We start from the raw sequence: 71,879 nt of genomic DNA, 5'->3' as shown, positions 1-71,879 counted from the left end.
AGTGAGTGATAAAATAGCTCAAGTTCACCAACTTTTAATTTTTTTCCCGAGTGTTTTAAGACTTCATTTAACAAAGATAATGTGAGGGAATCCCTCTCTTTTTCTTCACAGAGGTATATTTGATTTCGCACTTCAAACCCCTGTCAGCATAACAACAGTGGCAGCCATGTAAAGCCAAGTAAAGGATCTCACACAGTATGTTCAACAAGTAAACTGTTGAATTGGCAGTATTTGAAAATGCCAACCGGTAGTCTTTCCAATCACTAACCAAGCTATTTGACAAGAGTTAAACAAACATTGCTGGCATAATCTGCCTTAACGTAGCTTAGCAACCAAGACAACAAGCCAGTACTGCGTGCAATTAGGCTAAAATCCACTGAGACGCTGCGTCAAGCCCAGAGATGTGAAAGGTGAGCTCGGCGTGTTGCCTGGTGACACCGCAGGGCGCCTTGATTTTTAACATGCGAGCGCATTAATCATTCTGTGTGTGACAATTATTAAGCCAGCCCATTGTTAAAATCTGAAGGTACAGGATGTTTTCATAGTAGTCGATGCCGATGGTGCTTCTGGTTGTTAACTTTTCCAAACTGGCTGCCAGTGCCAAACTGCCTGGGCGGAACTCTATTCGCTATTCACTAATGTAGCCGTGTGTGCACAAGGCACTGCGCACACGCATTTATCAGAGCTTCAATACGAACAGGTCACCTTGTGATTAGTCTGTGTACAAAGTGCGCTCAAAGGGTAAAGTGATAACAGCAAAGTTCAGACGCGAAAAGGTCTTTAATGTTCGGAAACACTTTCCAAAACATGGAGCGATATTTGCAATATGATAATCCCTCACTGCTCCTCTAAACTGGCAGTGCAAAACACCTTCAACTGGCCCTATTATGGCAATCCATCCACCCTCTCATCCATCCATTCATCCACCCACCCATCCATCCATCCATCCATCCATCCATCCATTTTCAATACCTGCTTCTTCCTGAACTCAGGGTCATGGGGGTCTGCTATGCCTGTCCCAGCTGTCATTGGGCGAAGGCAGCGTGGAACCCTCTACAAGTCATTATGGCAATCCCCAGATCTAATACATTGATTTTGGTGACCCACTTCCAACGATGAACAAGGTTTGTTTGGTCAAAAAAAACTTGTAGTTTGAGCTGTGAAGGCCTAAAAAAAAAAAAAGTGCTTTTGTTCTCTTTGCTGTTCTCCACTATATGAAATAAAGGAACAAACTTGGGAAATATCCCATCTAGGGTGGAAATCAGGTTAGGAGTTCAATCTACATTTGAAGCATTTGGAAGTTAACACCGACTACACAGAACTACCTGGAGAGTTTCCTGCCAGGTGATCAATGGCAGAATCAACTTATATTGTATCCAGAAAGATGGCTGTAAAGTCTCTGTGGCTTCAGTCTAGTCGCCAAGTGCAGTCGGCTTCGTGGTGTTGTGGGCGGGCATTGGGTCACACATTCCACTCATGCTCCAATCATTGCTCACCTCCGGTACCACCCACACATCCAAGTATGAAATCTTCCAGTTTCAAAACGTTCCGGAAACTGAAGGTGGCGCTGACCTTGAAGCCAAACTCCTGGCTTTGAAACCAGTACTGGCAAACCAGTTGCTGCCGTCACGATGACTTTGACCATCTCGATGTACAGCCAATGGGACAAACATATTTCTTAGTATGATGATGTTGCGTTTAGGGAACAGGTTTCAAAAAATAAATGGAATGTTTTCTTCTTCATGTGGACCAGGTCTGAGGTCTTGATGAATGGGGTCAAAACTGAGCAAGAATCTCAGCCATGCTGCATTGTGGAACTAAACTCTTGCCAGTTTGGAGTTCGGAGAGGTCGACGTGCAACAGGTCAGATAAATCTCAGCCATCCAGCTGCCTCGCAAGACAACAAATCTTCCTACTGTCCAAAATATGTGAGCCTTCTGAGAAGCTGCTCGATTTGGAGTAAATGCTTTGGTTTCAATAGTTCCTCTTTCCGAAGCTCCGTAATTTGGATCTTTCGCCATGAAGGGGCTGTTACAGGAAATTGGCATGGGTGCACACACACACACGCACACACACACACACATACACACACACATACAAAATCTATTGAGTCATTAGAGGCTTGGCCTGACTAAGTTACTTTAAAATCATTTATAATAGATGACATAAATACATCCTTCCACACCTTCACTGACAACACACACACACACAGACACACACACACACACACACTGCTGACACAGGCTCAGAGTTGCTGAAACATGTCGTTTATGCAGCTACTGGAGCCTCCAGAGACACAAATGTTTCGTCTGGCGCTGTGCCCTTTCTTTGCATCTGCCTCATCTGACAGGCAGTACCAACTAATGAGGCCATAAGCGCTTTCTAAACACGACACTGCAACTCTTTAGAAACCGGGAGGCGATGATCGTCAGCCAAACCACCAGAAACAGCAGCCACTCAGCTCCTTCTTAGGAAACACTCGTTTGTTTCGGTCTTGCACCAAAGTAGACGTGCGACAGCGGGAGGCCGTAGCCTTGCAGCCGCAAACGAAGCCTGTTTCCCCCGAACCACATGACAGAGAAGCGCTCCCTTTAGAGCTCTAGCTAGCATGAAAACCAAAACAAAGAGGCTCCATAGCCGAAACTCCTCGCAACTTCTCTTAACTCCATTGTTCCGTCCAACAGGAAAATGTTGAGTGATGATGTAAGTATGTGGCGACGGGAGCCATATACTTACAATTAGCTCAGCTTTTGATGGTATGGTGATGGTGATGGTGTTGCTCTTTGGGCACCAGAGGCCATAACGTTGAAGCAGGAGAACAGGAAGAGGAAGAAAAGAAGGGAGGAAGGAAGGCAGGAAGGAAAGAAAGACACAGATCTTTACAAAAATAGTCATAAATCATAGGAAAAAAAACAGAACATCTTGTGCTTTAAACCATCGTGCTCCTCTTCCTAAAGTGAATCTCAGCATGACTTGACCCCCCGACCCCACCTGTATCTTCACCATCACACTATATTTTGACATTTCACAGACAAAAACTCCATAAAAGAGACCAACGTCTGCAGTGAAATGTCACAAAATGCTCCAGACACTTGTAGAATTCTTTACACGCCATTCATCTCTCCCCTGAAGAATGCCTCTCCAGAGTGAATGAAAGGATCACATGACCTTTCATATACAGCGGGACGCGTACGCAGAGCGATGCGAAAAGGTCAAAGCATTGAAATCGCTGCTCCTTTCTTCTCCTCCCAGGTTTTTCTTTTTTTGCAAAAACCTTTGCAGGAAGTGAGCCGATGAAAAACTCCAGATAGGGACGTGCCGCCGGTAGCCTCTCCTCTGCATCAGAAAGAAGGGAGAAGAGAGAGAGAGAGAGAGAGAGAGAGAGAGAGAGAGAGAGAGAGAGAAAAAAGAAAAGTCAAATCGCCCACTCCTGCAGGTTTGTGAGTCACTCCCGGCAGAGTTTTGGGCCCTGCAGCTACGTGTAAAAGAGGTTTTATATTCCATGCCAAAGTATTTCGCCCGCCGCTGTCTAACTCGCTCGGCCTCGACGCGCTCGCCTTGACGTTTGCCCGGACAAGCAGGGGTAGGCACGGCGGAGGGCGGCGTGTCGAGGCAGGGCAGGTGAGGGCTTTTCAGCGCTGACAGGAACAAAGAATCGCGCCTCACGGAATTAATCACCGCTAAGCCTCCGCCACTGCGAGCCCGTTGGCCCCTCTTTCACCAAGGTTTTACACAACGGCACATCAAGGAAGCGGCTTCTGGTTTCTTTGCTGGTCGTCCGGCTGGTCGTCCGGCTGGTCGTCCGGCGGGTCGTCGACGTGGGCAGATCCCCAGATTCACTGCAGACTCCTCCGTCCAAATGTCAAGATGCTCCCTGTCTCCACTTTTGCGTGCGGCGGCTCCTGGCGCTGAGTTGCGTCCATGTTGACTGAAAACATGTGACTGGTGTGTTTCCCAACCTCTCCACGAACCTCTGTCAGCACTTTGGGCTGTCTTTCAACTTTCTATGAAACTTGCAATTGCTGTTGTTTTTTTTTTTTGTCCTTTTATTTGTTATTTTTCCCATCGTTGCGTAAAGGTTAAAGGTTTTAATTTGTTGATTTTTTTAAACATGGTTAAGAGGCTAAAAACCATTTCTAATTGAAATGTGTTATGTGAAGTTGTGGTGCCTGGTGCCTGGTAGAGGATCACATCATTCGCCCTCTCTGTCTGCTCATTCCAAGCCCTTCTTATCCTCGTGTCTACAAAGTTAGCGCATGTAAACCTTTGCCTCCTCCAGTACATTGAAACAGTTGTCCTTCCACAGTTATGGACATTAACAAATCAAATGGATGTTAACGGTGGTTGTGACTCTGAATCCATACAGTCGCCCTCTGCTACCTCTGGTACCAGAAGGCTTTGCTCTGCACAAGCTTGCAAAAGGCTTGTTGTTGCATCAATATTCACTCTCATAATGTCATAAAGATACAAGAGGTTACAAAGGTGCGGTGGTTTGGTGCACTGTTGCCCCACAGTAAGAAGATCACGGGTTGGATTCCCAGGCCTCGGGCCTTTCTGTGTTGCCACTGTGCCTCCATGTCTCTCTCCACAGTTCTGGACTCTCTGTGTTGGTCTTGTGATAAAGTGGTGAGTTGTGCAACTGACCTCCCCCCCCTAGACAGCTGGCATCGACTCCAGATAGAGAATGGATCCAAATCCTCCATGATCTCAGTGTATTTGACTTGTCCTAGTTCTGGGCTGATGTGTTTGTGAAGGCAATATTTGCTTGATTTTTAAATCTTGTTTGAGAAAGCGAAACATTGTGTCCTTGTTTCGAGATGAAACATAAATAAATAGAAACAAACATCTGCCTCCTGCAGAGGCAACATGGGCGAATTGCATGAGAAACTCTTGCGATGATGTAATGTGCTAGTGCGATTCTCTATGGATTCTCAAGCCTCAGTGTCATATTGAGGGTAAGATGCGGCGTATTCACTTAGGGTGCACTCAATATGACGTCACTGATGACCTCGGTGTGAAATGCTCGGCCCGCCGCTGAGTCACACCTGGGCGACCCGGGTGTGTTTCCAAATGCTTTCCTGATAATGATCATTTTCTTTTCTCCATCACTGGCCTTTAAATGTTCATTGTTCAGAGGAGCACCAGCCACCCATTGCAGTGGGTGTGTGTTGACACGCCTAAGCTGATTTGCAGGAAAAGGGAATTGACAGAAATCTGTTCTTTCCTGTTATCAGGAAATCGTTTTCTTTTTGTTCACACAACTTGCCACCACTTGTGGAAGTGGTGACGAGACCCAAAGCCAAGCCAACACCTTGCATTGAACATATGCAATCTAAGGGCGTTTACCCACAGGCGCCCTCGGTAACATCTCGGTACAGTACGGGTCGGTATTGACGCATTTCCACGGGCCCCAGCACGGTCTCAGGGGTTACGATTTTGGTACCTGCCTCCTTGGGGTTCGAAGCGAGCAGAGCTGACACCGTATGGGTGACATAGCAACATGCAGGGCACTGATTGGGTAAAAGTTTTGACGAAAGCCAAAGGCAGTCTCTCACGAAAGACCAAAACCGCCATTTTTTAAATGCCCCGCGTGTGGATTTTTACAGTTTCACGTATTAAAAACTGAAAGGATTATGAAACTGTACCATGGGCGAACCTAGAACTACAGACGTTTCTGTTCTCTGTGGCCGAAGAAAAAGCTCATAGAGAGCTGGACGGACGGAGCGACGCGCAATGAAAAGCCTTCCTGGTTTCGCAGCCGGTGGCCGTCGCTGTACAGCGAAACAGTGTCCGGAGAAATAAAAAAATAAAAATGCCGAGCGACTACCGAAGCACCAAGGACTACAACGGTCGGAGTGGAACGAACAGAGAAAATGTTGGAGGTTTGTTCAGCCTAATTCGGATGCGATGGAACACCGACGCGGTGGCCAACGGGAGTGAGACGGGCTCGACTCGGCCCCCTGGTGGACGGCGAGAGAATAGTCGGCCACGACGATATTTGAAAACATGCTCGAGGACTGTAAATGTGTTTTGTAACATCAAGCAACTTTAGTTTGAAGGCTATTTGCAAAGGAGAGCCGTTGAATCGTGTGGATAAACCGCTAGCCACCACCGCTAACTCCGTGCTCTGCTTGTGTTGTGTTCGCTGGCAGCGAAACTTAAGAGGCGGCGATTTTGGCTCGCAAGTTTCGTAAGTTTCACTCCCTATAGCGATTTTTAAACGCTGCTCACTTGTTAACGCCGGTCGAATAGAGTTGTTGCTGTTTTGTGCTTTGTGTGGACTTAAGTTGTGCGGATATTCTTGTCTAATAATAAACGACTGTGAGACTCAAGGTGATCGTTTCAGCATCTACATTTTCTCTTCTAGGACAGTGTTTTGATACAAGTCAACAGTATGCAACAAAATCATTCTAAGCCCTATGAAAATGTCTCGCACAAAACAAAACAAAACCACGGTTAATACAAAAAGTGAATCCTATGGTTTCCGGGACACGGGAGGCACAAAAAAACCTTTGGTTCGCCTTGCAACCGTGACTCCGCCCCCACTCAGGTACTAGTCGGGCTTATGGAAATACCTTTCAACCGAGCTGTCCCGTACCGTGAAGGGCTGGCACTAGCCGCACAGGGCTAGTGGGTAAACGCCCTAATGTTCATCTACCCGGAAATGTTTAAGTGACAGAGTTCACATAATGCAGCTGGAGGTCAATGTGTCATCATCACATTACACTACATTACACTACTACAAGTCCCACCCAAAGACTTGAAAGCTTCAACTTGCTTCCATGGAGGTGTCGAAACACCAACATGCCCCGCAGTCAGTTCACAATGGCAGATGAGCGAAGCCAAAGATGTGTTGAAAGATGAAAAAATTAGCTGTTATTTGTAGTGTTGAGTCACACGTTCTGCAAGGAAGCTTATCAAAGATATTTGATTTAAGATATCGAAGATCATCCAGATCAACCTGGAGGCAAACCACCATTTAATAACATGAGCACTTAGTTGCTTTGCAAGGTGAAAAATGATTTGCCAAAAGACTGTTTTTACCAAGTGTTTTTTTTTTCTAAAATAATTGCTCTGAGCTTGTCTTTAACAATATGTACAAGAGCCACATTAATCTTTCTTCTTCTTCATTCTATTGCGACAATATGTCCTTGTTGCGTTCACATCCGCGTACACTTCTCCAACAAGTCTGTTCATTGTGATCTCTGGTGGTCCAGCATCTGCATCTTCCACTCCCAGCAGAAGTTTCGACTTCAGCTTTGTGGTCTTCACGGACCGACGAGGATCCACAGCCTTTGGTTGATATTCCCTGTCCAGAGAAGAAGAAGAAGGAGACGCGTGTCTGTGTTTTTAACAAAAGCAGACTCTCGTGGTTGCGTGAAGAGAAGCTTTGATCCAAAACGAGCGAAGCAACTTCTCCGACTGTAACCATCAGAATCTTATTTATTCAAAAAGGCCGTAAGTCATGTCAGACACGGTTTGCCAACTGAATCTTAACATTTTTCTTAAGGATTCGGTCATCTGCATCTTTGAAGTATCGACCGATGATTTCCTGAAATTGGGTCAGGCTTTGAAATAAATACCTCCGTTGCATTTTTTTTTTTTCCCTGTGTGAGTGGATCCAGCCTTGAGCCGCGGCTGCGGACATTTCGCTGGGAGACTGAGTGAGTCCAACCTTCCAGAGATCATCGCTGATAGGGGCATGTGTGTGTGAATGAGAAGCAGGTGTGTGTGTGTCAGCCCGGGTGAAAATGCCGAGAGCTGCTGTCCAGCTGCATGTGGACGCTGGATGTGGGGAAACACGAGCTGCGGACCAACAATGTGCTCGTATCGAGTGGCGCTAAAGTGCTTTTCTTGTTTGCCAGACTGACGTCCGCCGCTGACGCTGCATCGCTCAGCGTCGGGAAGGCGCTCATCCAGTCGCCTTGATGACAGCCTGGTGAATCCGTAGCTGTTGGTTTTATCTGAACCATTAGACTCAGTCGGCTTCTCCTGGAGTTGATCTCTAGGTTTGATTTGTTCGATTGTTTTTCTAAACAATTATTATAAAAGAAAGCACACTGATTGGTTGGACAGTGAACTTGTCTTGTCAGTTTTACTTTTAAAACTTCCAAAACCTGTATTTTACACCAAGCAGTGTTATGGAAAGAGCAATGATGCTGCTGTTTGACTGCATCTGTATTATGTTCATATCAGAGGAACCTTTGTTCAACAGGTAAACGAGGCTGTCCTGAGCAAGCCGCAGCCACCACGATGGTAAACCTGTTGATTTATGCACGAGGTTAGCTGAGCGCCCAAACCAAGTTCAAAAGCAGCTGCTCTGAATGTCAAGCACGATAACTTTATTTTTTAAACAGCTGCCTGGCAGCTGATTTTCACTGTGATTAGAGTGAACATGGATATCACAAATGAAAGATGCTTTTTCTTCTTCTTCTTCTTCTTCATTATTATTATTATTATTATTAGTAGTAGTAGTAGTAGCTTTTGTAGCAATAGAGAACAAAAGTAAATTAACGCAAAGTTATTTAATTGTCTCAGTTTGCTTCTAAATTATAAATTCTATTCTAAGTAAACAGCCTTGAGAATTTTAGGGAACATATTAATTTCTGAGAGTGCACAGTATAAAAAGCCAGCTCAGCAACAACATCACACTGAGGTCGATGACGTCACATAGATGGAAGTCGCTCAGTTCAGTTTTATCACTCTCCTCATGCTTACACGCAACACGCAGGATCTTCTGGGGGCTTGGAGGAAGGGAGGATTAATGGTTGGAGACGACGGAGATTTCTCAACTGTCTGTTTTCCAGCAGCAGGGTCTCCTGCTGGCACCCTGCTGGACGTCAGTGCAGAGCATCTGGCGCGCAAACTCTGCGAGCCTCCTGGGTGAAGCTTTTGAAGGCGGCCGCTGCTCCAACCTGCCAGGATGAGATGTTGGATGAGTGGTGTGTGTGTGTGTGTGTGTGTGTGTGTGTGTGTGTGTGTGTGTGGGGGGGGGGGGATGACACAGGAAGCGCGTGAACACCATTTGATTTACATACACCGACTGCCCCGCCTCCCTCACTTTCACCCAAGTCTGTTGGGTTGTGAAAAAGAAAAAGAAAAAAAAAGGGACGTTCAGGTTCCACATGTTTCCATGTTGAAGCAGCGAGCCCTAATGATTTATGTCGTATGGATCCATTTTCAGATGGTATTAACATTCCATTGCAGTCGGATCATTTGCGAGGGTTATTTTTGTACAGATGAGGAGACGCACTGGGCAGAAACGCACTGAAGACGTGAGACTGTAACTCTGCTGTTTTCATGTTGAAGCATGAAAACAGATTTGAAGCATGAATATCAAAACAAAATAAAATATGATAATCTCACTTTTTAAAGCCTTTTAATGAAATTAGTATGAAGTGTTTAAAGCAACCTTAATAAGGACATTTTTAGATTAAATATAAATTGATGTTGCTGGTCAGCTTCCAACAATAAAGGTTTGTTTGGTGTAAATACTCCTGGTTTGAGCTGTGACGGTCTGTAGAGAACAAGGTTCACTCTCACTCAGCCTGAAGAGGCTGTTTGGTCTCTCCGGCCTGCCCCCCCCCCCCCCCACCTGCTCCATCCATGGCGTTTACTATAGCGGCCATGAAAAAAGGAATTAAAGAGGGAGAGAAACTGAACTTGTTAGTTTTGAACAATCTTAATGTTATTCTTTTCGATTACTTTTTTCGTGTAATATTCTATATTAACTGATGCATTTGACAACTTACCTGAATAGATGAAATCATTTTCAAGCCTTTAATGTTCACTGACCCCCCGATCGTCGTGCTCTGTCTGCCTGTCTGTCTGTCTGTCTGTCTGTCTGTCTGCTGTTTATCTGACCATCTGACCTGGACATCCAGGAGGTGAAGTGGTCCATTAACCCCCGTCTGGACGTCTGAGTGAGGAGCCACTCCAGCGTCTGTGCACCGTCGTCTCAGCGCAGCCAGAGCTCTTTTCAAGAGAAGTCATCCGTGCCCACACGTCCATCCAGCCATCCATCCATCCATCCAGCCATCCATCCATCCATCCAGCCTGCCAGGACCTGCAGTGGCCACGGGCCACTTCAAAAGGCTCTTCTCTCTGCGTCGGTCGGGGTCAGCAGAAAGCGAGTCCTCGACCACCTCAGTGCAAATCCGCCGGCCTCTTTGGTTTCAGCGGCCGGGTGGAAAAACACAGGTCCGCTCTTGTTGTGGGACATCAAAGCCGAGGCCCCCGAGAGGAGAAGATTTATACGCTGGTCGTGTTCCCCTTGTCAGGTTGATCCGTGTTTATGCACCACTTTTTCTGCTCTACTTTGACAGCTGCAGTGGTCGGAGGTGTAGAGATTATTCAGTGTTTCTGGGCCTGACCCTCTGTAGAGGTGCCATGTCTCACTTCAGATAAACAACAACCAATCATCATCATCATCATCATCATCACTATCACCATTCACATCAGCTCTGGTCTGATCACAACTGGCAGCAACAGGGGTGAAGGAACGAAGCGTCCTCAAACCCACTCGGCCGAAAGCTCTAAGGGTTTTGGTCCACTTCCAAAATATACTGAAGAATTTTCAATATTTTTCATTGGTGTTTTATATATTTTCAAAATTTAATAAAGAATCACTTACAGGTTTTTTTTTCCCCTGGCAGTAGGGGAAGTGCTGGGGGCTGTTTGTTTTTAAACACAAGTGAGATAGTTTATTTGGTGATAATCTAATTGTGAAACATCACCACAGCCGGTAACTCCAAAATGGTGCAACTCATAACAAAACTGTCATGATAGATAAACAGTGAAGAGGGAGTGCTTCCGGTTTGAGTCCAGAGGTAATAAACTATGTGTTTCAGCACCGTGCCCTCCCCAGAATCGCAAAAACCTTCGTAACCCAGAAAGAAACCACTCATTACTGCAGTCAAGCACGAGCACGCTGCAGATATTCAGCCTTTTGAATTTGAATTTCATCGGCAACAGCTAAAATGCAACTCATTTCATCCATAATATGCTGTAACGTTCCGTTTACACCCTGAACGTGGCAGATCTCAACTTGCTGCGTGTAAAAACACAGATCCTGTGCTCAGCAGAATCCCCAGGCTACTGGAAAAGGTTACTAATGATTAGTCTTGAAAAAACACGTGTGTTTTATTATTTGCTCAGCCTTTGATCAGATCGTACAGTGGCACTGTAAGTAGCAGCTGCGAGGAGGAGTTGATAGGCGCATGAAGGAAAAGCAGCAGGAGGAGAATGCCCCCTGGGATAAATACGTATATGTAAGTCTTATAGAACCTCTATAACATATAAAAATGTTAAGTGACGGCTGACACGAAACCACGACTGAGAGAGTTTCAAGCCCCATCACACAGAGCGCCGCCACTCTGCAAACCAAATATCATTGAGTTTCACTTAAAGGGGCAATACAGCAACTCGCACTCCTGTAACCCAGCAGGACGAGCTGATATCAGCTGAACGGTGACACTGGATATCACCTTCAATCCACCGACTCCTGCCTGACACTCGGAATTCTGCTGCCATGTCGGACTTTTTCTTTCGTTCTATTGCTTGAATGCCTGGTAAAACAAAACTGAACCTCTGACACACCTTGACTGAGGTCCCGTGTCAGATGCAGGTCGGTCGCTGGTTGCACATGAGAAACACGGTTGTGATAGAAAGGGGTCCACGTCGATATTTTCACCCTGGCTGTGGGGGGAGAATGTTGCAGCACTGTTGCACACGGTTTCAAAGGCACATTCAGCAACAGGCAATGAGTCAAAAAGAAAGTTAAGGAAAGATAAGAACCAAACAACCTGTTTTTTTTTATTTCTCCTTCTCAGAAGGCTTTTGAAAAAGTCATACATCAGGAGGTACAAGCGGCGCGTACGAGGGATCGGCGGCGTGACGTCGCCCTCCAGCTAAATGTTTAGACAGTGCGACAACGAGCGGCGGAGCGAGAGCCGCAGGGTGCATCCAACCAAATGTGGTGACTCACTCTGAAATGTCGACTGTAGACATTTTCAATCAAGTGGTATCAGTTGGCAGGCAAGTCGGTGGCGATGAAAAGATGCAAAGAGGCTGAAAGGCAGGAAACTCGCGGAGCCGCTGTGCAAGGACCTCTGCAGTGTGTGTGTGTGTGTGTGTGTGTGTGTGTGTGTGTGTGGTGGGGGTCACAGTTGACGTGCTCACTCATAATGAGAGTTGATTTGGGACTTAATCGCGCATTAAGCCTTATTGTTGCACCTCCGGCCGGCTGATGACACAGTGGTTCCGTCCATCACGCTGCCTCAGGCCAAAGGCCCCAGGGCTCGACCTCATGGCGTGCTAATGCCATGACGTAAGGGTCATGTCTACGTGTGCGTGCCAGCGTGTGTCCGCCAGAGTCGCTGGATGTGAGGAAGACGGGAATTTACTCTCATTCATGTTTGTGCTGCTACATTAGACACATTTGTTCATGAACCTTGTTTGAAAATAAGAGCCGTGCATCTGTCCTCTGTTTGGATCAGTGTGTGAAACACTCGTCAATATCTGGGAGGCTCACCATCCTCCTGATTGTTACTCAATACCAGACTAAATTTCCTTCACATGCAGCTTGCATATTATTATTAAAAAAAAAAAAGAAGAAAAAAAAAAAAAAGAATTTTAGACAGGCTGATCTTCAAGATATTTTAATGACCATTTGCAGTTCTGTTGAATTTTTTTTTTCAATTATTATTTTGCATTTTTACATGTATAAAAGTTGCTATACAAATAAAGTTTTATTGAGTGATCGATAATATATATTTTTGGCTTTTTGAAAAAATATAAGACCCCCTTAAAATTTTCTTGGAGGCTTTCAGGGGGTCTCATGGGTTAATGGAAGGGTCCAACCATCTGGGGCTCTCATGTATTTCACACACTGGTTTGGATTCATTCTTCAAATCTTAAAATATCCAGTCGCAGAAAAAACGTTTTCTGGACACCCTTCAGATTTCACAGACTCTCAAATTTTATCATGATTTTTTTTTTTTTTCTCGTATTTAAAAAGCATCAGGCAAATACAACAAATGCAAATTACTTTTTTTTTGTGTGTGTGTGTCTTTCAACAGTTAAAACAGTGAGTGCAGCTGCCCTGGATGTGTGGCAGGGGGCCCAGGTTTGACCTGCGTGCTGTAGGATCAGCGCAGGGTTCGCTGGTGAACTCTTCCTCTCACCTCCAGGCTGTTGTCGTTGCTGCTCCGCATCATTGGACAGATTAATGGGCGTGCGGTGAGCGCGACCACGACCACGTGAGCCAATGCGTTTCATGTCGATGCGCTCGCCTTTCACTGCGCAGTGTCTTCCTAGCTTTCATTTTGCGTGGGCATTGAAACAGTTCAGCGGTGAATAGGCGGATAGATTCTCTCTCAGTTCAGACTTGTCTTTAAAATGCATAGCCTTGGGTGGTGTGAATCTAAAACAAGAAAACAAAACAAAACAAAACAAAAAAAACAGGCGTGCCTCGCCATCGTCTCCAATTTTCAAAAGGCTTTGAAATTACACAGATTATTCCAGCGTCTGCCTTCACCCCGACTGTTCTGTTGGGTGACTTATTGTTCCTGCCTCACTCCAGTTGGAGTCCACCGCTGGATTTCTCGCTTGCAAATGAAAGTTGAAGCAAACAAGTTGAAACTGTGTCCTCAAACTTTTAACCTTTCAGAGGTTACATGGTTGTCATAGTTGTTAATCTTGACCTTTTTGTTAGCATTGTAGTTATTAATGTGAGTAGAAGTATGTTGATGATGATGTTCTAAAAGGAGAATATATCATCCTTAGTAAACTCCTCTGTGATCCGTCATTGTTATATATGGTCAAAACAATCCATGACTGTCAGGGGGCAACGTGGCCAGGACTCAGATGCAGACGACTGTGGGTGTGGAGAACCTGGAGAAAACTCACCATTCCAAATGATGAACAAAACTAAACTAAATGTGTTTTCAAAGTATAGAGAACAAAAACCAGAATGAGAGACTGAGGGAAAAAAAAAAGTGAAACTGACATTCAGACAGACAAACTTAAGTGAAAGCGGAACCACCATAACAAACCTTAACATTAGTGAGAAACAAGCACAATGACACAACGGTCAAACACTAAAGCAGACCATGACAATGACATGACAACTGTGCTGTGCCTGAAAGGCTTCATGAGGTCCGTCTCTACCATCAAAGACATTAAGACTTCCCTTCGGTCATGATGCTGTCATCTTCTATTGCAGCAGCAGTTCAAAGCTCAAGCAGCTTGGAAAGTTTTCCCAAGAGCCAAAGCTTTTTCCATGTAGAACTAAAGCTGGAGCTTGTTCCAATAGAATGGCACAAACTAAATCGTACCACACATCCCTGCTGACTGTTGCAGCTGCTGCTGTGGTTAATTAATTGAATGTTAATCTAAGAACAACTGTACAAAGTCTTCTAAAAACATCTGGCAGATGAAATTTGCCTTGCACTTGGCAGTGTTGCATTGGCTGATAACTGAAAGGTCTCGAAGCCAAGACTCATTAACATTAGTCCAGAACAGAACCAACACAAACAGTCCAAACAACTTGCGTCTTCACCTTGAAATAAGACCAACCAGCTTTCATCAAGGAGAAAAAGTAGTCTGGCGAGGAAACGGGTCTACAGTGCAACAGCTATTAATGATTTATTACATTACTACCTAAGCAGCAGAGCCTCATGAAAATGAGAAAGGAAGGCTTTGGCAAGTGTTTTGGTAAACCCAGAGGTGCAGTGACTACAAAAAGTTTCAATCCGAGCGTAGATCTGAAGTATCACGGCAGACTACTTCCTCCCCTTTCAGAGATGAAATCCTACCCATTTAAAATGTCACAGCAGACAGAAATTCCCCCCAATTATCTTGCAAGAGTTTTTTTTTTTTTTTTTTTAGAGGCCCTCCTTTTTGCCAGAATTTGTCTAAGGGCTTATCTTCCTGAGACCAACGTGTAAAAACAGAAGTCATGGATTCTTTCTGGGGCGTCGGGCTTCAATCAAGATGCGTCACTACTGTCTTTCAATTGGGTTTCTACCTGTGTGTGTGTTCTTTAGCTTTCTCTGCATCGAGCAAGGGAATCTGATTCTCCTCTGCATGTATATACAGTACTGTATGGATAAAGGATTTCAAGCAAAGCCGTGTGGGCGGAGGCTTGAGTACAGATTGCTCCCTGAGTGCATTACCCACAGGACGTACACATCCATTTAAGCTTTCCGATGACGGGCCCAACCCACAACTCGCCCTCCTAAATCATCGAATCTCTCCTCAGAACTTTCTCTCCTTCCCTCTGTGGAAGCGCTCATTGTTTTGAGTCCTCCTCCACACTTTGATGTGGAGGGTCAAGCGGAGGCTCCGCGTTCGTCCCCGGGGAGCGGCGAAGAGCAAGAATATTCAGCGTCGGGAACATCTGGGCGAGTGCTGCTAAGCAGGGCTTACTTGGCAGGTGGTTGGTATTGGCACCGACAACCTTTCCTACCGGGGGCCTTTCATCTCCGTTTGAACATGTGGACTCGGCCCCAGCCCCGGGAGGAGTCTTCGGGGCTCGCCGCCAGCCGAGGAGCTGAGGCGTGGTCGCTGCGCAGAGGAATCCGCTCTCCTGCTGTCCAGAGGAGCTCCGCTGAGCATTCCTGCTTCTATTCATGTGCAACTTTTCCCTCACCTTCGCCTTACACGTTGTCAAACCCCCGATTCACTTCAAGAAAGCTAGCATACGGTCACAACTGTTCGCATATCATCTTATAACTCCAAATAGAGGACTGATGTGAAAGAGCACTGCGGACGATAGGAAGGATGGTGAAGATGAATCCCTTTACCAATTGGTTTAGGGGGCTTTTATGCAAGTTGCTATAGTTTAGCTTCACAACATCCGCGTGTAACCTGGCTGGCTACCGTTTCAGTGCGAGGGATTGGAAGTGGAACGTAGCCAAATAACTGACAAGAAATAGTGTTGACTAAGGGGAAACTTGAACAAAGGTTTATGTTCGCCTCGCCTCCAGCGCAAATCAAGCTCGAAGTTACTGCCTGTCAAATAAAAGAACCTTTTCTTGGCATTGGGTTTTGTGCACAAGCTCGCCTCGGGACTTTCTTTTGTCCGTCTACAGATTCAACAAAAACTTGTCTGCGGCTACCAGAAACAAGAATTGTGTTTCACCGTGTCCATCACTTCACTCTGATCTTCTGGACCATTCTCAGTGGCGGTGCATTACATTTTTAGGCATACTCCTCAGTCTCAGCGCACTCATTGACTGTATGTAAAGTTGGACAGAGTCATTGTGACATTGTGACATTGAGACCGGAGACCTAGAGATTTGTTTCACGGTCAGCGTCATCCTTGAGCGTAGTTGAGTTCGAGTGTGAGCCCCAATACACGCAACTACAGTCGGTTGCTAAACTTCAGCCACAACATTTTCACTCAAAATTGCAATTTTTGATCATAAAGATCATCTAAGCTAGTTTGTAATGATGTGAAGTTGGTGCTCAGTCAGTTATTTTTAGTCTTTTTGCAACCAACTTTGGTGATTTCCGCTGGCCAGATGAGGGACTGCAAGTTTTGGTACTTCCGTGTTTTTTGAACCGCTCTAACAGGACAGACTAACACTTAACTTCCTCCATCTTTTTATGCAGTCAGTGAGTGCACTTCACACACTTGTGCGCTCAAAGTACCAAGTGTTTCGAGGATGATCTAAAACACATTTCTACTGTTTTCCCTGGAAAAGAGAAGCCATCCTCTAACAGCTGTTCTGTTCTCATTGTGAGAGCAGAAGTATGTTTTCTGGTGTGATGTGCTCTGAGGACCTCTTCAGCTAAATTTAGACTTGCAAACCAGCATGCACCACAGCTTGTAGAGCAGGAAACAGGTGTGTATGGCCGCCTGATTTTCTGATTTTTCAAATCACTTTTTGGCGTTGCACTATAGTTTCAGTAGCAGATGACGTTGGGTTAAACATCAAGCCAAGCCTCCGCTGTGTCACTGTGGTGACGGCTTTTGTTTCTCCAGCCGACCTGCGTCAAATGGAGCATAAAAACTGCCATCATGTTCTGTCATCAGCTTTTACACATCAGTTACTGTTTTCCAAGCATGTGTTTGGGAGTAGGATCCAAACAAGTCACTGGCAACCAGGTAAGGTGACGACGGGTGAGCAACATTAGCACAATTTATTCCGGGTCGAGTGGGGAAACCATAGAGCTCTGACAGATTAGGCTCTGGCTTCATCAAATATAGAAATTATTTTCAAATGCTGAGGAAGACTTTCATATATTGACTATATGTTACATCACTGGTCTGAGCACGTGGACTCTAAAAATAAGGATACAGGGCACAGATAACAAGTTTTGTTCCTTGTAGTTCAAATTTGGCAGGACCAATATGAGAATGAAAAGCTTCCCAAGAAGGTGCTTCAATGTAGGCATTCAATCAAGACAATTGAACTTGTGAGTATTGACTATTAAGTCTTAACTGGACCGATCCGGGTTTTATAAGTCTGAATTTAAAAAAAAAAAAAATCTCATAATCATCATTATAGACTCAATGTTGGCCAGCATTGGGAATGCAAATTGATCCAGCGTGGATGAGCCGCTATAGCGAGCTCGCTCCATAACCACTTTCTGCTGGAATCTGGTATCAGTTTACACGCTGCATTGTGGGACGACATGCGATCCTAATGCCAGCACCTCCGACCGGCTCTGTACCATCATCCCCTTCTTCTTCTTCTTCGCCCCCTTCATTGTGCATTTCGCTCCAAGTAGGTCAGCGGCCGCGCGCTGAACAAACATGTGACCCCGAGTGCTGCAGCCAACCAGGATTCCGGACACGTTTCCCATTCTTGCCAAAACAACTGTTGGGTTAATGAACACACGGCGCGGCGCGTAACATCCCGCCAAGCATTATGGATATCCTACACAGCTGCTGGAGGGGGCATCACGCAGAGCCGGCTAATGTTAATCATTTCCCACAGAGTCGTTAAAGGGGCAGATGGAGGCACGCGGAGGGACTCACCTCATCGGCCTGCCGCTCAATGAAGCAGGTGGTCGGGGGGAGACTGATTGGCAATAGTGCCGACGCAACCGCAGCTTTAAATAACACAGTTCAACCGCAGCAAAAAGAAAATTAGGCATTTTTTTTTAGTTATGGTTGTAATCAGATTGTTAGCAGCTGGTCGCATTGAACAACTTCAGATGAGGCTGCCATGAAAACAAAAATATCTTAAGATGCATCAGACAAATAAAGTTGTTTGAAACTGCAATACTTGGTTCTGAGGTTTTTTAAGGGTGGCCTTCGTTTCAATTCTGACAATTTTGTTTATATGTGTTGCAATAAAAAATTATTTGCACAGTCTCCTAAATCATGAATTATTGCAAAGAAAGGCTGAATGAGTTATGGATAGTTCCTTAATGAGGTGTCACAAAACTTTGGAGAGAGTGATCCCACGCTGATCCTTGCTTGCTGTTGTCACATTTTTCTTTTTTCTTCTTTAATTTCTTCACCCACCTTGTGAGTTTTCTCTTTCGACTATAAAGATACTGAAAAGGAAGAGGTGTAAGGGCAGCGCCACAGGTTTAACTGACACCTGCTGTATTTTTGTTAAACCATGTGTTTGTCTGCTAAGGTGTAAGCCACTAATGCTAGCTTTCCAGGCTAACTAACGGTGTATACCTAACATTAGTGCCACTTCTGAAGCCAGAAGCTCACATATCATTCTACCTGACCATTAGATTCAGTATGTCGGAAAAATAATAATCAATGGAGCTGCCTGCAACCTCCCATCAATACATTTTTGAACAAGATATTTCAGCTGCAGTGAGCTGTCGTGTAAAAGAGGCATTCTGTGTTCCCCTCTGGGAATTTTTGACTCCTATTTTGATAATAGAGTGTGAACATGGTTGTGTCGCATTTTTTTTTTGGCTTCCACCAGTTCAGAGTGTTCTGAACAAATTCCGACTTCTGCTTTGCCTCATCCCACATTAAACACAACTATGTCCATTTGTTTTGAAAACAATACTTGATCTTTGATGGTGGTCTTCAGCAATGACCGACTGGACGTTGGGACAGACATCAATCTTTTCTGACAGCGTGAGATAGCATGAATGAAATTTTCCCAGACACCAGTTTTCTTTGCTCTTCAGGTGATTTCGCAGTTTTCTTTCTTTTTTTTTTTTCCATTGAACTTCATGAGGCTCCACAGTTTAAAAACAAACATGAAACGTGTAATGTTACTACAGGTCTTCCTCCTTGTGCTCCCCCTTTGTGGCGTTCCACAAGGGTGTATATTCGTTCAATCTCTTTTCTCAGTCTTAGTCTATATATACTACAACATTTAAGCTGTTCATAGTCATTTAAAAAATTCCTTGTAATTGACTGATTTTCATCCATGTCAAAACCAAGGCTCTAAGGGAAGGAAAGAGTCTAAGTCGCTATTTTCTGGACCCCTCTCGAAAAACCACGTCAAGGAAATTTTAATATTCATGTGACTCAGTCAGAATCTTGAGTTCATCCCGACACACCTCACCTCTGCATGTCTGTTTAGTCGACCTAACTCTGTGTTACATAACATCACTCCTTCATCAATGGCAATGGCAATTGACTTAAAGTGTGATAGCTATTTTTCCCCTGAATCTTTCTATAATATCCATTCTCCATTCTTTGTTGGTATAAACTTTAAATTGGTGTCAGTGATGCTTCAAAAAGTTGATATTTTTGCCAGGGACAAGCTGGTATTTTTCTACATTTTCACACATAAAATGTTCACAATGATAAAAAACAAAAAAAAAATAAAAAAAAAATAAATGTGTTGACATGTTTAACTGTGCGATTCAATGTCAGTGGGTCTACTGTAGATCATTTCAGCATTCTGAAGAATTCTGGCATGAAAAAGACAAAATAAGACCAGATTTGGTATAAAATACTTTACTTTAATAAATAATAGGATTGTTCTAAGAACAAACAAAAAAAAAATCCACTAACAAACCAAGACTTTTACCAAATTTTGTACAAAATAATTACAATGATCTGCACATTCAGTCCCTTCTGCGGGACTAACAAAATGAAAAATGCACTGACAGAATATGAATTGTGGCTTTTCAAAATCACATAATGACCACAATTTTTTTTAAACCGTATTGGACTGACTGGAGAGCCAAACCCTAATTGTTGCTCTCCTCCCGTTAGTAGCGCGGACGCTGACTCTTTACTACCGACCGACGACAAGCAAAAAAGCAGAAATAAAAAAAAATATATATCATTGCAATTGACACAACTTGTTCCCTTCATCAGACGCACCAGGAAGGGCCGGCTGGAACACGGAGAAGACTTGAGGGTAAACACTAAAAAAAAAAACACAGTTTTGATTTGCGACACCAAAATAACCACTTTTAAATTTTGGGGACTTAGTCGAGACAGCGTGGGTGGGAGTGTGTGTGGCGAGTAATGAACGCCAGCTGCTGACGACGCGCTCTTTGATTCATCTAAACCCTGTGACCTGGAACGTAGAAAGAGAGCCGACGCTGTTTCATGAGGCCGTTTAGGAATCTCTAATCAAGAACAAACAAACTGATTCCCGGATCGTTTTAAACATTAACTCTCAAACACTTGAGTTGACGCCCGTGGACCAATGGTGAAATAAAACTGGGTACAAAACAGTGTGTAAATCTCTTCATTGTTCTGGTAAAAAAAAAAAAAAAAAATCTTTGATTTCAGGAAGTGATTGGGAAGGCGCTATCACAGCTAGCGCCTGGTGTCTCACACAAGGAGGAAGTGGAGTGTTTCTAACAGGGACGCTCGCTGTGAAGAACATTAGTGAGGGCCTGGGTTTTTAAAGAGCAGCACTTCTGCTCAGCACGCACAAGTCGGGCAAGACGTTGATATTTCCATCGATATACCCTCTGTCTAAACACTCACACACACACACACACACACACACACACACACGCACGCGCACAACATTCCTGTTCACCCCAAATATGCAGATAATTGTTTGTGTGATATGTTCATTTGTGGAGATAACGACTCCAGACGAGCCGCTTCCGCCCAATCAAAGTCGACGCCGCTTCGCTCGGGGGCGTTGACAGCCCGACGACGCACACGTCGAACTCAGCGAGGCCACTTCATAAAGCTATGTGAGCGAGGGAGCGGGCAAATTTCAAACAACAACAATAACCCAAAAAAAAGAAGAAAAAAAAAAAAAAAAGAAGCGCGACTCCGCACAGGGAGGCCTCTGCTGTTTATTTTTACATTCCAAATTGCCCCACCCCTCCTGTTGTTGCAGCAGCGTCAGGGTGCCAGCAGGTTTCTACCCTCGCAGCCAAAGACTCCACAACTCCAACAACTTCCACACTCAACACATGATAAGACAGTCAGGTTGATAATTAGTGATGTGGGGAAGAGTCCAAAAAAAAAAAAAGTATATATATATGTATATATATATATATATGTATATATATATATATATATATATATATATATATATATATATATATATATATATATATATATATATATATATATATATATATATATACACACATACATACATATATATATATATATATATATATATATATATATATATATATATATATATATATATATATATATATATATATATATATATATATATACATATATGTATAAACATCTACATTTGATTTTGAAGGGAAACTGTGATCCCAAAAGTGAACAAAATATACATTTCTATATATAACCAAATTATTCAAAAGGACTTTTTCCAAGGTTTGAAAGAACTCCTCCAGCTGGAACTGCCGAAGCTGTCGAACACACGGGTTCTGTGTCGCGGTGGCTGAACTAGACGGCAGTGACTGGCAGGCGCGGCGAGCGGCGAGCGGCTCTGCGACAGTCGCCGCACTCTCTGCTCTCTTGTCGTCTGGTTGTGGAGTCAGCAGAGGCGCCGACACGACGCTCTGAAATGCTTTAAAAAAAAACAACAAGAACCCCGTCGCCGTCCACTGACGCCGACAGACGGAATGACATCATAGAAAAACAAAAACAAACAAAAAACAAAACAAACAAACAAGCAAAGATTCTTTCCAATAACTATAATACAGCGCCTCACTTAATTTACTAAATTCAAATATACACAGCCATTTTTCTTTTTTTTTTGTATTTACATATTTACACGGCAATAAAAATAACCTCTAGCGTGGCGTGAAGAGTTGCTGCTCGGACATCTGATTTTTCCCTTTTTTGTGTTCAAATTCTGCACAAACTCTGCAGGAGGAGAGCAAAGGAGACAGAAACAAGGGCAAAGGCACTTCTCCACAAGAAGCATACAGTGTAGAACTCGCCACCAGAGTTTCGGGAAGTGTTTTTTTTGTTTTTCTTTTCCTGAAAGACAGACGCAGACTGAATGAGAAAGTGTGAGTGTGAGTGTAAACCAAAGACGAACGCTTCAGCCAGGTGTGATACAAGCGGGAACGCAGCCACGACGGCGACGTCGGAGGACTTTTAGAAAGTTAGCATTTTTTGTTGTTTCTATATTTGTAGATATACAGTAGATATATCTACATATATATTTATACTTATAAAAGACGCTGAATGAACGTGGTGTAGAAAAAAGGGCCCGCAGGCTGGGGCTTAAGGCAAGACAGGAACCAAAGAGAAACACGACACCAACGTGAGTTCACAACTTCCAACTCCCAAAGTCCAAGAGAGGCTCAAAAAAAGTCTGTAAACGGCAAAAAAGAAAAAAAAGAAAAAAATGGCGAGGACAAAAAAAAAAAAAAAAAAAAAATCCTTTCAATTGCAACAGAATCCAGAGGGGGCGCCAGTTTGCTGCTTCCTGGAGCTTCTCCTGATTTTCTTCTTCTTCTTCTGTTGTTAACGTCTTGGGGGGGTCGGAAACAAAACAAGGTGTGTGTGTGTGTGTGCACGCGCTGGGGTGTGTGTGTGTGTGTGTGTGTGTGTGTGTGTGTGGGGGGGGGGGTTCGAGTGTATTCTAAAATCTCCACGTTTGTCCCCCTATTGAAAGAGCAGAGGGTGGGGTGGTTCAAAAAACTCCTCCTGCTCCTCCTCCACCTCCTCCTGCTCCTGCTCCTGCCGGGCGGCTGCTGCGGCTCAGACGTACTGGTCCTTGACGTCGTCGCCCAGCTTGGCTGCGTTCAGGTTCTTGCAGCGGTTGTCTTTGGGGCTGCAGTGGCCGGCGGTCCGGTGCGGCGCCTTGACCGGCCCGCTGCGCCACGTGCAGATCAGGCCGCCCGCCCTCGTCGAGCACTTGTCGCCGGCGCCCGCCGCCCTCTCCTCGTCCTCTTCCCCCTCCCCCTCCAACGGCTCCCCCTCACCCCCCTCGGCCTCGTCGCACGTCCGCTGGTGAGGCCCCATCAGCTTCTTGCGCTCGTACTCGGCGCCCTTGTCGCTGTTGTTGTCCTTGCGGGCGTGGCCGCGCACCGGCCCCAGCTGGTTGTTGACCGTGGTGTCCTCGGAGCGGCTCGCCCTCTCGCGCTCTTTCTTCCTCTTGCGCGTCCACCACGCGCACACCACGATGCAGAAGATCCACAGCAGGGCGAAGACCACGCAGAGCACCGGCACCAGGTAGCCTGCAGGGGGCGGCGGAAAAAGAGACGTCATCCCCAATTCACACCGAAAGCGAGGTTAAAAGTCACTGCGCAGGTTCACACCACCAGGGGGCGGTGCTTAGGAAAAATACACGGCTGTTCTATTTTTCTTGGAAAAAGCTGAAAGGTTTGGAGGCTCTCATGAGGAGGTTTTTGAGGGACGTCGCAAAAGTGTTGCGGAAGCACTTTTTTTTTTTTTTTTCGCAATTACACGTCAGCGGACGTGACGTACGTGGTCACGTGACCAGTTGACTGACCAGTGAAAATGGACAGAGGAGGATCATATTTCAGCCAACTTGTGCTGTAGGCCTTCAGAATCAACACTGCAGGCTGCTGAGCGCTTTAGGCGAACGGACCAGCATCAGTTGCAACAGCCAATCAGATGTCGAGTTTGCGATAATGTGATTAATGGGGTAGCTAGCCGTTAGCGAGCACGGCGGTGTTACAATGGATGAAGGAGAAGGTAGAGGGTTAGACGAGGAATCCTCTGCAGCTGCACTCACATGTTAATTTAATATTTCAAGAGTTTGTTAGTGTTTCGTCTAACTTTTGGTGGACTCATTAAAACTTTGCTGAGGAATCTCTTAAAATGGCCCTTCAATGGTTCCATGTTGCTCCTCACTGGAGGTTTCACAGCAGCAGGAAGGGGACGGCAGTACAGAAACCTCATACCGTGAAAAATCCATCAAAATTGAAAGCTTGCTGTCTTGAGTGGCAAACTTAAGCAGCTAGAAATGCGAGCAAAATATTCTCACTTTTACATATTCACACACAAGCAGAGGCTATTTCCCGCCTCTTGCTGGTGTGTTGCACATCACAGCAACGATGGCTCCTGCTACAAAAACGCCTTTCCAACTCCTTCCCCGGCTCAAACAAACGGTCCAATTCCAAACAAGGGCTTCTTGCCGAACCCTTTTACTTGTCATTGGTCCACGCGAGCGACAGCAGGCGACTCACCAACTGGCGGCGGCTCCACTTGCGTCTCCACTTTGACCTCCACCACGGCCAGCATGACCGTGCTGTTGTGCCGTTTGGAAAGCGCCCCGATGATGGCGCTGGCCGCCTTCTGGATCTGACCTCGGTCGCCGTCCTTCGATCGACCTTCCTGCTCAAATGACTGGAGAGAGAGAGAGAGAGAGAGAGAGAGGGAGAGAGAAAGCAGTTGAGTATTTGAACACAAAACGGGATGTTTCATATTTGAGATCTTAGGAAAGTCCTAAATTAACTCATACACTTAGGCACCAATGTGTATTTATTCATACAAAGCTCTAATTATTAACTTTAGCTGAAGTAATAACATTAACATAACAATTTTGGTAATGACAGCTATTGAACACACCTGTTTTGAGGCAAAAGTGTGATAAACAAGTCTGTACCTAAACCTAAATATCGTGATAAAAAACGTATCCATATAGAGGTCTATCGCAGAAGTGTCATGGAAAAACTCTTGTTGTAGTTTGTCGAAATTTTAGCAATATGGCTTTTATTTTGCGAAAAACAGTGATGGAGATGCATCTATTGGAGGCGTCCGCACGGGAACGTTGACGTGCGGCTGAAAGGTGAGGAGGCACCTCGAGCAGAGGCCGTCCACCAAGCGGTCAGACTCGGGGCTCGAGGCTACGGCCAACAACAAAAGACAGAGGGAGAAAAAAAGGGAGGAAAAAAAACAACACATTCAACCGCCAGAAGAAAAGAGATTCCCATCCCAACATCTGGCAGGCCACGGACCCCCCCGACCCCCTCCACCCCCCGCTGGGACGGCAGAGGGTGGAGTTAATTGCCTAATAAGGTGCTGAGGGCTGGGGGGGTGGGGGTGGGGGGGGTGGGATTAGCTGTGTGCTGCGGCGCAGTTCAATTAGGACAAACAAAGGGGAAGACAGCAGCTGTGCTCCCTGCCTGGCCCGTGACACAACACACCCAACACACCTCTTTTCTTCTCCCCGGGACACCAGCCACTTATTCACACCGCTCTGGCTCCGCCCACTTCAATGAGTGATTGACGGAGCAGATCAGCGGCGAAATGGGGGCTGATTATCCACCGTCACGGGCAATTTGTGCGCGGCAATTGCCCTCATTTCCTTATTTGGTATTCATGATTGAACTGCTGTCAGAACTTTGAGGGGGACTTGATGAGGGAATGAAAGGTTAATCTCAAATGATCCTCTTGGCGTTGGCGCACTTTAATTAATTCTCGACTGCATTGTTAACAAACTCTACCTTTAGTCTGCAATGTTTCCCTTTGCGTTGATAATTTAACTGCTAATTAGCGTTGCTAATTTTGCTAATTTAACTCTGGAGGACGAGGGGAACACAAAAAAATGGGAAACAAATTTTAATCCCAAACGGCTTTAAAAAATACAATTACATAAACCATCAGTCAAAAGTTTGGACATACCAGTGGCAGTGTAGATTCATAAAAATTGCTATAAGAACATTAGCTAGCTGCTGTAAATTTAAGTGAGCTGCTGGAAGCGTTAGGCAGCTGTAGAAGAATTTAGGGAGCGGCAGAAATTTGCTCGACCGAGTAGATTTTACAAAACAGCAAACAAGGAGAGAAGTCAGAAGGTTTAAAAAAAACGGGAATAAAGTCGTGGCAAAAAAACAAATGCTAACGTGAGAGAAATAGAGTCTGATAGCTGAGACTGGTCCAACAGGTCGTCATCAAGTGCTTCACTGTTTCCCAACTGAGGCCCGAATGCACTGATCGCTTTCAGAGGTCTTCTGAAAACCTGTTGCACTCTGCCGAACCAGCATAATAAAAATATCACTATCAGGAGGAGGCGAGGGTGGCAAAACTGTCAGCGTCTGGAGATAACTTCTTTTTTTTTTTTTTTTTTACCTTTTAATGAAATCCTTGTTGATGGCTTACGTCAGATGCGCCCCGCCTCTTCCTGTATCTGTCACTTACAACAGGGCTCGCAAACATCAGAAGAATACGACCTAATCCCCTCCATTATGAGCTTAAAGCCCCGAAAGGACTGATTTCCCCCGAGTACGGGTGGCCGAGGGGAGAAAGCAGTGGAGGCAAAGAAAAGGAAGACCGCTGTAAAAGAAAATGCGTAGGGGCCTAACGAGGCATCGGGGAGAGAAGGACAAAAAAAGAGGAGGGAAAAATAGAATGGAAGGTGTTCCATCCGGAAATATCATCCAGATGCTGGAAGCTTCAAACTGCTTGACCAATTGTTTCTTTGCTAGCTTTATGTTGTTCATTGTCTTGTGTTTATTTTTGAACTCTGAAACGGGAACAAAAAAGAGCCCGTTGATTAGCAACGGCCAACAGATCCACTGGACGAATCCAGAAACTGTTCAATAAGACAACGTGCAAATAAAAACTCTGATTTTATGCTAGCTGCAACAGTTAGCAATAGCCGCTAATTCAAAACGGAGTTTCTCCCTCTTCCTAATGTCGTAAGTTGCCAAATTGTGCCTGTGTTTTCATCGTCTTCATTGGTAGATGCTCAACAACAACAACCCAAAACCGCGTGCTGGTTCGCGAAAGCGGGAAGCTCTGCACTCGGTGTCGGCGTGTAACAATCACCATGGCAACTTCCACAGCGTCGTTGTTGGAGTAGGACAGGTCGCAGAGGATGAGCAGCGGACGCTCCTCGGCCAGCGCCTGCGTCACGGGGAGGTACCTCAGCTCGGAGCAGATGTTCTCCACGGTGGTGCCCTGCAACGCAAACACACACACACACACACACACACACACACACACACACACACACACACACACACACACACACACACACACACACACAAGATAGATTAGTACCCCCACCGCAATGGAGGAACAATTGGCTTCAGACTCTGCAGCCTAAGTCTGTTTTCTATACATGTGAATGCGGGAATCTGCTGTTTTTTTGCTCCCCCCCCCCCCATTTCTAAAACGCTGGGCCAAACTGACACAGTGGCCACTTTTACGCAAGGTAGTGAGAAAAAACCACCGGCTTCACTCCCATCGCCGATTCATCTTTGTGTAACTGGTAAGACAGAGAGCGCCTTTGTACGCCAGCAGCCTCGTTTATACCAAGGGAAGATGTGAGGGCGGCCTTTTTTTTTTTTTTTTTTTTTAAATATCATTCAGTGAGTGGGGGATAAATGAGCGTCTTCAGCAGCATCTGATCGGACCCAACACATGAAACACTGAAAAAGTGTTTTCTCCAAAAAGAAATTCATCTTGACGCCTATTAATATATATTATATACATATTTTGACCCTTTATAGAAGTGAAAGACCAAATCTGATTGTTACCAGAGGCAGAAGATTACACACAGTAATATCATATAAATAATATCATACATCATACGACGTAGTTTTACCGTGTAACATTACTTTTATTGCATACAAATCGCAGAACTGTTAAATGATCATGACGTTTTTAAGTTGACAAGTATCGGTAGCTGTATCGGTAGCTGCGTCACTGGCACGCGTTTCCATTACAGTTTTTCGCGAAATGAAAGCGATGTCTAAAATTTCAACAAAGTATAATTGCGATTTGCAGGTCTTTCCATTGAATGGCGTGAAGCTCATGAGCCGTAATTCTCGTCAAACCTCATCCCGCGAGATTTACGAGAATTTTGTCTGCTTTTATTTGTTTACATTTACGGTATTTGATGCAATATTTAAGTGCGCAATTCTAGGGGTCATGAAAACGCAGTTACTGATACATAGACCCGTATTTACTTGGTATCGGTACCGATATCCCTGGTATCCCTGGTATGGCTGAGCCCCTGCTGATGGAGTTCCCTCATCACTGATCCTCATCACATCATTTCTGTTTTGCTGCATGCAGAGCTTGAGGGGGTAATCCAGGTGTTTCCCCCCTGTGGTACCTGTGGCACTTTGTCCTTCTTGAAGATGAGTGTGATGCGGGCGCAGCTGTTGTCCAGGTAGCCGGTGTTGGGCTCGCACTGGGTCTGCAGGGGCGGCGGGGGGTCCGGGCTGGCGCACACCCCCCAGCGGTGGCAGGGCGGCGAGAAGCAGCTGAGGAAGGGGTGCTCCACGCACTCGTGGCCGCCGGGGCACGGAGGGGGCGGGGCCTCGACGGGAGAGGGCAGGGCCTGGGGCAGGAGGCAGGGCCGACGGCCGCACCTCACCTGGGGAACAAGCGTCAATATTATTATTATCGTTGTTTCCGAAACTTTTCTGGTCGTGGACTCTGAACGGCAGCAGCGCGGGCGAGACGGCCGACCTTGGAGCAGCGCACGTGTCCGTTGACGCACTGGCAGCTGTTGCACTCCTCCTCCCAGCGGCTGCCGTGGGGGAACTGCAGGCCGGCGTGACGGCACGACTTCCCCAGTCCGATGTCTACCAATGACAAATGAAATACTGTGTCACTCTTTTGTTCAGACAGTGGTTGTGTATGTCCTAACTTGACATGTTTCGGCAGAACATGTTAATCCTTGTCTGAACCAAAGAAGGACGCAAGCCTATGAAAACTATAGCATCATCAACACAATCAAACTATTACGAAATATTCCCAAATTTGTTCATCAGGACATCCGCAAGGTGCGGCGGCCTCGCCCCTTCTCAAGAGCACGACAAAGTCCGACAAAAGGACGTTTTAAAAGGAGACTACATAGTTTTCTATTTTTTAAATTCTATTTTCTAAATGTTTCTTCGGTGAGGCACATCGTCCATCGACGCAGGGGTGACGTATCTCTTACCTCACGTATACATAAGAGTAGGGATGCCGTCAATATGGGACCGATAATGGTATCGATACTGATATTGGGTATCTTACCGATATCATGTTTGGGTATTGGTACCGATACCAGGGTTGAAAACTCTACTTGTACTTGTAAAATATGTGCCGATACCGCAATATGGATCCCAGTTGTATATGCATCGATGACAATTTTGTTAAATTTGTGTTTGTGCTGCAGTGAAACTTGCGTAAGTCAGGCCATGTTCTCGGAAAAAGACGCCGAGTTGTTGAAATAACAGAATGTCTGAGGAAAAATAAGTTATCCTATGTGGTAAAGTCCGCTCGGCCACTCACACTCTTGACAGCGAGGTCCGGCGTGTCCCGGCGGACAGACGCAGCTGTAGCCGTTGATGTCGTCCACGCAGGTGGAGCCTTCGGCACAAGGAGACGACTGACACTCATCGATGTCTGGAGCAAGAAAAAGATGTTTGTCATTGTTTTAATAGCGGATCAGATGCAGTCTGGGGGCAAAATCAAGGCAACAGGGACACTTGGTGCAATTATCATCATCAATGGGAAATCTTTACATTTTCAACACTTTCAACCCTTCATGGGGCCGGGACAATATCTGGACAGTTGCAGAGGGATATTACTATAGGTAATTACACGATAATAAATTTAACATGGAGGGTTTTATTGCTACATGAGGAGGTTTGAGTGGCTTTGTTTCTTTGGTCCCACGAGGCGACATGCTTGCTGATGTTGTTTTCACACCGTGTGATGTAACTGTCTGACAAATGAGAAGTGACTCGCTACTGGTTCCCGAGTGTCCAAAGGGAATGAAATGTTCTTATGATTTCAACATGATTCACTTATCAGTTCTTTTTTTTTCTTTCCAGTGTGTGAAATATAAACAGTCAATACAACATCCTCATCTTTATTTGCCACGTGACTGAAAATTGTACTTTAAATCTATCTATCTATCCATCTATCTATCTATCTATCTATCTATCTATCTATCACAATGAAATCCAAACATTTCACACAAGGCTTTGTTGAGTCCTTCCAACGCCCAACTTTGACACATCTCGGCGCCGCATTCAAGTGTCCTCAATGTGCGTTGGAATGCAGAGAATTGGCCCTTTCACAATGGCTTTACGTGGGATCGGCGGTGAAACGCTTCAATTGGATAACACTCTCATCCTCAAAAGGTTTTTTTTTTTTTTTTTTTTCCCTCTCGAGGGGTTTTTTCTCCTAGAGGTCCGCGGGTGAGCGCACCGGGCCGGCGGCGGTGTTGGTGGTGGTGGGGGGAGGGGCGGCGCTGAGAACCAGAGGTTAAGCCCGTCTTCCTAATCTGTCGCCCTGAAACAATGGGCTCACCGCGGCCTTTGACCTTCGACCTCCCTCCGCCCGACCCCGCTCCCTCTCGCCCAGTTCCCAGGCTCACTCACTGATGCGGCAGTCCGGTCCGGCGAACCCCGGGGCGCACTCGCAGCGGAACCAGTTCACGCCGTCCACGCACAGCCCGCCGTTGTAGCTGCGGAGACGGAGACACGGAGAGCGTTCAACAGAGTGTTCAACACAGTGTTCAACAGTGTTCAGTTTAAACAGGTTCAAAGAGAAGCAGAAGAGGGGTTTTTGTTTTTGTGTCTGAGGTGTGAACACCGCTCACATTCTGCACTGAAGTCCAATGATGGATATTTGTGTCAATAAACACACTCTGGTAAATGCACTGATTCAACTCCAAAAGTCGTGGCAGAATAATCTGGACCGAACTGACCAGAGGTCAGAGGTCAGAGGTCTTGCATTGGCACCCAGATAACTTCACTAGCATATTGGATGTTGACACTTTTAATAACAGCAACCTGTTATTTTCTACATGTTCTACTCTTCTCTGTACTGAACGGTGATTTTAGTGAACTTTAATGTAATCTCCAATACAAGAAGTGTAAAAGTACACATATTTGTGTACAAATGTTGCAAGTAAAAGTAAAACGTTTTCCAGTGAGGTGCAGATACCGGAGTACAGTAACAAAGTATTGTAATGTTTCTTCTTGGGTGGCGCTGACCCGACTGCTTGAAGTCAGACAGGCTTGATTGCGAGATGATATGCGGACGCGAGCGGCGCTGATTTGCGTCTGCGGGAGTGAATCAGCGTTTAAGACTCTGGGAGGTTCCTTAAACATCTCAGGAGGCATCCAGCAGCTCGTCACACAGCCAACCAAGCGTTCCCTCATCTTCCCACCACTGACGGGAGGAAAGGGTTTCAAATAAAATGGGATCTCAGGCCCAGGAGCGTCACTGAAATAAGAAGAAAGTCCTACGACTGCACAGTAGTACGTACCCAGAACATGAGAATCTCCTGATTCTCCCCATGTGTGAACTCCTCTGAGCCAACAACCCAAGACAGACTTTTTAAAGGCTCAGGACCCTTTTGCAGGTGTTTTGGATTCTTTGGACTCTTTCAAGCTACAAAGCTGAAGCTTTTCACAGTATTCTAAATTTTCTCAGTTTGTGGGTTTGTGGTTTTAATAAGCTGAAAATCTTAATCAGCAAAGTTACAACAAGGAACTGCTTGAGATGTCAATTTGCGTGGAATGGCTCAATAAAATGTGTTGCTTTCATCTTTTATGTTAAATTGCCAAAATAAAACAACTTTTACTTGATATTCTAATTTTTCGGGTAATTTCAATGTGTGTTTCGTGTGGGCGTATCAAAAGCTTGAAAGCCAGTTTCAGAAAAGCCGTTCACAACTGAAAATGTTTGCTTTCATAGTCGCAGTTTTTGGCTTTTTTTTTTCACTTGACTTCACTTCAGCAGCAGCAGCCGGACTCCCAGGCACTGTGAGTGTCAGCAGGCTGAAGCTGATCCTGGATCAATGTCCAGACTTGATATGTAAATCCACACTTACCACATACTGAGCCCTCGCCGCACCTCCCCCCTCCCTCCCAACACCTCAACTTCTCACTACCCCCAGGTCGAGGCCGCTGAATAGTGAGAAGGGCTTCCCTTTACACACACACACACACACACACACACACACACACACACACACACACCCCTCTCTACAAAAAGCTCCCCCCCACCCTACAAAAAAGCCACTAATCCACCTGCCAGGCATTGAGGAGCAGGCTGGGGGAGCAGAGAGTCGGTGGGGTGGTGGGGGGGGCTTTTGTCCTAAGAGGAATCGCTGATCCAGAGAAGCTGTCTCTGTTTTCCCTCCCGTCTGGCTTTCAATTCACGCCAATAAAACGTGAGAACGCGGCGGGGAAAAAAACTCAAAGACCTTCAAATGTGTTAACCTGCGCAGAGCAGCAGAGACGCAGAGACGACGCATGGAGTGAGCGAAAAATAATGAAGACTGGAGCCTTCACACCCTCAACAAAGTCCTCATCCGACACGTGAAAGCAGTCAGATAACAGAAAAGCGTCCCTGAGGGAACTTCTTCTGCTGTTCTGATGCCTTGTTTATCATTCCAGAAAAACAAAAATCAACCCAAATGAGCTCCTCACTTGTGATGATCAAAGCGTCCTGCACCCAAACAGAAATTCAATAAAAAAAAAAAAAACAGGGCTCCGGTCCAGACCACATTGGTTGGATTGAAGTCAGATTGACGCAAGGTCAGGTTTAATTTGATGCAATTTGATGAAGTTAGACACTTAAGAGCGCAAAGGGCAATTACGTGTGAGAAAACGCCTTCGCGAGCGGTGAGAAGCAGCGACGACTCGCCTGCAGGGCCCAGCCCGATCAGAACAAACGCAGAGGAAACAGGTTCCTACAGGATTGAACTATTTTTTTCTAACGTTATCATGATGTAGTTTAAAGCACCGTCAGAGTCGCAGCTGCCAAGGGAGGAAATCTGGAGGGGAGGGCTTCCCCAATGGCGGTGGAGTTTGAAGATTGACAAACTACCGCAAATACCCGACTCTGCATATCAATAAGAGGAGCTGAGCCTTCGCCGCCGTCGACGGCTCTTTCGGCCGTTAGCCGTGCTTTGACATCTGTCCTACTTGTAAGGGTCCTTTAGGGTGAGGCTGCATTTGCAACCAAGAATTTGTTCTTCACTGCTTGCCAGGGTAAATGAAGATGATAGAAATATTAGGGCTGGGGCGACATCACGTTAACTTGATAATTAACGCAAAAACAAAAAAAAAAGCTAGCCGTTAGCCTTTCCACCAAAATAAAAGTCGATTTCTCATTTCAGTGGAAATTCGCTCGGGTGTGGAAGGTTGCGTTGACTTCAAGAGGTTTTTAAAAAAAGAAGCAAATTATTTGCCTCAAATTTGCTCCCAGTGTGTAAGGACTAATAGAGAGGGGAGGAGGAGGGGGAGGGGTTTCTTACCAGGGATGGGGGTTGCAGTCATCAACGTCTGCGTGAGAGAGAGAGAAGCACAAAAAGAAGAAGAACAGTGAGTGACTTTCCCTGACAGTGAAGTGCCCCCCCCGCCCCCCCAATCCCCTCTCCTGGCGGCGACGGCGACCTACTCTGCGTGCACGTGGGTCCTTCCCAGCCGTCCTTGCAGATGCAGGTGAAGACGTCGCCTCCTCCCACGCACGTCCCTCCGTTCTCGCAGGGTCCCGAGTCGCACGAGCTGTTCTGGGCTACAAGACCCAAAAAGTCTTTGTTTAGCTTCCTTTCTCCGACGCTCTTTCGAATCCGAGCCGAGGCGGAAAACGAGCGACCCACCCGTGTTGCAGGTGCCGCCCCCCCAGCCCGACGGGCAGCTGCACAGGAAGGAGTCGCCGTGGTCGAAGCAGGTGCCGCCGTTGCTGCAGGTGGTGGCGTCGCACTGGCTCTCGCCTGGGAGCAGGGGATGAGACGCTGAGAACGTGAGGGCGAGCCGGCGCAGAAGCAAAACAGACGACGCAGTGGAGCAAAAAGCCTCTGCTGATGTTAACGTAACAGGCGCAGCACGGGGAACTTTAACTCGCTCTCCAGTCAGTCTGCGCTAACAGGATGAACTCACTTGAGTGGCAGGTCTTTCCTTTCCAGTTGTCCACGCAGTTGCACAGGAAGTCGTTGATCAGGTCGACGCACTCGCCTCCGTTCTGACACGGGTTCCTGTTGCACTCGTTCACGTCTGGAACGCATCAGATTCCGTTTCACCCTCCGCTCGCGCGTTTTTTTTTTTTTAAGATGCAAAATAAAAATCCAAACTCGGGCCACTGAGCTCTCCGCAAACAACTCAGGAACCTCTGCGGCAAAATTAACCGACTAACTTCCTTCAAACGCATTTTTTCAACGCGTCCGCCTCTGCCCCGCTGCCTCTCAGATTCTCAGACTGCGACTCATTCCTGCGTCGCTGTAGGCCAGGCTTGACTTCTCACACCTCAGTGACTCACACACGCAGCGGGACTGAAGGCTGCTGCACAATATGTACACTTGTAGCGTTGCTCAGACACACACACACACACACACACACACACACACACACACACACACACACACACACACACACACACACACACACACACACACTCACCGACATCACACAGACTGCCCTCCCAGCCGTCTGGGCAGAAACACTGGAAGGAGTTGATTCCATCGATGCAGGTGCCTCCGTTCTTACAGGGCGATGATGCACAGTCGTTGATGTCTGCACGGAGACACAAAGGCCGGGTTTCAACACCACGCCACTGACGTGCATTTGTCTAACTTACTTTCCTCTATGAACATTTCTCATCTCATGTTACATTATGAATGAGGAGCCTCATAAAGAACCCTGTTGTTGATGTTTATAAGTTCATTTATGATTCATTCCGAATGCAAAATTAATTTTCACTACTTTCTTATTCATGTATATTATATAAATGAATATATATAAACGCATTTCTTATAAATTCATTGCCACAAACGTCCCAGTTTTGCGACTGTAAAGGCTCGTAACAAACCTCATATTGCCTGATTGAAAGTGTTCACAATGCTACATACAATCAGTCGTCTTGGAAGGTGTCCCAAATGTATTGTTCATCTCACAATAAAAAAGAATTTCCACGTGAGTCAACTTTCCTGCAAGTGCTCATATTTTCCCTTGGGACCGGAGTGACTGATGACTGACGATGATTCGTGTAATTGTGAGTCTGAAATGCGTGAGAGCGGCGCGGTTTCCCCGTAAGGGTGAGCGGTGGTGGCGAAAAAAAAAAAAACGTCTGCGAGGAGTTGCGAGTCCGACGCTGACTCACTCTCGTGGCAGTAGGTGCCGGTGAATCCGGGGTCACAGGAGCAGCTGAAGTTCCCGGCAGGCAGGCTCATGCAGCGGCCGTGGGGGCCGCACACGTTGGATGAGATGTGCCACACCCGCCTCTGGGTGTCGTTGGTCGCCACGGCAACCGTGCAACTGTCAATCACTGAGGGTCGGCGGCAGAAGACAAAACAAGGCGGTCAGCAGAAAGTCTGACGGTGGTGGATGAAGAGGCTCTCGGTCCTCGGCGAACCGCTACCTTGACAGTGGTTGGTTTTGCAGTGGTCCTTGAGCTCCGAGCAGGTTTTGCCTTCGTAGTCGTCTGGGCAGCTGCAGTAGAAATGGCCCTTCATATTGTGGCACTGAGCCTTGTTGTGGCAAGGGTTGGGGCTGCACGGGTCACTCTGAACCTGGAGAGTGGAGGGGAGAAGGTGAAGCCATGTCTGTGAGTGAGTTCCAGCCAAATCGATAGATAGATAGATAGATAGACAATTAGCTAGCTAGCTAGCTAACTAGTTACCTACCTAGATAGATGGACAGGCTAACAGACAGATCACAGGTACCTGGCTAGCTACCTATGTATGCTACGCATACATTCAAAGCAAGTCCTCACCTCACAGGTTGTACCAGTGAAGCCGTGTGGACATTCACAAATGAAGCCATCCAGCAGCACGTGGCAGCGGCCTCCGTTCCGACACGGACTGCTGCCACAGCGGTTTCTCTGAACCTCACAGTGCCGACCCAAGAATCCCGGCTGGCAGGTACACTGGTAGCCTCTGGTTGTTTCCTGCAATATATATAAATATCAAAAAAAAAACAAGGTCACAAAATGCCTGAATGTATCTCAGCAAAGTTATATCAGAAATAAAAACTGCCAAACTGTAAATTTTAAGGCTTTTTCAGGCTTATCCAGTATAAATGGCACTAATTATTTTTCATTTATTATTTTTGACAGTGAAAAGTAACATTACGAATATTTAAGCAATACAGATGTAAGTTAAAGTTGTAAAAAAGTATACTTCTGAGTACTCCATTCTGTTTTACGAAACGTGGCCTCATCACACATGAACGAATCTCACCTTGCAGGTCCCTCCGTTCTGGCACTGACCGTGGCAGCTGTTTACATCTGAGTGAAAAACATGGAAAATCAGCATATGGCCTGACAAAGTGCAAAGCTAATCATGCACCGGCAGCGGAATATGCAACCACTATAGAGAAGGGTCTAGAAAAGCAAGCATTGCATGCCAAGGCAAAGGAGAGATGCAGATTCAGATGTGAAGAGCCAAACTATAAAAAGTCTAAAACTTGAGGTTGAGGATTTGATTTGAAGAGTCGGAAAATATCCGTTTTGACAGTGGAGGAGAGGAAGGTCCATCATTTAAGAAATCAAGGAAAATCTTAAGAAAATGAAACTCTTCCCTGGCTAGCCTCTGTCCCATTAGCATAGCTAGCGTCTGTCATCCAACTTAATGTTCAGCACGACGTCATGTATTTCATCACATGTTGCTCACTTTGTCCACCTTCACTTTATGAACCACTTGAACACAAGGGTCGTATTGTGATTGTGCGTCACACAAATGTAGGGTACGACTGACAACTATGTCAAGCAACTTAAGTAGCATAATGTCACAGAACTGAGGTGTTTCTTTAGATGATGGACTACTAGACCAGAATGTCTAGTACACTCATACACATTTAAGCAATATTAAGAGTATCTATGATTCCGTAATGTGGCCCAAAGCCAAATCTATTGCGCTCAAACAAACAAAGGGTCAATCTCAGAAGACCCTCGTGGGACAGAAGCACGCCAGCAGAGAAAGTTTGGGCGCTAAAGCGCAAACAAGTGGACAGATACTGAAGGCCGTTGATTTTGCCGCTGGATACTGACTGATGTCACACTTTTGGCCAACCCATCCAGGAAAGCAGGCACAGTGATATCCACCAATCAAGTTTTTGCAAGAGTAAGCATTGACGCAAGGCTTCTCTGCGCACTCATACACGTCTGCAAATTGGAGACGAGAGAGAGAGAGAGAGAGAGAGAGAGACAAAGAGGGAGAATCAGCAAGAGAGAGGCAGGAACCTGCTCAGAAGCCCTGGTCACCAAGCGTAGCCTGAAGGTAGAAGGCAAAACAAGTTGCCAAAAAAAAAAAAACCCCAACAAAAAAAAAACACAAAGCCGAACCCTTCCTGAGTGACTGATTTCCAGACGTGGGAAGTAACAAAGTACAAATACTTTGTTACTGCACTTAAGTAGATTGTCAACTTTCCACTACTTTCCACTTCTTACATGAGAAAAACATGGTAATGCTACATGCTACAAGTACTCTGGTCAGTTCAGTCCAGATTATTCGGTCACAACTTTTTCACTTTTGCAAAATTGCCAACAAGTGAATTGTTTCATTATTGGGGGGGGAAAAAAAACGGTTGTTTTTACCTTTTACTTGAGTGCATTTCACTTTGCACATTGCACTTTCTTAACTCAGCTTTGGTAAAGGGGGTTGAATTGTGAGTGACAGTGACTATTTACAGTCGCTGTTAAATGTTTGGTCGCTGTGTCCGGCCCACGACACGGACAGTAAACGTGTTAATAATAGACGTTTTCTGCGAATGTGACTCAAGCGCCTCCTGCCAACGCTGCCAGACCGTTTCTTTTTTCCAAACCCTTGGAAGTGCCAGGTCATTTAGATGGCCAAGTGGAGGGTGGTGTGGTGGTGGGGGAGGAGTGGTGGGGGAAGGGGGGGGTGGTGGTGGCGGCTCACTTCTTCCACTGCTACTACTACTTCATCATCACTCACTGCTCCCTGAGGGCTAATGTCTCCCCACAGTACCCCCCCACCCCCAACCCTGCAGCATTCCAAGTGGTCAGTTTCAGAGGCGGCCAGCAACCCCCCCCCACCCGCCGGCGTTGCCTTGCCCACTATAAACCCACCGTGCATTTAATACTCCTCCCAGGAGGTGTGTGGCACCTGTTACCCCCCCCCCACAACCCCCAACTCCTGAAACCAAACACTGCCAAACACCTCCTTCCCAAAAACCCGCGTGGCCCCTCCCCCCCCGATCCCCGCCCCGCCGGTGCAGGTACCCGCCCACTCACACGGCCGGAAAAGGAGAGGTCGTCTGCGAATAACAGAATCCTTAATCCACCCTGAGCGTGTTTACAGGTTCTAAAGTGTTTCCTGGGTGAGGCTGGAAAGGAGAGATGTGAAGGGGTTGGGGGGGGGGGTGGGGCCTTGGCTGCCGCACCGTAGTGTACACTCCACCCCTCACCCCGCCGGGGTTACGCCCAGTCTGGAGCCAAAGATATCCTCACGGCGGAGTATATTTGGTTCCCGGGGGCTGGCAGTTGCCAGGCGGGGGGCTATTTTTAGCTTTACTCAAGTCACCTGTCTTGAGCCGCGTACGAAACCTAATGAGCGTCTCTGTTATGCACACACACACACACACACACCCAAGGTTGAAATTAGTGGCCCTCCTGCAGTAATGCCGCTTGCTTAAATGGCACGGAAGGGTAAACAAACAGCTGTTAGTTCCACCAGCAAAAAGGAATTCAATTTTCTTGTGGTCGTGACTTTTCATGACGGTGCAACACACACACACCCACACACACACAGGCACCTAATGGTGGCTTAACCACTGCGAATGGTTTACCCGACATGCAGTGCAGACCGATAATCAGTGTCTGCAGTATCTCACGGCGCCCAAACACGCTGCAAAAGCCTCAAAAGCCGAAGTGAAGGACTGGAAGTGGGTCGTACCGATCTGGCAGGTCTTGCCCGTCCACTGCGGAGGGCAGAGGCATTCGAAGCCGTTCTCCATGTCGATGCACGTCCCCCCCTGAGCGCAGGGGCTGGAGGCACATTCGTCCGTGTCTGAAACGCAAAAGCAAGGCCTCAGGTTCTGGGATGGATTGAAACACATTTGGATCTGTTTGAGGCAGATCCATCACCGATCGGCATTTCAAAGAGTTCATCAGGTTCCGCATCCCGGCGGTAGGCGGCGGTGTCTGAGAGGTGAGATGACATTAAGGCCACGCGGCGCAGAGGAGTCTGAACTCTCACCTTTAGCGCAGGTGGGGCCGGACCAGCCAGCTGGACAATGACACTCAAAGCCGGACGGGACCTCGTGGCAGGTCCCTCCGTTGGCGCAGGGGTTGGACACGCAGGCGTGCTCGGCTGGAAGCCAAGCGGCAGAGGACGGAAGCTTAGTCGTCTTTTCTGCTTCTTTACATTCCCGTTTTCAGACACACGGTAAAAAAAAAAAAAATTGGAGAACGGTGCGGAGCCTGGTTTTACCGATCTCGCAGTTCTTGCCCGAGTAGCCGTCCGGACAGGCGCAGTTGTACTCATCCGGTTCTGTGTTCATACACGTCCCACCGTTCTTGCAGGGTCGGTTGGTGCCGCAGTAGTTCAGATCTGCGCAGAACACCAGTGTGAGCATATAAACAGCATATAAACTTTCATTACGGTGACAGATAGATAGATAGATAGATAGATAGATGTACTTTATTGACAACAACAGTCAGTTGCGCAGAGGCAAGGTGTTTTTTTTTTTTAGTTGTTTTTTATTGTTTATCACATTTTGGAGGTGATGTAAGAACAGATTTCTTTGGTTTGTTTTTGTTCTTTCTTGTATGGTCAGATAAAAGTCATGGGTACATGTAATAGGCACTGACTGCGGCAACCAGTCGTACGCTATTCTGTGTGTGTGTTTGTGTGTGCCAATATGAAACACCGCTCAAAGATGATGACATTCCGCCTAAAATAATCACCCGGAGGCTCATTCGGTCTCGCAAAGGTGCTGATTTTGGGTTGCAAGCCGCACGATGCCAGGAGACGTTTGCTGCAACAAAAAAAAAAATCAACTTTGGTCCAAACGCATGTTGACCAATCGCTCTGGGCCGTGTAAGACACTGGAGTGGCGCTTTCTAAGTCTGTTTTAGTTCCCCGAGTCCAGACTGAAAATAAGATGCTTGACAACAGCTCCCGCTTCCCACATAGCGTTGTAGTGTCTGGTGTGTCAACGTGCTGTTTACCTCGCGGTGGCCGCCGCCGCTGCCGCCGCCGGCACTCATTTCCCCAAAAATCAGCAGATGTTGGGAAATGACTGTTGTTTTGAGCGTTGATGGGTTTTGAAATCATCTCCGATTACATAACCGACATATCTTACATATCTGAATAAGCGTTTCATCTCCGTTCGAGAGACCTCCAACGGGACAACTCACGGAAGCTTGTTCGGGTCGTTGGGTTGAGTGTTTTTTTTTGGTTTGTTTTATTTTTTTTAGGATGAAGGATTGAAAATCAAGCATCTTTCAGTGGTCTGACCTTTGTCGCACAGCAGGCCTCCCCAGTTCTTCTCGCAGGTGCACTGCCAGGGCTCGCTGCACGTGCCGTGCACGCAGCCGGGGTAGGGCACGCACTCGTCGCAGAGCGGACCCTGCCAGCCGTAGTTACACCTGGAGGGAGGAGAGGAGCACGGTCAGTCAGAAACATCCAGGAGGAACTCACACTGCAGTCGCAGGGACGCAAAGACTCCCTGAAACGACCTGTACCAAGGTGCGTGAAGCTGACTGGGTAGCTAACGAAATAAATAAATAAACAAAGCAAGTTTAAAAAAAAAAAAAAATACTCCCACTCAAGTAAATATGTTGTTTCTAAGTCTGGGAAAATTCCACCTCATGTGGGCAAAGAATGTTTTCGCTGTGACATATGTTGTAAAAAATGTGTGCACGCGCGCCAGGAATGTGAAATATATTTAAAGGGCAGCTTCAGATTGTGCAACTTCAGGGTTATGGAAGAACATTGTTGTTGTTTTTTCCTCTCTTTTAAATCTTCTGGTTGCTCGGAGCAGGAAGATCGCAGTGACATCGAGTTCTATTAAATCTACCAAAGACAAGAAACTATCTGGACATCCGGTCCTGCAGAACAGGTTAGGGTTAATGATATAACATCAGATGAAATATGGGTTCTCAATAATGGCCTCCTCAAAGTCCTCATCCCCGCTGGTGTTCATGGTTTTATTACCAGGGCTGCGCTTTTCCCCGCTTCACGACTGTTTCTGCCCCAGTGGGACGGCTGGGCGCTTGTGTGGCGTCGCCCAACATCAAAACATCAGAGCGTGGCGGCAGCGGGGAGTTCACCGAGTGCAACAGTAGCTCGGTCGGCTTTCTGACGAAATAAATTCCCCCCTTATTTCACAAGAGAACACTGAGAATGTGTCCTCACGTACAGATTCAGCCTGAGGGAAAATCAGGCACGCAGACGCACTCCTTAACACACAGGGGGGGTGGGGGAGGGGGGGTCGGCCGTTAAAACAGGAAAAAAGAAAAGAAAAGGCAGCGATGGCAAGCGAGTGAACCATTACTTTGCAGAATGTGTGAAGACGAGCGGGCGCAGAGGAGCTCGACGGAGGAGCGAAACGCTGCAATGTTCTTCATGGATTCGGTGAAGAGCAGCAGATGACTCAGAGTCAAACACGTGTTGAGTCAACAGGTTTGGAAAGCAGAGAGCGGTGATGATGGAGCTGCAGCCAAGAGGCTCCTGATGGAGGTGACAGGGTCCCTGGCGCTGGTGTGTGTCTGCGTGTGCGTGTGTGTGTGTGTGTGTGTCTGCGTGTGTGTGTGTGTGTTATGTCTACGTAGACCATTATGCATGCACGCATTTGTATCTCTTTCCTGAAGTATAATTTTCAAACATCTTCTGGAATAACATGAACCCAGTCCACCCTCTGGTCCACCCGCTTGTCCACTTGCTGGTCCACTTGCTGGTCCACCCGCTGGTCCTTTCAATGTTTGAGGCCACGAAGCGAAGGGCAAGAAGGAGCAATGCAGGGTTGGTTATGTTGTGCAAGTACCAGGGACAATGTAGTGCAACTGGGGAATTGAAAACAGTGTAAACAGGTGACAGCCACGGATGCACCTCTTTATTACAAAGCTCAAAGCTTTTCTGCGATGCACTGTTGCTGATAAGGTCTTGTTTTCAGAAACTATCCTACGTCGAATCCAATTGAGACGCACCAGTAAAGACTTCTGATCAGGTGTGATGACCATGCTGTGCCGGACCACCAAGGACGACCAGTCGACTCACATTTCATTTGTCTGATGCTGTAAAAGGCCGGTTTAGAAACACATACGCTCAACAGTTTGGTGTCACCTGCTGAATTCTGCACTGAACTCCATTCTAACCAGTTTCATGAAATAATGTTCTTGAACGCTCCTCACTGATTTTGGTGCAATAACAAAGTTCTTAGAGCTGTCCAGTAGATTGTTTTATGAAGCTGCTGATAATGGAATTTAATTTAATTTAATTTAATTTAAAATGTAATCATTTGGGTCTTTTTTTGGGGGCAAAATGACAGCAGCTTGTTGGCACGATGAAAATTCAGGGAGTTTTCCCAAAATGACATCAATGGGCGACAACAGTTGTGCCATTCAGAAAACCGGGAGACGTAGAACAAGGGGGTGGGGGGGGGGGGGGGGGGGGGGGGGGCTTCGAGCGTGTCATGTGTTGCTCGTCGTCTCTCAGCCCCCCCGTCCCCGTGTCGGCCAGGGTCAAGCTTGGAATGAGGCGGCGGGCGGCCGTGGAACGAGGGCGAGCGCGTCTCCAGGGTGGTGGGGGGGGGTGAGAGAGATAGGGGTGGGGGGGGCGAAGGGTTAGCTAATCTGTTGGTTTATGGCGGCGCTCTGTTATTCCAAGGCCGGCGGTAACCTTGCCCCACCTGTCCTGTCATTTCTCCTTGTCCCGCTCGCTATTTTAGGCAACGACCCTCCCAGCAGCCCCCCCCCACCACCGCTTGGGTTCACAAACACTTCAAAATGGATGCCAAGCAAACACTCTCCCAGTGGCATGCTGCTGGCTCACTGAATGGGCCGCTTGGCTTCCAGTAGCTGCGTTTCCATTGCAGTTTTTCGCATTTCTATAATTTCGACAAAGTACAACTGTGATTTGCAGTGTTTCCATTGAACGCTATGAAGCACATAAGCTGCAATTCTCATAGAATCTCGTCCCGCAAGACCTCACATTGTGGAGGATGGAGGTACCGAACATTTTGCGTTTTAGAGCGGCTATTTGAAGTGAACTGGTCACGTGACCACGTACGTCACGTCCGCTGAGGTGTGACTGCGAAGAGTGTTTCCATGACACTTTAGCGATATACCTCAATATGGATACATCTGAAAAACCACAAATGTATAACTTCACTCGTACTCAAAGGTTAAGTGTGTAATATTTGGCGATTTTGGGAAGAAACAGCGACATCGAGTGGTTCCATTTTAGACCGCAGCGCTCTTTCGCTGCTCCTACTCCTACCCCTCCCAAGCTTGCCAGTGAACTACGGTGGGCTTCGCACACAAACCTGGATACCTCCACCACTTTCTTCTTCGTTGGTCTATTTGAAGACGCGAGCGTTCACCCTTACATACAAGGCAGGCTGTCAGCCAGCTGGATTGTCCACACCAGGCTTCCTTAGAAATATGGGGTGCAAGATGGCAGCGAACCGGGAGCAAGACCCTCATGGATCTTTAACTGAATGTTTTCAGCTTTTAATGAGATTGTGTTTCAATATACTGGAACTCATTCATCTAAATGAAGCCATTTAAAAAAAAAAATGTGTTTTTCTTCCCTTCAACTATGTGCTGCTTGTTCGGTTTCGTGAGGCTTTACCCAAAATCCGGCATCTACTGAAATAGCTGAGGTCTCTATTTTTCTGTCTTGGCAAAGAAGGGAGGGTGCTAGGGGAGGTGTTTGTCTTTTTTTTCAATCTGCATTCTGCAGAAGTGCCGCAGTGAGCTGCGCAGTTTTCTGTTGTTTCTTTTCACACCCGGTTCGGGTGTCGGACGTACAGACGGACAATTTGTAAGCTGAAACCGCCAGCACGCTGCGGCAATAACTAATCGGATCATCGAGTCAGTGAGCCCCGGATGTGTGTGTGTGTGTGTGTGTGTGTGTGTGTGTGTGTGTGTGTGTGTGTGAGAGAGTGTGTGTTTACTACAGTATGCGGCGCTGTCCGGCCCCTGCGGTCGGCGGCGCTGCCCTGCACACTGTCAGCCGTGCAGCAGCGGCGGTGGCGGCGGCGGCGAGGACAGCCTGTCTGGCTGCAGTGTGGGAGAACCGGGGGGGGAAACGCTTGCACGCGGCCGCAGGCCAAGGGTGGCATTACCCACAAGCCCCGTCGCCGTCCCATCAGTGGATGGAAGGGGCCACAGGGGCCAACCAGAGCTGAAAATATCCCCGAACCCAACACCCCACCCCCACCCGCTCTTCCTAAGACAAACCACACCCACCCGGAGGTCGGGACGGTGGGCAGGGGTTACAAGTGGAGGGGTGTGTGTGTGTGTGTGTGTGTGTGTGTGTGTGCCTGTGTGCGTGTGTGTGGGACTGCTGAATTATTTACAGGCAAAAAGCTCGCGCCCAAATCCAGTGGACGGACTTAGCCCGCTGTTGCCTAGCTACGTGTTTAGCAGTGTCACATGAGGGAGCGTAGGTTGTGTGTGTGTGTGTGTGTGTGTGTGTGTGGAAGAAACACGATACCAAACACACACTTTTGTTTTTTGTTGTTTTTTTTTCTCTCTGGGCAAAGCTGAGATGCTCTTTTTTTTTTTGCTTTTTTCACCCGTTGCTTTTCCTCACTGACTCTCCTTCCGTCTCCTCTGGACAACTTCCTCTATTTATTTCACCAGTGCCACTGAGTTAATATGCATGTTTCTTTTTTGTTTTTTTATTGGGGTTTTTTTTTTTCCTGACCTGCCGTCTTAACTGCATATTTCTGAACATGACACATCTGATTGACAAACTTGGTGGATAATTATCATTCGCAAAATCTGCTGATTAATTAATTTTTTTGAACTATGCAAAGAAGAAGAAGAAGAAGAAGAAAAAGAAGAAGGACAGAAGAAGAAGAAGAAGAGGCTACACAACTTCTCTAGTTGTCTGCAGCGCCGCTCATTTCAAGTTTATGGGTTTTTCTCCATTCTGTGACAACCAACAAAACAGAGAAGTGTGTGTGCGTGCGCGCTTCTGATTTGGGTGACGCTCTAAATCACATGTTGAGGCACATTCCAGGGTGTTCCTCTCTCTTCCAATCCTCCGGCCTTTTCCAATTAAAATGTCAGCTTTATATTCCACTTTTATGAGAGCTTTTTCAAACCAAACCTTCCTCAGTTGACCCCCCCACCACCCCCTCCCAACACACACACACACACACACACACACCACTGCCACCACCACCACCACCACCACAATAGTTGCCCCAGTCAGTGTGTTTGTGTGGCTTTTTAAAGCCCTGCCGTCCCACTGTGTCTAAATGAACGGTTCAGTTTTGCATGTAACGGCACCTAAACGTCTCTCCCGTCCCTCCTGGTCACATGACCTGCCGGCCGTTTTTAGGCCAGGATTCTATAATTACAATATTTACTGCTGCAAGCGGTGCAGCCTGACCATAAATACTAGTAAATGCGAGGCAGGATTGGGCAGTTTGCATTAGTTTACGCACCGCGCGTCCCGACCTAATGTGGCTCTTTCTGCAGATTGTGTGTTTTTTTTTGTTTGTTTGGTTTGACTGAATGTTTTCTTTTAATGAACGGTTGTGCAAAGACGAGCTGATTTATGGTTGCAACTGTTATACATTAACGCGCACTGTGTACATGTTGCCGCATGCGAGTGTTTCAGAAGGTGAGTCAGAAGATGTCAAAAAAGATCAAGCAATTACTCCAGCGCCCCAGAAGACGACGGCAGAGAAAGTTTGATTTGAAGTCGACAAAGCAATGAAGCAGCAGGCAGGTTGCAGTGAACTGATTGAAAAGCAGCAATGTGCCTGATATCATCGCTGAATTAAACAGCATTTCTAAAAACACATTCGGGTCATCAGAAAGGAAATCTCCCCTTTTGTGGTGCAAGTGCAGGCCTTCAATCTGAAATATGTTTTTTTTTTTTGGGGGGGGGGGGTGCTGAACCAGTAAAATGAATATTTCAAAGCATATCTGAACCTCTACCTTTGAGAAGAAGAACTGGAACTGTTCTTCTGATGTCATTATGGCGTTAATAACTCAGCTGTTGTTGATTGGTGAGGACCTACGAAAGGCGATGAATGATGATTCTACTAGCAGTCCTTCCCACCGGCTGATTGAGTGTCACATTGAATGAAGCAGCAGGAGAGGCGGGAATTTGTTCTCTTTTTTTGGCTCAGACTCAGTCCGATCGATTTTGGGCCCCCGAGGAGACGTTGTGTGAGTTCAAGATGCGCATTCCTCCAAAAAAACCGCAGCTCATAAAAACGATTTTTCATAAGACGCGTTCCGGCGAAGGTCTCCTGACTTTATGTCACCGCAACAGGCGGCCTCTCCCTTGTAAAAGCACCTGACCCGCCTCCGCCTCCACCCTGGAGTGTCGCTGCCTGCAGCCAAGAGGAACTAAAGACGCCGCAGGAGGAGACACGTTAAAACCACAACAACTTCATTTTCATTTATGTGCGGTACTGACGATGAAGATGATGATGATGGAAGACAACAGGTGTTTGCCTCTGATGCTTTAAGGAATCAAGGTGATTTTTTTTTCTCTTTGGACCTGGTTTATGAACGATGAACGGGTCATCGTGTGCTGTGATTTGATTGACGTGTGAAGCATCAACAGGTGAAGGTGATGGCTCCTGTCTGGGTCTGTGTGATTGTACATGTGTATGTATGTACATGCATGTATGTTTTCAAGTCAGCGTTCTTATACCTGCCTGTACACATGTATATATTGCCATTTATGTTGTGATATTAATTATAATTCACGGTGTGATATTAGGTAATGGAAAAAGGGGGTGTGGCCAGAGAAGTTTTGAACTTCTGTCTTTTTGATCATGTATTTGAAATGTGGATAAAGACGTTTTGTTCCTAACATGTACCCACACGGTCACGTTCATGTTTAGCTTTTTTTTTTATTATTATTATTATTATTATTACATTTTTATTTTTGTTTTGAACACGTTCACAATAAAGTAAATAAGCAAGTTTATTTACTTTTACGTTATTAGTTTAAAACTGACACTATACTGAAACTATTAAGGGGTCTTTGCACCCGCTCCCCCCCTGGCGCCCCCCCCCCCGCCCCTCCTCAACACCCCCCACCTCCTCAGGCTGGCAGGGTGGAACGCTGCACTTCCCCAGCAGGCCAGCGGCAGCCATAACAAAGGCCAGGAGAGGAAGAGGTGATGTGGGCTGCAGACAGAGGGAGCGGGGGAACGCCGAGGGCCGGGAGGAAACACGTAGCGGCGACAACAACGGCGAAGAGAAAGAGAAGCCCTCCCCATCTGCGTGTGTGTGAGTGTGTGAGTGTGTGTGTGTGTGTGTGTGTGTGTGTGTGTGGGCCATCTTTAGAACAGGAAGCAGAACAATGGCTTGCGGATCGAGCAGCGAGTTGAGGTTTTTGCTTGGTATGTTATCAACAAGTTTCTCATTCCAGCACCCTCCCCGCCCCCCTCCCCCAACCTGCTCCTCCCCCCACCCCCACCAGACCGCGTCACCACGCTGTCACCACTGTTTTCCTCATTAAACACTTTTGTGGGTCGGAGCGAGGGGGGTGGGGGGGGGGGGGGGGGGGTTGTTCCCATCCAAACAGGAGCATATTTTACATGAGCAGACAGCTGACATGGGGGAAGGCGGGGGGGCACTCACTTGCACTCCCCCGGCACGCTGCACGTCCCGTGTTCAGGGCTGCATCCTTGCTTGCAGATGGCTTTAGTGGGAAAAACAAGAGAGAAAAAAAAAATCAAATCTGGTGTTAGTTTCTCTTCCCGACTTGTGACAGAGTCATCAGCCAATCAACATTTTTTATTTTTTTATTTATTTGAAATTTTTGCATGAAAAATACCATTCCCAGTCATTTCCCTGTTTAAGGAAAAAGCAAAGGCCTGACGACAATGGCTGGAAGATTCGTCAGCGTTGCCACATTTGACACCTGGATTTCACACATTCTTCGGATTCTTGCAAAAGTGACACGTGACACAGACGTCAAGGAACTTCCAGAGGAGTTTGTGTCCGTTAAAAGAGAGAAAGGGCAGCTGGCAGGAAGCTAACGCGAGGACCGCTCTGATAGCGGCACCGCTGGCGGCCAGAACAATGGCTCACGTCAGCGTGTGGCCATTTTTGCGTAAAAGGTGAAAACAAGATGTTATTCCAACGGATGGAACTTTCCGTCTTTCCCGAACTGACAGCCGTTTTATTTGTCGGCGCATAGTTTAGCCGTCAACGGCCACTGCTTTCTGGATTTTATATAACAGCAAATTAAGACAGCATAGTGTGTGAACTATAATATGTGGTGGTTAAGTGCAAAGATGACAACATAGATAGATAGACAGACAGACAGATAGATAGCTACCTAACGAACTAACTAACTAGCTAGCTAGCTAGATAGATAGATACCTAACCTAGCTAGCTAGCTCGATAGATAGATAGATAGATACCTAACTAGCTAGCTAGCCAGACAGACAGACAGACAGACAGACAGACAGACAGACAGACAGACACCTAACTAGCTAGCTAGCTAGCTCGATTGCAGCTCCTGCTCTCATTACCTGTTTTGCAGCTGGAGGCGAGGTTAGTCCAGCCCTCCATACATTCAGTGTTGCCAAACTGGTCGCACACGTAGTGGCCGAAGTAGTCGTCCCGCGGCCGGCACACCTTGTTGCACTTGTTGCCGTAGTAGTGCTCGTCGCAGCGGACGCGCACGGTGTACTCCAACCGCACCGTCAGCCTCTTGGACTCCACCGCCTCCTTCTCCTCGCCGGGGTTCATCACCCCTTTGTAGATGCTGCGCTCGATGAGCAGCTCTTCATCTGGAGGGAAGAACAACAGTAAAAAAAAAAATATATAAAAATACAAAGCTGAGTGCTTAACACAAATATGAACAGAGAAATACCCCCCCCAAAAAAAAAATTCACAAAAAGCTCTGTGCAGTACAGATTTCTCTCAATAATTCATTTCAAAAATCAGAAGTTTGGGAATCTGGGTCAGACCGATACAAAAGCTTCAACAACACAAACTGTGAATGACATTCCATGGCAACGGGGTTGGTTCCGGCTGTGGGATTTGACCCGACGGCCCCGTGTTTCGCGAGATAAGATGGTTCTGCGAGTTGGCGAAGAATGCCTTGTTGTTAGCGCACATCTGAGGGAAGGTGTAACCTCCCCGGTCAAACTTCAATCTGTCCCGCCAAGAATGTGGGAGCAGAAAGGAAAAAAAACAACAGAAAAAACAAGAGGAAAATGAGGGGGGAAATAATAGGAAAATTAAGCAAGGGCAAACAATGTGGGCAGCAGTGAGGCCTGCGAGGGCTTGATAACCCAAACTCTTTTTTCTTTTTTTTAAGTTTTCCTGCCCGGCGCAGTGGTGTTTTAGCGCTGAGCTCCCCCCACCCCCTCCTCTGCCCGCCTCCTCCTCCTCCTCCTCCTCCTCCTCCTCCCACTCCTCCTCCTCCACCCACCTCTTCAGGATGTCCAGGCCCAGCTCCTCCGGAGCCAAGCCGGAAATAATAAGAAGCGGTGAACAGACGAGGAAGGGCGACATAGGAAAGGCCTTTTAGATCCTTCTCAAGGAACAGAAGAAGAGCGACCCAGCTGCCTTCGCTGACCCGACCGAGGGCCACTGCTGACCCCCAACACGGCGCTCCTAAATGCGGAACTCATCCTTCCTGTTATTGCCGCGATCCTCTTCGGCAGGTTTAAATCCACTTGAACGTGGTGGAAGGCCACTGCAGTGCTTGGCGTTGGTTTCAGTGACCTCGCAGCGTTAAGCTTTCAGGAAGGAGATCACATTTCTGTCAAATCCCCCAAAGCACTGAAAAAAATCCATATTGTTTAGTTGTAGAAGCTCCATGGCGTAGGTGAGGGTGGGAACGTAGATCAGAGCGGTGAATCAAGAGCTTAGCTCCTTCTTCACCAGGACAGATCGGTACAGGGACTGCATCACTGCAGGCGCTGCACCGATCTGCCTGTCGATCTCACGCTCCATCTTCGACTTGAACTCCTCCACCTGAGGCAGAGTCTGGAAAATGGTCCATTATTCCAATGAGTCCAACTCACGGTCAGCCATCGTGGCATTCAGGCGAACCTCAAGTAGATTTTACAAGCAAAAACAAAGGTTTTGTATGAGTTTTGTAGACATATCAGTGGAGCCACAGCAGCACAGCCTGCAAACCTCCAGCTGACACTAACCACCAAAGCCAAGTCAAGCTAACTCCATGTGAGTGCAACATTTTCCGTGTTACATTAAAACCATTGGCTTCAGCCTTTAACTCTCTGAGTGAAAGCAGCAAAGAAGCATTTTCTCAACTCTGCCACTTCTGACAGACACCAAACGTCCTCTGTGGAAGCTCGGACAACATCACGACAGTCAAAGTTGATCAGCGACGCAAACGAGAGCAGAAATCCCAGCAGTGCCACCATTTTCACGCCGTCCCGTGCGACTGAGTCTCAGCGAGTGAACGCGCTACCACACATTTTCCGTCCCTCACTCACACACCACCTGAAACACCCCGGCACTCGCTGCTGCTCATCTCCAGCAATTAGATATAAAAATATAGACCAATCGTGAGCTCCCAGCACTGGAGGAGACGCGCGGAGCGAGGCCGCTGTTACCAGGGAGAGCAGCAGAGAGTGGGCCACAGAAAACTGCCTTACGTAAACAGTGAGGGGCTTCAGATCTGAGCAGCCGATGGTGTCGCGAGCGGCGCGCTGGTCCGCTCGTCCCTGCAGGGGGCGGAGGGGGGGGGGTCCTTTCATCCAAATGAAGAAGTGTCGCCAGGCGTGCACGTGCGCTCCTCAGTTCCCCTGCAGCGAGCCGCTCGCAGCCGCAGTCTTTCTGCTGGGCCTGCAAGTTGTGGCACTTTTTGACCCTTGACCTTCTGACTGCTTGTGACTTGTTACAGCGATGATCTTTGAACCCGAGCCAAGTGTGAGTTCACACCAGGCCTTCTACAATATGATATCCCAGGAAGACCACGTGGATGTCAAATTTAAAGAGGCAGTGATACAACTCTGGTTACTACTACTGAGACTACTACTACTCTACTACAACTCATCAGAATAATAATAATTATGATCATAAAGTCATTGAAAAGATGGAGGTGCACACATTTTTTTGGCCAGGATTTACTGCGACGTGGAGACAGAACGGAGTGACGAGGTCTTTTTTTTAAATTTTTTTTTAAATCTATTTTTAGAAAAGAAACTCTGAGCTTAACACAAAGCAGATGAAGATCAGTGTGGTGAAAACATGGCTCGGTTCACCTTGTGTATGTATGAATGTAAGATACTGATCACGAAAAAGAAAACAAGTCTGAGCAGCACAGACCCATCCCAACTTTGCATTTTATTACCATTCCTGTTATTACTGGCTGGTTATAGTAAAACAAACCGCTGCAGGTATGAATTGTCCATTGTCACTATCAGGGATTTTATTTACGCTCCAGCACAAACGGACGACGCACATACGCTATACGCCTGATGCAAACAGAAACAGAAATTTGTACCACGACTGGCGCTGATTTGGAGGAACTTGGAGGGTGAGATTCTCTGCGTGGAAATTAGCGTCTCCAAGAAAACCAAAGCAATTTGCATGAATGTTCAGTCATCCAAATGACTTGGAGGAAAACGAGCAAAGGCCTTCACTATCACCATCAATTCAGTCTTGAAGTGCTGAAGTGCGAGGTGCTATTTTCAGTGGTGGATGAACCCAGACCTGGAAATCTGCTCTCAGTTTCTGATATCCTGGAGTACAGATGTTCCCATCAGCACAATATCTGACCCAGTATCTGTCACGCCAGCCAACAATCCGCCAGCCTCGCAGTCAACAACATCCCCAGCCTCTTTTCTCTTGCCTCCACTGCTTTGTTTTTAAACAGCCGGGGGCTTCCTGAAGCATAAACAGTCTTCACAAAAGCCTGCTTTTTTTTTTTTCCTTTCTTTTTTGCAGGGGCCTCTCCAGCCTGCTGTCTGAACCTGTTCACACAGCGCTCCAGCGCCACAGACTGGAACTGAGAACAGCGGAGGAGTTGCACGACTTGATGAGGAGCCTCTGCACGGAATCCCTGCACTGCATCGTCATCTGCAGCTTCTGCAGGCTGTAATTCGCATCACATTGTCCTGCGCTAGTCTGCCACAATAGCTGCGGCCCAGGAGGATGAATATGGGCAGCCTTGGTCTTGTGTCAGGAACAACACAGTTGCATCAAAAGTGACTTTGCAGCGAGTGACAACGGATCAGGAGGATCAGTGTTATTTCATTTCTTCTGATTTCAAGTCTGAAAAGACAACCTGCACTCCGCACACACAAAACATGTAAACTGAATCAGCGGAAGGCTTTGCCATTGGTAAAGAGGCTGTGGTTCTGCAGAAGGTGTCGGGATAATTCTTTTTTTTTTTTTTTCTTCACACAGCCCACTCCCTCGGTGTAGAAAACACCTTGCAGTGCAACATTACTTTACAGCTTTGTTTTCAATGGTCTGTTTTATCACTTCGATCAGAGCCCTGCTCATAATGAGAATGCACACTCGGTATCCACGTCGATTGTGGGACTGGGCCCTTCAGGTTGGAGACCTGCGTTGGCAAACAATCACAGAAGCTGAATATTGATGGGGTGCCAAAGCCGCCTTGAGGGGGCATTGTCACACAGCCCTGTTCCTGTGAACGTCCCACGGAGAGGCAGGCTCCCTTTAATTCTCCTGTAATTTCACTAATGCTCGGTCTCCCTGCATGCTAGGACCCACAGCGGGGAGCAACACGTCCGAGCCTGCACTCAAGACAGCTGTTTTTAAAAACGACTTTGATATAAAAACAACATTCAAGGCATTAATCTCAATCTGAGGATGAATTTGACAAGATAGAAAAACAGAACAGGGTCAGTTTTGATAGTTTGAGGTTGGACACCCAGCATGGTGAGAACGCTCCGAACTGAAAGTAATTATAAGGTGTCAACAAGTTGTTGTTTTTTTTGTTTCATTCTTTCTGATAATTTACTATGGATGGATGGAGGTTGAGCTTTTACAGGCTCTGGAAGACTCAAGAAGAGGCTGGAAGAGTCGGAGCGAGGCCTCAAGGCCTTGGGGAGGTCTCATTAGCAAAATAACCCAAACCACTAAAATTACACAATTCTCAATACCAAAGTGGACACCACAACAGAAGAAAAAAAATTATAAAAACCCACACAAACTTAAAGAAGAAACACTTCAATATTTGCATTAAGGGAATGACCATGAGAAGGTTCCAAGCTTTTGACTGGCAGTGTCCAGTAGCTGCAAAATGTTCTGATGCATTGATACCAAAACACTGGCAGGAAGCAAAGGAGTAAGAATTATACAAATGCAAGTGAAACATCAGCCAAGGACAAACAGACCTGGTTTGCACAAAAAGTCTCATTTGACAGCATCATTCAGGTAACTGCAAAGTTTAAAATGCTAAAATAATATGAAGGATTTTTTTTTTTTTCTCAGCAGCTGCAGTGGACGTGGGTGGCGGCGCACGCTCGGCTTCGCACTCACAGAAAGTCAAGGCGCCTTTTCTCACCTCTGCACACGCAGATGCAGCAAAATAGCAGGGAAGCTAATCGATGGCAGCGTGCAGCGCGCACATCTCCAAACTAGTCCCGACTGGTGCGCCCCGCAAAGCTCTCGTTCCCACACAACTAAAACCATTATCTATCTAGTTTTGTTCGCACCATGGGAAAAAAAAACAACACCGTCATCATTACACAGGAGTGGCAAACGCAACCCTGCGCCGCTGAGCCGTGTTCACACTTTGATCGTTGCAGAATCGCTGCAATTAACAGAAATAGTTTTCATACGAGAGAAGAAAAAAAACCAACACTTTTGAAGCAGCGTGAGAAGAAAAGTGTGACAGGATATAAAGAGAGGAGAAGCTGCAGGGATTGTTTAAAGTGTGTGTGTTTGACATGAACCTTACCGTTGGTGTGGGTGCCGTTGTCCTTGTCCCACGCCTCCACGATGACGGTGTAGGCCCGCTGGAACACAGAGGGAGACGAGGTCAGAGGTCAGCACCACGCACACTGACACACACACACACACAGCGCCAACGTGCCAAGACGCTGCGTTCACACGGCCAAACCAGCGATGAGTCACTTATAAAAAGTTGCACGCTGTATTAAAAAAAAACAACGAAAAAAAAAAAAGAAGGTGAGTGACGAAAGAGCGAGCGAGCGGTGGGAAAATCTGTGTTTTCCCACCGCGCTGTCACTGATTGGCTGCCGTCAGCCCCGAGGCCTGTAAACGGGAGCTGCCGCGACTCCCTTCGGAAATTCTGTGGAAACCGACTGCAGCGACATTTCCCATGTCAGGTTTGATGCCTCCGTCACTGCAAAAAAATATTCACACATTTTATGGAATTTCCAGCGAAGTGTTTGCAAAGGGGCAAAAACGAGCTAGACTTGGATCACTGAGTGCAATATGGCTTGACCTTCTAGATGATTGGACATTATTGAGTACATTTCCAATGGGTTCCTTTTCCACAAACGAACACATTCGTCCACCAACGCAAGTCCGTCCGGGTTTGGAATGCAGAAAGACGGGATTTCACTGCGTCACTTCCGACTTTGCAACTTATCGTGCGTCCTCAACAACAAGCGCAATTTCCCTTCTGCAAATTCAAATGCTGGAAATGCTAGCCGGCAAATAGACTGGGAATATTCCAGACACTGGAATCTTTATATCTATGACTGTTTTTTTTTTTTTTACATGAGAAGGAATCTTCGAAAATCTCCTGCAACTACCTACTTTTTTGCCAAGTCGAGACGGAATTTGAATCTACATCAAGGAAAATGTCGGAGGAAAATTTTCATGGATTTATTTGAATCAGTCAAGCGTAGTTTGAGGTTTGTACTACCACTGCTTTTGTTACGTAACGACATTCACGTATGAAAAACAAATAATCTTATCCTTCCCTCTACCATCGACGCCAAACATGTCCGCAAAGCACTCTGGGTAATGGGCTTCCTGGACAAGTCTACTCCCTGTGCAAACCTGATATAAAAGCAGGTGTGTCGGGATCACTTCCGGAATATTTACCAGGACCTGGAGACACGTGAACTTTGGAATTTGTGGTTCCGTATTAAAAGCCCATAATAGCAGAAAGCATCTGTTCTCAAGCATCATGGACCCGACAGCTCCGCCAGTGGAAGCAATAAAATAAAGACTGCGCCACTGGACGTTGGAATCAAATATTTGTCGTTGTGCTTTATAGCGGCAGACACATGCTTCCGTGGTTGCGTCAATTTGTTTCACCAGGGTAACTGCGACACACAGTGCAGTCATTGTACCCCATCAAAAGCACAAATGCTGCGAACCAATGATTTTGCCTGCAAACAAATCGCATCTCCATGGGCTTATTGTGGCTTTGAAGGGACATTCTGCTGGGTCTGAAGTGGCTTGTATAAGGCAGTTGGGTAACAGCTGATCAGCGCACTGCAGGCAGACAACTAAGACTTTTGTGTAGCTCGCACTTCAGCTTGTGCTTTTTAAAAATGTCCTTAAATTCACTGCACAAAACCTCTCTGTGTCTCTGTCCTTCACGCCAGTTCAGCCTGATTACAGATTACAATCTTCCTGCAATTTCCACCAAGCCGTCGAATATTTGTCTCTATCACCAAGACCAGGTTTTAAAATCTGACCCCAGCCTTTTTTTTCTTTTCTTTTTTTTTCGCGATTGAATTTGACACTTTGCAGTGCGACGTCGGAGCACTGGGTGGATGCTGGAAGCCCAGCATGCCTGCACACTATGCCCTACTTTCTTGAGGAGAGGACTCCGCCATCCCACGGCAACGGACGCAAAAAAAGAAACGCTGGATTGTTTCAGGTGCGGCCCTATTTTTCCCCCCTATTTCTTTTCTTTCCATGGGCATCAGCAAACAAACCCACGCGGGGCTTCGCCGTCTGGGGCCGGACGAGCAGCTGTGAGTTCCCATGACCCGAGTGTGACTCAGATGTGACCGAGGGCTTGCGGGGAAGATTACAGGGAAGGTTAGCGAGTGGTGCCGTGGGAGATTAGAGACAGAGCGAGGACAGAGAGGAGAAGGTAGAGGGCCTGATCATTAAAGGTGGATTTGGTGGTGCTTGAATCTTGGGAAGGGGGTCGGAGGCAAAAGGGCGAGGCTGCGGTGGGAAAAAGGTTTGCGAGGAGAGGGGTTACGCCTTCACCTGCACTACGGCGAGGAAGAGTCGAGCTTCGAAAAAAGTTTTCTCTTTCACGGTAGCCGTTTTCATACCACCGTTTTTCACTGCAATTTCATTGCTGAAAGTGTCAAAACTACTTCCGAGTTGCTCCTCATCTTGGAATCCAACCTCTCGTCTAGAAGTTGTGCCACACGTCGCTACATTAAACATGTCTTGTCAAGTGATGCTTGCTAATAGGTTCTCTAGGTAAGCAGCACGGAAGCATTCATCAGTTAGCATAAGTATTGCGAGCGTCGGACATATGGAAAGAAACAGGAGTGAAGGAATGAGTTGAGGTCCAGACATGAAAACATCCCGGAGGCCCCGATGATGCTGCAAACAGTTGCAAAGTCACACTTGGCATCATCCAGACGTCCACCTGAGTCTTCCTGGAACACTCAGATCGTTTACATCGCCTCGTGTGAAGAGTCTTAAAGTTGCCGCCTCGTGAGGACAATCGTGCTGGCCTGCTGGTCCTCTAATCGGCAGCAAAGTGATTTACGAGCCTGGTGAGCTGCCACGACTGCAAATATATCATCATCAGCCATCAACCTTTTATGACCAGAGTTAAATGTCACAGAAAACGAGGAGGGGCGGAACCTCGGCCGCTCTGGAGCCAATCACTGAGGTTGTGTGTCTCTATACAAGTGCTGGGTGTGTGTGTGAGAGAGAGAGAGGGGGGGGGGGGGGGGTCTGGCGGGCGGCTTTATGTTGGGATGGAGGGAGGGGGTGAGAGCAGGGACACGCTGGGAGACACTTGACACCTCCGAACCAATTTACAGGAGTCAGAGGGATTTGAGTTTTCATTAGTCCAGGAGAAAGCAGCCCGCTGCTCGCCGCCTTCACCTGTTCAATGAATAAATTACTGCCTCGGCGCGACAGGAACAGCCGCCAGCGCCGTGCACCTCCGCCGGGAGTGCGAGGCTCAGGCTGATCACACACTCTGCACACTGCACCGCAGGCTCTTTAGTGCTCTGCAATAAGATGTGTGTGCATGATGTGATAAGTGAGGCTACAGATTTTATGTTGGAATGGAAGACTACAAACTTCATCACACGATAGGAAATGTATCCTATTTTTTTAATGAACTGTACAGTCACCTGCTCCAAAGACACTGGAGACTCACAACTCAACTCAAAAAATAATCAAAGTCGTAACTGTAAGAGTTTTAAAGTTGTCAAGCGTGGAAAAATATCACCATCCTGATTTCAAAAAATGTCGATTTCTAACACTGTCATCGACCAAAACAGCTGTGCAATTGGAAACATCAGTTTGTGTCATTTAAATACACAATATTAATATTGTTGAGTTGTTGGATTGACTGACTGATTAACTGCACTGCGATAACTGAATAAGACAAATGAATGGCTGAGTCTTCCAGTATCAGTATCGGCATTTTTGCATCTTGCAGTCACGTGTGTTTGGACACCAACTGTTCAGTTTGACTATTGTAAACAGAAGAATGTTTCAGCAGGTCACAGGAGAGAATCACAAGAGTCGGCAGCGTATCAATAAAGCTCGAAGAGGAGGACGAGCTGCTCGACTGACAGGAAAACCTCAGGGATAAACAGTGCAAGAAAAGACGCAATGAAAGATTTAAATGTCTCATGATAGCAGCACCAGACACACACACACACACACACACACACATACACAAATACCAGTGAAGGCAGGTGCTTATTAGATCATTTTTGCACTTTAGGCTAGTACCCAATAATATTCTGTAGACTAGGACGGCCACAATAAAGAGTAATGAGTTAATTGGTGGTGTTGCTTCAAGGACGGGTACGTCTTATAAAGCTCCACAAAAAAATCTGAAAAGTATTTCACTTTACTGGCTCATTTAAAAAGGAAAAACAGGACTTTTAATCTGTCAAGCAGGAACAATGAATAATCCTTTCACTACTAATTTACAGCAGCAGCAGGTTCAGGTTTTTTGAAAAAGCCCGAGACCCAATTAACAACTTTTCTGGAGTTGTGATCAGAGGCAGAAATGAGAAGAAAAAAAAAAAAGCAACACCTGTCAAGTCACACCTGTTAGTCTATTGACATGAATAAAACATGTCGCCCTCGGCGGCAGAGAGGAGCTGGGATGGTTAATTTAGCACATTATTAACAGAAGGAGCCCACCGGCCCCCACCCAGCACCACCTCTTCTCCCTAAGGAGGCCTCGGCGTACCAGCTCGCCCCCTCAGGAGGCCTCGCTCAGACAGCAAATCTAATCAAAGCTAATCTAATCAGGTCTTTATGGAGAGCTGCAGAATGGAAAAAATGACCCAATTCACTTTTCCCACACCAAACGCGTGAAAAGCTATTTCTGTCGCTCCGGATTGTGCCTGTTCCTCAAGTGATGGAATCCGAAGAGGGTGGGGAGGGGGAAGGGGGGGCGAACGCCGCCTTAAATCCATTAGCCGGTCCTGTGATTCACTTTTCAGGCCTAAATATGGAGAAAGATACTGGCGCGGGACGCCGCAAACCAAACGTTTCTGCCTGATTCATTCAACAGAAGGGAGTGCACCACGCGCGTTGTTTTACTGCTTCCACAAATTTTGTTTGTTCTTTATCAAAATAAGACGGTGGAGACATCAAACAATGGCTGAGCGTGTGCCGGGTCGGGGCGCATGGAGATGGAGCAACAACCCCCCCCAAAAAAAAGGCATAAACATTGTTCGCTGGTCTACGGCCTCCTCTTTGGCCTGCTGAAATCAGACGCTGCTGCTGGAAATGTGCCTGTGTTTACTCTCCGCTGGCTCCCACTGCCAGACACTCGGCCCCCAAGTTCATTTACAACTTACAACTTTAGCATGAGCTACAGCCACGAGACGGCGGAGGCGAAGATGTTGTTGTTACTTATCGCTCATCTGCCTGCACGCAAATCTCTGACTTGATAAGAGAGAGGAGGCTCTTTGTTTGGCGAATGCGGCGCCTCACGGTGGTCGCTGCTGAACAAAAGCCAGCGTGCTCTCATGCATGGACTCTCCATGGTTTATGGGACGGCAAGGAGGCAACAGAAGATAGGAAAAGGAAGGCTACATAGAGGGTAGACAAAACACAGACATTTATCATATTAGCCCGACGAGAAAACAGAACGCAAAGCCACGATGAGCCTTGCAAATCAACTTGGTCCAACTAAACTACAGGGCTTTCATTTCTGGCCATTTCTAGATTGAATCAATTCATTTTGATTGTCCATTGTCAACAATAAACAAGGTTTGTTTGGTCAAAAGACTGTCAGTTCTGTTTTGGCTCCATCCGCACTGGGGAGGAATCACTATGATAATCAGCTTGAGTTCTGAGCAAAATCCAAACACCTCGTTTCAGCCATTTGGAAAATACTCACACAGAAATGTGCGAGTCATCACTTTTCGTATTTGGCGTCTTAGTTGCCAGTCAAAGACACCTTAAAGAGCTCAAAAAGCACTTCTTCATTATAGAACCTCTTAATTCTGTAGGTTCCATATCAAAGAAAAATGCTCACTAAGATTTTAACAATATTGTCAAGAAGCTTCCAGGAGATGAGAAATATCCACCGTTTACTAATTCTGATTCGTCTCCTTTTCAGAAATTGTGTGCTAATGCACAAAACTGCGGAAATTCCCCACATGATGTCACAAAGGGCACTGATGTCTCTCCCAGGTTAGTGTTAACACCCCCAGCCAGGTGTTCATTTCCTGCGGTCCCATTGCGCTTGAAAAAGATGCAGAAGGCCACAGACCACCTGTCTCAGCATTTCAAGCATTTCTCCTGCAGGCAGTAAACAGAGGGCTAAATTTGATTAAAGTAAAGACAGAAGACCTATGTGACATTCAAATTGTGTAACTCGAATTATGGGAATACCACCCTTCAATCTTTTCAAAATCCTCTGTTTGTCCCCCAGTTGTCTGGCAGTGGAACGTCAGGCGCGTTTGGCAGCGGCGATACTGGAACTGTGTCCGTGACCGGTTCAAGAGCTTGACTAAAGCTGCTGATTGGATAACAAGCTGTAAACAGAGTGAAGTGGAAGTAGAGAGCCCGGAGTGTGAGTGGAGAGACGCATTCACACTGGCCATGACCGTACAAGTCCATACAGTGGCTCCCTGAGGCCTCGGATTGATTTTAGTTTTGAGAAACATCTCGTGAGCAGAAGGATAAGAATGCGAGGGCAGTCCGGTGGCCGTTGACAAACTCTGTATTCAGACAGGGAGAGCGTGCCATTAGAATTAGTGGACTACATGCGGGGCCGATTAGCGTGCTAGGGAGTAAAACTTGCCTGCACCCCCAAAGTGAATACTGAGGCATTTTGGCTGAGGATCAGAAGGCATAGGAGCTAAAGTGCAGCACAGGTTGGATGCCTATAGGATTCAGTCTTGGCCCGAGCTGTTGGATTCCACACAAGTCTTTCGCATTTGCCGCCACGTCGAGCGCCATATCAGACATTGGCGAGTCATGTGATCCGAGTGATCGGGTTTTAGGTTTATCCTCACACGTCCACCGAGCAGGACACGATGTTCACAGCATGTCTGACTAAATGCAGTCAAATGGACGCAAAGCAGTGGGATCACAGTTCATTTCAACAGACACATACAGTAGTTGTGCAGGTGTAACGTTGGACGATACCGGCTGGGCTTCATTTGCCTCTGCGTTTGTTCGCATTGAACTTTTGAACTCTTCTTCAGACACAGGGAGATAATAGAACATATCTCTGATATTGACAGTTCAGATCCCTATACTAAAGCACATGATGTTGGCCGATTCTCTAAATCGATGCCGTGCCAGCTACCTAAACAATGTTCGGGCCCAACATGAAGGGAGCAAACCAATCAATTTCAACGCCAAAGTGACAAAGAACAAACCAGTTTATCGTCATGCAAATGCACAAAAGTTTTCTCTGCCTTTACAACCAATTTGCTTTGCAGTTTGTTAAAGCATACAAATCCAAAACCAGGGAACTTGGACACTTATGTTAAATATCATTCCATAGATGAAAGCAAGACGAGATTTGCCTCGCTTTCCAGCAGTGGGCATCTCTAAACTGAGACTTGAGTGTGAGTGAGAAGCAAACACCAGAACCAGGCGCCAACACCTGGTCTAGCAGGTGTCGCTCCAGAGAGCAGCATGATAAACGTCCTTGAATCCCCGCCGCCCCCAACACTTTGCTCCATTTCTGACCCTCTCTCTCCGAGCCCTCTGTCCCCACCTCCTTCACCCCGCCGTGATATCGCAATACCTCGGCACCAAAGCCAAGGTGCGGCGACAGCGACTTTCAGGCAGCCCTGGTTGGTGGGAACATGATATTCGCGCCACGGGGGGAAACCCCCAGGCCGGGCTTTTTATCACCGAGACGCAGACACGTCCGGCTAGTAGAGCTCTGGAGCGATGAGAGGACGAGATGCGTTGGGTGCATGCAGACTTCACATGCAGGACTAAACCAGCGTTCCTTTGGTGGAAGGAGTTTTAGAAAGGCTCGACTTTCGCTAAACGAACATTCGGTGATTCCAATGCAAAGGACATGCAAATAAATTCCAATTTGTGAGGTTGTGTGTGACCTAAAGAGTTGGGGAGTCTGACTCACGGCAATGTGTGTCGGCTTTCTGTTAGACGGATAACTTTGCTGAAGTTGTCATGGAAGCCAGAAGTAAGGAGGAGATGTTCAGCCAAACACCTCCACGCTCCCCCACTTCCCCACCCCCACACATGGAACAGCATAAAGTAGAATTGCACTCTTGATGCAACCCTGCCTCCTGCCTGCAGGCTTACTTTCTGCAGATCAAGCGGTGATGATCACAAAGGACCTGTTCTGTGCGATTAAGCAAGAATCAGCCTTGATACTATGACATTATTTGCCTCACTCAGGCCATGTGCACGTGTTGCGTCTTATCGTGTCAGAGTGTCAGAGGGATGCAGGCCTATCACGAGAGTTGTAGCTGGATCTTTGAGGCCGCCGTCGGAACATCTTGGCATCAGATGTGAATTCCTCTGAAGGTTAGAACAGGCTGCGTGGCCTGCATGTTGCCCAGCATCCAGAGCAATGCTGAGCGCTAAAAGGTGAGGCACGGTTTCCAAACACATCTGCATTCTTTGGCAAAGAAGAGCCAATGATGAGTCAGTGTATGCTTTCAGCCGTTTAATGGATGATGCTCTATTTTCCACATTGTGTGCAAGTCTAATATTCTGTAAAAGTCCAAGTAAACTTGGACATTTGTGGAAGAAACTACAACTGCGCCAGATATTGAGACATTGGGCCTGATTTACCGATGGTTTGTTTTGCGGAAAAACTTTACACATGCTAATTAATGACAAAGTTGATCTACTGGGGGGCGCAATGAGGGTCGCGACTGATTTGCACGGATTTGCCGGTTGCAGACATAAGCAGTCTGAGTCAGAGCCACTTGTAGAAAAGCCCTTTGCTAGTTGGATGGAGAAAGCATTTCTTTTTTTTTTCTTTTCTTTTTTAAAGGAATAACACTGACAAACAAACAGCAGTTTGTGAAAGTGTGTGTGTTGGTGGGCAACAGCTTTCACCTCCTGTGGCACTGTACAGTCCTGGTAACAGTTGTGTGGTTGCAACCATGTTTCACTTGCTGCCCCAGTGTCTCTCTGGCAGAAAGCGGGAGTGGGCGCAAAGTCCTCATTTAAATGGGGTGGTCTCCACCACTTTTGTGCATGCTGGCAATTATGCATGCAATCTTAGTAAATCACCCGCAACACGCAAACCAACAAGACGGGGGGCAGTCTATAAGCGTGCGCATGCAGTTTAGCGCCCCTTATTTCGGATCTTAGTAAATCAGCCCCATGGTGCTATTTCCAGATGACACACTGGACAATTACATTACAACTAAGCGGACTTACACGTCTTCAGAATTTGTGGATCCCATTTTGAGCAATTTGCATGAGTTTCAAACACAAATCTTGCAGAATCCTGAACTCTTTGAGATGAAACAAACCAAAGAACGGACAGGACCACGCCCTCTCAGCTAGCATAACAGGAGAGCACGACTGGGACACAGGAGCTACATTACTAACACATAAACTATGTAGCTTTTCCTCAGAAGAGAGGAAAGACAAACAGGAGATGTGAGCGGATAAACAAATATGTCGAGCAGGGTTTGGTCTTAAAACCCAGTTTCCCACCCCTCCCGTTATTTCTGCTGGAGCTCCTGCGTCTCTCCGTGAGGTCCAGCTGAGCTCCATTAGTCCTGTGAGCAACTGCTGCCAGTCAGGTGGGAAATAAAGCTGTGAGAGGCTTTAATCACCACGGCTCACCTCAGTGCTCAGCATACATATTTCATTACCGCTGGGTCCCTTCAACACACAGCCCCAGTATGCACTATGAAGCACTATGATATATATGCACCACCCTTACACAAACTGGTCAGTACACACACACACAGTCTTGTTTACACTCTTTTAAAGGACATTGACCGGCCTTATCTAAAACCTAACCTGGATTATTGAACCACTCGCAAACTTTAAGCAAGTGTTTGACCCCCCCAGAAATATTCAGACACCATATAAAAAATTACAAATCTTAAGAGGCAGTCCCCATAAAACAAGTCTGAACGAGAGGCCCAGGAAATCACTGAAACCTGTACGAAAACTCTCTCTCACACACACACGGCTGGCTTGATGAGAGTAACAATTTACCCATTTTGTTTTTACAGTATTTCAGTTGGTTCTCATTACTGAGTTACCCAGAATGTGAAGTATAAGGAGTATTTTATAAGGCTACTGCAAAAGTCCCATAAATCTTCTGACAAGGTTGCAAAAAAAATAATTAGCGAAGCTAATGGTGCTTTGAACAACAATGTTCTTGACAGCTAAAACACTTTGCCAGACGCACGGATGCTCATCTCAGCTCTCCGCCTCCTATCTCAGGCACAAACACTTGTGGGATTATCTCATGACGAGGAGCCGCGCTTGTTCCATTGGTGCGATAAAAATCAGCGTCTGCGCAGCGCGATCAACACCAGCGCTCAGAGCTGCTGCTGTGTAGACACATCAGTCACACACGGAATCAAAAAATCTGGCGGCGGCATCCGCAATCGATCAGCAGGACCGACTGAGCAGCTAATCGCACATTTGTTCGCCTCGGGAGAGCGTCAGCTGACGCTGAGGCAACGCTAGCGTGGGAAAATTCCTTTGGGAAAGGGGATTTGGTATGCACGCTGAATGGGACGGACTGAGTTGGAACTGATGTGAGTCGCAGCGCCAAAGAGAAAGAAAAACATTATCCTCCGCAACATCAAGAATCGTTAGCAGCAGCATTTGCAAGCTGTGTGGTTTCATATACTGGCAACCTAAAACACACGGTGGTTCTGATTCTGACGTAGTCATGATTAGGAAACACACATAAATACATCATCATAATCATGGTGACTAATCACTAACAGCTCTATCATGAGCAACATATTTATTATTAATAACCGATACATTTGATCATAATTTTGCAACAATTAAAAAGCTGTGACCGAATAGTCTGGACTGAGGTCAGAGGTCAGAGGTCCTGCATAAGCATCTGGGTCATTTTTAACAGCTTAATACTACATTCAATACTATAGTTGGTTTTCTTTATAACTGCAGTAAAACCAGACTGTCATCAGTAACGGTGATGACCAGTCAGACATCTTTGGATGTTTACACTTTTGATAACAATAACCAATGTTGTTTCCTACATTTTTATTTCCCGCTGTACTGAAAACTGAGCAACCAAGATAAATAACAATAAGTGAATTACTTTGAACAGAATTTGTAACTTTTAAACACAAAAGTAACGAGCATGTTTTTCCAAGGTAAGAAGTAGAAAGCACATACAGTACATTTGGGCACAAGTGTGGGAAGTAAAAGTAAAAAGTTGCCGGAAGAAGAAAACACTCAAGAAAAGTGCAGATATGTGAAAAATCTAGTATCAAGTACAGTGACAAAGTATTCGTGCTTGGCTCCTTCCCACCTCTGCCAACGTCCTCGCACTCTGTTTTTCTACGACGACTAAGGAGGAACTGAGCAACAGGGACGAGGCAGCAGAGGTAGCTGCTCGCTATCACACTGCTTTTCCCCAAAAACACAAATCTCCTTCCAGAGTCCTTCTCCAAACAGCAGCTGGGCTGCTGTGCCGCTCCAGTCAGGAGCCGGGGGAAGTCGGAGGAGTACCCACCCTGGATTCCTCCTTCACTCAGCGAGGGGTGAGGGGAGGACAGCAGCTCTAAAAATACCCCCATAAGTACAGAGGGAGACACAGAGGAAGACGACGGAGACGGACGAGACGCTTGTTTTTGGTTTCAGTCACCAGTATGAGCAAAAAAAGCGACACTCAAAGTTTGTGCTTCCAAAAATACATCTCCCTCGTGACCTCACAAGGAAGCGGGGTGGGAGCTTCTTTTTTTTTTTTTTTTTTTTTTGCTATGCTTCCCGCCCTTCTATCAGTGCGTGCCTCTCCACCCCACCCACCCACCCACCAACCCCTTTCATGAAAAAAGATGCCACTAAAGACCGAGCCCCGAGGGCTTCACATGAAGGAGGGATGGGGGATGATTGCCTCCAAGAGGCCTGAACAATGACCCTCATTTTATTTTTTTATATATTTTTTTTTTCATATTCTGATTCATGTCAGGACCAGTGGCCCAGATACTGGCGCCGAGCGAAAAGGAGTCCACTATAGCAGCAGCACCAGAGGCTACGGGACAAACACGCCGGGTTAGCGACTGTCAAACCACACGCTGCGGAGCGGCGAGCGCTGGCGCGGCCTGCGGTGGCAGGGTGGCGAGGGCTGACCTCGCGCTGCCAGACATGGGCTGTCCCACGGTGCCGGCCCGGCAACCTCATGACAAGGTCCCTGGTTCCTGGAGTATAGCTAAAAAATGTTGGCTCAAAGTCCTTTTTCCTCTTGACTATTCGGGGCACAACTAGCCTTGGACAGAGTACTCTCAGTAATATGAAATATCTGAAATACTAAGGCATCAAGATTTTTAGCGGTCACCAGCAACTGGAGACAAATATAGTTGCACTGAGCAGCCAAATCAATTCCGTTCTTAAAAATAAAACATACATGTGATTAAATATCAGAGGAGGCAGTCATCTGATGGTATGGAAAGGAAAAGTTGTAATAAAAGGCAACTTTTCCCTGAAATTATAATTATACACTACCAGTCAAAGGTTACACATACTACTGATTTATTGGTTTTTCTTTCACTTTCATGACTATTTAAGTTGTAGATTGTCACTCAAGGCCTCAATACTATGAATGAACACATATGGAAAATGTATTAAAACGAAAAAAGTGTGTAATAACTAAAAAGTTTTATATTTTAGATGATCTAGAATCACCACTCTTCATATATAATATACAAAACATAACATATTTAGGTATTGAACATTTTTTTTCTCTTTTGCCACATTAATCCACATAGCTTGCTCATATATTTGATGTCTTCAATGTGTATCAACAGCATAGAAGGTAGTCAAGATAAAGAAGAAACAGGTGTGTCCAGACTGTTGACTGCTAGCGAGTACACAAAAAGGAAGATGCTGCTGCCACGTCGCTGCTTCACTCTGTGGGACTGCCAGGAGTTCAATGAGGAGTTCCCTTTTCCAGGAGTCCATCTGGAATGTCAGTGTGTGAAGTCAGAAGCTACGAAGCAAGTTGTCTGTTTAGCTGGAGGGTTCTGGGCAGGCGACCGGAGTTACACAGTCCTACATCACTGCCTCGCTGAGTGCCTTCCCACAGGTTAACGAGGCGCAAAGCGAGCACCAATACCCCGATCAAGACGTCACAGCCACGCCTTTGAAAACACGAAAGGGGGCGAAGACGCTTTGCTTGGACGGCCCCCGACAGCCTGCAGTCCGACAGAGGCTGCCGATCAGCTGATAGCCTCCCGCTTGTTGTGACCCTTGGCTTCCTCGCACACAAACACGCACTCACCTCCAAGCCTCCCGGGCGGGCCGATAGTGGAAAATACTGACCCCCCGCACACGCCGGCCCGAGACAATGACCCAATAGCAGATAGAGCGTGAACCTGAGAGGCGGCGAGGTAAAGGCATCCCCCGGTGCCCAGAGTGAGCACGGAGGAGCTTCAGCCGCTTTGAGTGGCCAGTGACACCGATACCCACCGCCTGTGTCACACACAACTTAGTGGTAATGGTATCCGCCTGCGGGGCCCCAGCCTACTACTTCCACCCCTCAGCTACCCCCACCGCCCCCTGCTGACAGCTGACCATGGGGAGTGATGAATGGGGAGGTCACGTAGCCACAAAGCACCCGATATGTCCGATATGTAACACACATGTCACAAACACACAGAGCTCTCGGCAGCCGTGGGCCACTGAAAGGAGACGGCGCTGATTAATACTGGCACTTGATGCTAAACGTCTAAAAATAATGATAAGAAGAATTTCCCCCCCAAAAAAAGCCAAATTATATATTAAAGGGTTAAAAGTCAGAATTTGGCATCAAGTTCAAACAGCTACTTTAAACAATAAGCCAGGCGCATTGAAACACAGCGTAACAGGAAAAAAAAAAGCTTAGAGTAAAAAAAAAACCTCGACTTTAAATTGGCGCTCGGCCAAAAATTACACTGACAAATTATTATCACTGACTAATGTCTGTTGTCAAGCACTCAGATGAACATGTTGCTGCAGCGACAGCAGCGTTTCTGTTCACAATGACGCTGAAGATTTCCCCATCGCTCAGGCTCTCAATCAACGCTGTACTTTGAAAAAAAAAAAAAAAAAGATGCACTTGACTTAATTAAAATTGCTAACTACGACCAAAATGATCACAAATGTTCTTTGCATGCATTCAATGCTTTTGTTTGGGTGCATTTTTATCCTTCATGTCATGCAGCGCTCGTACGGTTTTGTTTTCGGCGACTCTTATTTTGACAGCGCGCTCAGCTGTTGTGGGAATCGAACTCGTGACGTCTGCTGCCGCTCTCTTCCCGTTTGCCCACAACGTGGAGTTGGCTTTTCATTGGCTGCTCAGCACGAGATACATGCTTCTCTGTACTCAGCCCTGGCATGAATCACACCCTAACACCCCCCCCCCGGCCACACCATCCTGCACCCCACCCCCACCACTCCCTGCTACACCACCACCACCACCCTCATTTTCAAACACATCCTAACGCGCACACGTTGCTTGTGCGTTACAGAGGGAAGGTTGCGTGCACTCAGGGCTTTGGCTCAGTGAGAAACGCACAGATGTTCATCCAAAAGCGTTCACTGGGAGGAATGTGAAGAGATAGGCTGATATCTGTTGGGGGGGGGGGCAAAATTCCACTTTGCACACGTGAGAAAAGTGTTTTGTTTGTTGGTTTTTTTTCCATCCCAGCAGCAAATTCAGTGGCATTTAATCACAAACTGGCAAACTTCCACCTCACCCTTGAGACGCTTTGACGCACTTTGGAAGAGTTGGGAACAACTGGCTGTCTGTTGAGCTGCTGGAGGCCTCCAACCCGCTGAGGGAGAGAGTTCCTGAGGAGCTTCTGTCACTGTTATCTTCTCTACCTGAACTCCTTCATCACCTATTGCGACCGTACTGCACTCAAAAGCATGCCAAAGATACACTGCAGCAGTCTGGGTCTCCCCAGCAGGCAGGCAAGACCTCTGGAGGCGGAGAAGCCAAAGACCTGAGAGACTCAAGTCTCCACCTCACCAGCTGAGTTCAGCACTCAGGACTCCAATTCACGGCAGATCTTGAACAGCAACCATAACAGTCTCCACAATACATAAGTCTAATTAAAATGTTTGATATTTTAGGTACACTTATACCCAACTGGTCTAGGCAGCTCCACACCTCCAGAGTCCAGGTCTGGACAACCACAGGTTCTCACTCAAGCAATGCGCTTCAATTCTCCCTTCACATTTCATTGAATGACCACTATAAATACAACTTGATGGATTTGTTGGTTGATCGATTCATTGACTGATCGACTGATCCATCGACTTACCGGCCAGGCGAACTGGAAGGGGATGACGATCTTCCCGGCCTCGTTGTTGCGGTTCGATCCGCTCTTCTGGCCTCCCTTAAAGTGAAAAGTATTTCCACCGAGAACCTTGGTAGTTTCCGAGCCGTACGTGCACGGTCCGGTCGTCATGACCTCGGTCTGGTATTCCTTCAAGCACACTCGCAAGTAGGTGTCGCACTCGTCCGAGCCGCAGTGGCCTTCCGCCGCGCTCTTCTCCGCGTCGCAGCAGTCGCCGTTGAGGAGCTGCCCCCCGGGGTTGTCCACCGAGATCAGCTGCAGCTCGAAGTAACCGGTGGACTGACACACCTGCAGGGTTGGAGGGGAGACACAGGGACGGTGAGCGGTGCTGGGCGCGCGCCTTGCGGGGATTTCAGCGCCTCTGTAATGTGCGCGGTCCGGTGGGCGACGCAACGCAATTAGCGTTAAAAACGATTTTTTTTTTTTTTTTGACGTCGAGGTTTTTAATTTTTTAATTTTATGTTATTAGTTGCAGTCTAGCAGTCAGTCTGCAGCACCACAGCGCGATTTTGGCACGAAGTCGCTTCAAGGGGTAAAATAAACTGCGCGTTTAAAAATAATGAGTCAGTCCAATTCCCCCAAAAAGCAACACCTGCGCTCAATTATAAAAGATGCCACTCTAGCGTTCACCCGCAGGAAAGTATTTCTCCGGAGTTGTTCTGCGTAACGCAGTTTCCGAGAGCCGATGGAAAGCGCCAGCTGACGCGCTTTGAACGCGGTGGCACTTGAAGGATGAATGGCAAAAAAAAACAAAAAAAAAACACACACAGACACACAACTCCCTAATAACTTCACTTTAGATGGCAGAAGCAAAAGCAGAGCAATGCACCGTGTCATAAACAACGTTTTTTTTTCCCACGCCAGGCCGGAAAAACTCAATTTATCCCCGAAATGCGCGCAAATTCGGGAATTCCGGCATCACATGATTCAAATGTCAAGCCAGTTTATTCCAATTAGGTCGGAATTCAACCCCCCCCGCTTCCGAAACCCCAAACTTTTTCTTCTTCTTCTTCTTCTTTTTTTTTTTTTTTTTTAACAGATTGGTCACTGAGTCACCATCGGGACCATCAAACTGCCTGCTTCTCCCCCAGAGACGCAGCGGGGACCAAGTTGCCTCACCTCAGCCTGCAGCGTCAGGAGGAGCAACACTAGTGAGAAGCGCTGCACTTTCCCCAGATAATTCCACATGTCTCCGGCTGCGCAGTGTTGGTTACCATCAGTGAAATTCAAAAAATAAAAAAATAAAAAATGTGTAGAGTCTCAATCAGTCAAAATGTGAAAGAAAGGGAGAAGAAGAGATCGGTATTCCCCCTCTTGTCCGTCCGCTGCTGGTGTCCGAGGCACGCACGGCGCGCCTGCTCCCCGGGATGCCACAGCCTCTCTGGGAGGCAGAAGAGCGCACCAACCAGCAGCAACCAGCAGCAACCAGCAGCCACCAGTAACCACCAACAGCAGCACCAACCAGCAGCAGCGCCGCCGCCGCTGCTATCAACTACTAACGAAAAAACGCGAACACTCCGCTTCCCTCTGCCGCTCGGTGCATGAAAACGGCAGAGCTGGGCAGCAGCGGCGCGTCTCTCGCTGCCCAAATCCTCAGCCGGGCGATCCCTCTGACCGGCAAGGCTGCGGGCCAATCAGGGGCCGCCTGGGTGGAACTGTTTCCGCGAAAGAGCCAATCACGGGCAAGGAGGGCGGGAACAAGCGCCAGAGGCGAACCGCAAATGAGTTTTAGCGAGTTCTCTCACGCTGGAACCCGCACTTATTTATTTATTTATTTATTTATTTATTTATTTATTTATTTATTTATTTATTTATTTATTTATTGCTGAGGCAGGGACCTGTGTGATTGTATCTTTTTTTTTTTTTTTTTTTTTTTTTTTTAATAAAAGTTTGTTGCTACTTTGCTAAATCACCGTCAGCGAGTTTTATGTCACTTGGTCGTGTCAGAGTTTTAAGGTTTCAACATTCGGTCGACGGGGTTGTATTGCATGACAGCGCTTCCACGTTGTGTTCAGTGACGGACACCTGAACAGCTCCTCGCCGTCTGAGCCGCGCTCAGAGGCGCGAAATGCGGCTTCTAGCGCCCTCTACTGAAAGCATGGCGGTACCCACTGATAGCAGCAGCACCAGGACCTCACGTTTTATCCAGCACGCTGTTGTGTAAAAATCCGGCATGCAGAAAAATAGATAGATAGATAGATAGATAGATAGATAGATAGATAGATGCTTGGGATGGAGACTCTGCAATTAATGACTTCAAACAGACTTCTTGGCCAGGTCTCAGTTTTTACAGGTGAGCTCATCTCCAAAGTAATCACTGCAACTCCTCCGTCTGTTTTAAGAAGACA

General features: G+C 46.8%; 1 protein-coding gene across 2 annotated transcripts; it reads right to left on the bottom strand.

The window, feature by feature from the left end:
* Positions 1–22,331: 22,331 nt before the first annotated feature.
* Positions 22,332–71,099, bottom strand: LOC142889070 (protein jagged-2-like). Of its 2 annotated transcripts, XM_076027644.1 has the most exons (26): positions 70,651–71,099; positions 69,496–69,819; positions 54,315–54,372; positions 48,934–49,194; positions 48,035–48,095; positions 40,707–40,837; positions 39,678–39,797; positions 39,444–39,557; positions 39,141–39,254; positions 37,274–37,387; positions 36,465–36,511; positions 35,999–36,172; positions 35,645–35,795; positions 35,387–35,551; positions 34,687–34,800; positions 34,171–34,284; positions 33,891–34,004; positions 33,689–33,805; positions 33,546–33,573; positions 30,655–30,740; positions 29,558–29,671; positions 28,748–28,863; positions 28,389–28,652; positions 27,095–27,226; positions 24,514–24,673; positions 22,332–23,538 (listed from the first exon to the last, which is right to left on the bottom strand). In XM_076027644.1, the coding sequence occupies exons 1-26, from the start codon at positions 70,717–70,719 to the stop codon at positions 23,060–23,062; spliced, it is 3,741 nt and encodes a 1,246-aa protein (XP_075883759.1). In that variant the 5' UTR covers positions 70,720–71,099; the 3' UTR covers positions 22,332–23,059. The 2 variants fall into 2 exon arrangements, with proteins under 2 accessions (XP_075883759.1, XP_075883760.1); XM_076027645.1 differs by lacking the exon at positions 37,274–37,387 and having other exon boundaries at positions 70,651–71,098.
* Between the last annotated feature and the right edge of the window lie 780 nt (positions 71,100–71,879).

This window comes from Nelusetta ayraudi, unplaced genomic scaffold, assembly GCF_046127955.1.
Source record: "Nelusetta ayraudi isolate G7.1 ecotype Tasmania unplaced genomic scaffold, CSIRO-AGI_Nayr_v1 ptg000021l, whole genome shotgun sequence".
In the NCBI taxonomy this organism is placed as follows: domain Eukaryota; kingdom Metazoa; phylum Chordata; class Actinopteri; order Tetraodontiformes; family Monacanthidae; genus Nelusetta; species Nelusetta ayraudi.
The sequence above is the reverse complement of the archived record's forward strand: the minus strand, read 5'-3'. Positions and strand labels throughout refer to the sequence as shown.

Bases quoted from the DNA above. Each gene is read 5' to 3' on its own strand.
- LOC142889070 (XM_076027644.1), bottom strand. From the start codon at position 70,719: ATGTGGAATTATCTGGGGAAAGTGCAGCGCTTCTCACTAGTGTTGCTC. The intron at 34,005-34,170 runs GTGAGTTCATCC...CCCTGCTCCCAG, and splicing joins AGGAAAGACCTGCCACTCAA to GCGAGAGCCAGTGCGACGCC. The intron at 27,227-28,388 runs GTACCACAGGGG...TTTGCGTTGCAG, and splicing joins AGAAGGACAAAGTGCCACAG to GGCACCACCGTGGAGAACAT.